We start from the raw sequence: 72,089 nt of genomic DNA, 5'->3' as shown, positions 1-72,089 counted from the left end.
TGACAAAAGGAAAAGTAACAAGGATTGGAAGGGATGAAGAAAAAAGGGAAAATTAATACATTTTGTGGAGCTGTAAACTGATTGTACATTGGAGAGTAATTTCAAACTAGAGGGTTACGGAACTGTGTATGCTCTTAGACCCAGCAATGAAATTTTTGGGCCTGTTTCCCAGGGAGATGAGAGAAAAAAGAAGAAAAAACATTTGCCTCACAATATTTTTAGCAGCCTTCTTTGTGATGGCAAAGAATTAGAAATTGAAAAGATGTCTATCAATTGGGGAATGGCTAAACAATTATGGCATATGATTGCGATGGAATACTACTGCACCATGAGAAGCAATGAGTAGGCTGATTAAAAAAAAAACTTGGAAAGAACAACATTTGGAAATGAACAATGCAATGAGTAGAACCTAGAGAATATCCTATGCAGCTACAGAATTAATGCTGGAGGAATAAACTATGAATGTGAACTCCAGAAAGTAAAATGAAAGGTTAAAGATTATAGAATTAATTTATATGAATATGGTGTCCTGGATGATACCTTCAGTGATGCAGGCAGGATGGGGAGGGGCTAGGACACTTGTGGATGGGATTTATTTTGTAAATTTGAAGAAAAGTAAGCTAAATATATAAAATATGTAATTTAATTTACGAACAATATTTTTTCTTTGTATATGAACATGCTTGCTTCATTTAGTTTTGTAAAATTTGGAAGAAAAAATTGCTCTTTATTGGTTGTGAATTTGTCCTTTTTATTTTTGATACTGATAATTTGGTTTTTCTTTTTTCTTTTTTTAAAAATCAAGTCAACCAATGTTTTTTATCTATGTTATTGTTTTTTATAAAGCCAGTTCTTCGTTATATTTTTCAGTTCAATATTATTCTTACTTTTTATTAATCTTGCCTTTTATTTTCAGAATTTTAATTTGATATTTAATTTGGCATGCCCAATTTATTGATCTGCTCTTTCTCTATTTTTGATGTATGCATTTATATATAAAAAATTCCCCTGAGTATTGCTTTGCCTGTATCCCATTAATTACACTGATTTCTTGTCATTGTCATTATCTTTGATGACATTTTTTATTGTTTCTATGATTTATTCTTTTCCCACTTAATCTTTAGAATTATATTATTTACTTTCCAATTGACTTTTAATATTTCTTTCTGCAACCCTTTGGTGAATGCAATTTTATTGCATTATTGAGTGAGAAGGAAGCATTTATTATTTTTTTCTGCATTTCATTGTGAAACTTTTTTTTCCTATTACATGGTCTATTTTTGTGATTGTGCCACATATTATTGAGAAAAATATACATTATTTTCTATTCATATTCAATTTTCTCCAGTTTTATTCTATCCAACTTAAAAAATTCCATGCACTTCCTTAACTTCTTTCTTCTTTATTTTTTAGTTGAATTTATCTGCTTCTGAGAGGGAGTGAATCCTTCCACTAGTATAATTTTACTGTTTCTTTCCTCCTATAACTCATGCAACTTTTTTAGAAATTCAGATATTATGTCAGTTGATGTATATTTGTTTAGTATTGATATTACTTCAATGTCTTCGTATCTTTTATCAACACATACTTTTCTTTTTTACCTCTTTTGATTAGATCAATTTTTACTTTTACTTTATCTGAGATCATCCTGTTTTTTTTTAATTCAGCTGAATTAGAGCAGATTCTGCTTCAGTCCTTAATTTTATTCTCTGTGTGTCTCCCTGCATTAAGTGCATTTCTTGTAAATAGCTTAATGTGGTATTCTGTTTTTTATCTTCTCTGCTATCCACTTCCATTTTATGGGTGAGTTTATCCCATTTATGTTCACAGTTATAATTACTATTCATTTCCCTCTATCTTATTTTCTTCCTATTTTTCCTCTCTTCTAGTTTTTGCCTGTTTACAGATATTTTGCTTCTGAACACTGTCTTCCCTAAATCCCTGCCTTTTCTCTCTACCTCCTGTTTTTCCTTTATAAATCCCCCACTAATTCCCCTGGGATAGACTGAGTGTGAATGCTGTTCCCACTTGGAGCAAATTCATATGCGAGTAGGGTCAAGCATTGCCAACTCTCCCTGATTTTCCCTTCCACTTTATTAACTCATGTGACTCCTCACGTGAGATAATTTACCCCCACCTATCTCTCCTTTTCTCTTTCTTAGTGTGTTCCTCTTTCTTACCCTTTAATTTTTTGGATATCATACCATCATATTCTATTTACTCTCTGCCTTTATCTATACTCCTCACTGACCTAACATTGAATAAGGTTTTCAATTATCTTGAGGACCTTAAATACTTTAAATACCTTCTATCTCTCAGTCTTCCTAGGTATCTTAAGTGGCTTGATCATCATTTTCCCATTTAGGAATATAATCAGATTTATGTCATTGAGTTCATTTAATATCCCCTTTTCAGTTTACCTTTCCTATGTTTCTCTTGAAAATCATATTTGATTACTGAATTTTCTTTTCGGCTTCAACTTTTTGTCAAGATTGCCTGGAATTCCTAACCCCTCAATGATATATTAGATGTTAGGTAGGATGATCCTTAATTTCATAATACCAAACATTCCACCATTAATTTGCCAGTCACTAATATTATTTTTTCCTTCTGGCACCTATATCAGGAGTTTATAAGATTTTATAAGTTCATTATGAACAATTAACAGCACCTGGAGAGAGCACCTAAAGATAGCCATGGCTTATCAACATTTTACAGCTAATACAGACTTTTTGCAAAGTGTCAGCAATCCTGAAATTATGAAGTCCAAGATGAAAAATGTGAGAGGGAGATTTTGGAAAAGAAAGACAAGGTTGCAGCAAAGGGAAATGGAACTTGATGACACAAATGACACAGGGACAGGACTGGGTAGAATCTTGAAGGAGGGGGTGTTGGAGATTCTAACTACCAGCCAGAGGGATTGTGGTTGGAGTCTCCGGAGCTAAAAGCATCTCCCAGATTCATCTCTGAACTCCTGAGGATTTCTAAACCATTCCCGTGAGCTTTTTGCTACCACAACCTGGAAGCTGCAAAAAGAATTATTTCTGCAACCTCTAAAAGAAGATCTAAACTGAGAGAAAAACAGATTGAACTACCAAGGTTGCCTCAGGGAGGATTTCCTCTCTGGGATGAACCCAATCTGACTCTGATTAACATCGCTACTCATCTATATTCTAAAGACTCTGAAAACCTTTGTGAGTTTTGGCTTAGAATTTAGATAGATAGCCGAGGATCTCTTAGATAGAGAGAATAGTTAGAATAGCCCAGCTTGGCCAGGAAAGAAGAGACTTTGTCGAAAAGTCAATTGGACCCCTTAAGGTAGACATCTTAGTGATTGGGGTTCACCTACAACCCACTCACCCAATCATCATTCCTGATAATTCCTGGATAAATTTTCTCATTGTTATAAATCACAGTCAGTTTGGATCTATACTGGCTTAGGAAAGAGAGCATCACCATCTTTGCTCTTTGGCCTTGAAGAGTCCACCCTGTTAGACTGGGTTACACCAAATCCCAGTCACCTGTTACCTTTCAACAAACATAGTCTCTCTTCACTTAACAAAAAGCAAACAAACCAATAAACCACAAACAAACTAGAGAACCCCCCCCACCAAATTTATTGATTTGGTTGATTTTGAAGCAATGTAAAGAATGCAGCAGCCTCTGGTTCTTTTACTTTCATATTCTTGTTTCTAGGTAGATAAGCTGAGGATATTGTTTTGTAATGCTCTTTGGTTAAACTAGCAACTAACTTCATTCTTCATGTATATTGCAGCTTCTAATTTGAGGCCATTAGAGATTCCTACTCATTACAAGGTAATTATGAGATGATGGCATTTAAGGTACAAATGTATAGTGTACTTATTCAAGAAGAAATAATCATAATTCTCAAAAATATAGATAGAATCAATTTATTATAACATTGGAAATCATCAGTATTGACAAAAGAATTGTCAATGTGGTTTGGGAGTAGTGTATTTAACCAAGTCCATTCATGCAGGATTTTCCTTTATTGACATAGGGAACCTTATAAAAATCATCTTCTAATTGTGTACTAATAATGTTATAATGAAATAAATGTTACCGACTACAGATTTTTAGTCAAGTAACACAAATATTAATTATAGCATTAAGACATTTTATTTTTTAAATTAAAAAAATTCCTACTTACAATTATCATCCTGACCTGGGAGATTCTGAATTTGGCTATAATATTACTGAGAGTTATCCTTTTGGATCTCTTTCAGGAGGTAATTAGTGGGTTCTTTTGATTTCTATTTTGCCCTCTGATTATAGAGTATAAGAACAGTTTTCCTTGTTAATTTCTTGAAAGATAACGTCTAAGCTTTTTTTTAATCCTGGCTTTCAGGTAGTATAATATAATTATTATATTCTGTCTCCTGGATTTATTTTCCAGATCAATTGTTTTTTCCATGAGCTATTTCACATTTTCTTTGAACTTTGTTTCATTGTTTCTGGATGTCTCATGGAGTTTTTTTTTCCATTTGCCCAATTCTAATTTTTAAGGTATGATTTTCTTTTTTTAAAACCCTTATCTATGTATTGTTTCCAAGACAGAAGAATGGTAAAGGCTAGGAAATGGGGGTTAAGTGACTTGCCAAGGGACACGCAGCTTGGGAGCATCTGAGGCTAGATTTGAACTTAGGACTTCCCATCTCTTAATTGGAATAAAATACCTAAATTAGATAGTTGGTGGTATAGGTTTTCAGAGAGTTTGTTAGGGCCAGTTATCAGAAATAACACAGTTTTGAGAAGGCCAACAAGAGAAATCTAGCAGGATACCCAAATGATGTAAAACAGGGTTTATTCAAAGGAAGGGAAGGAAAGGAAGGAAATTTGGATAATCTGACTAGGTACTGTAAGTAAACCTCTCACCAAAATCCAGCAGTTTTCTTCTTAAAGTTGTTATCTGCTCTAACAATACTCTCTCTCTACCTAAAAGTCTCAGCTCCTACAATGCCTCACTAACCAAATTTCTCCCCTTACATGGTGACTAGAATTGGAAAAGGCTGGAGGGTAAGCAGGATCAAGGGCTCAAAGGGAGAGGATCTCACTGACAGTTGGCTTCAACAGCTCTGTAGAAGTATTTGTAAATCAGAAGTAACTGGATATACAAAAAAGAGTTCAGGATCATAGGAACACAGTTGTACCAGGAGGACAGCCACAAGAAAAAGTAGAAATGGTCAAACTCACTCAGTCCACCTGAGGAGTTCAGACACTCTCTCTCAATCTCTTCCAGAGAACAACAGCTCCCAGAAGAAACTCACACTGTCACTTCCCTAGAATTCTGGAAACTTTCCTGCCTCTCTTTGGCAGAAGCTCTTGCTTTTCCTCTTTTCCTTATAACAAAATCCACTGAGCTACCCAGCTGCCCCATTGGCAGGATTTTCTTGACTGAACTTTTGTGTCATCTTTTCCATTTATCCAATTCTATTTTGTAAAAAGTTCTTTCCCTCAGGGATTTGTACCTCTTTTTCCAAAGAGCCAATTCTGTCTTTCAAGAAGTTCTTCCCTTAAGTGCATTTTTATAAATTTTTCACTTCTGGTCAATTCTGCTTTTTAAAGAGTTCTTATCTTCATTGGATTTCTGAGCCTCTTTTATCAATTGCCCTAGTCTGTTTTTTAAAGTATTAATACTTAAGTATTTTTGTGTGTCCTTTACCAAGATGTTGACACTTTTTTCATGATTTTCCTGTATCACTCTCATTTCTTTTTCCAATTTTTATTCTATTTCTCATTTGATTTTTGAAATCGTTTTTTTTAGATCCTCCATTAATTCATTTTTTGGCCTCGAGCACAATTCCTATTTTTCTTAGAAGCTTTGGATGTTTTTTTTGTCTTCTAAGTTTGTGTTTTGGTCTTCCCTGTCACCAAAATAACTTTCTATGTTGAGTTTCTTTTTTTTAGTTTGTTTGTTTTCCTGCATTTTTATTTTCTTTTAATTAAAAAAAACTGTTAAAGTTGGGCTCTGTTTGAGGTGAAGGGAACACTGTCTCAAATTTAAGATGTTTTGTGCAACTGCTTTCAGAACTGGCACTGAGGATCTATCTGCTTTCAGTTCTTCCAAGGTGGTATGATATAAGGAGATGTGTGTTTAATACTCTCTTGACCTGTGCTTTTGTCTGTGAGTAACCTCAAGTATTCTTTTTCCCCTTGGGATTCTTGGTTCTCCTGTGGCCTCAAGCACTGGTATGAGCTAGTGCTCCTCCTCACCTTGAGATCATGTCCCCAGACTGAAATCTAGTTCTGGACATGCAATATAACAAGATTCTTGTGCACAGAGCCTGCAAAGGGACCCCTAAAATATCCTTATAAACAACTGTCCACTCCCTCTTCCTGTCTCCTTTAATTCTTTTTTATTGTGGAAGTTTTATAATATGCATAATTAACTGTGTAGTGCTACATATATAATTTATAAATAAATAAATATAAATTGTGTTTATTAAGTAACTAAAATACATGAGTGTGCATGCTCAAAAATTTATTATGGATAAATATTTATGATAAAAAATGGAGACTATTCACTTATCTTACCAAATACCAAATCAGCAGGACTCTGAGCATCCAGACTATATAAAAAAATAGAACACACTTTTAATATTGTAAATGCCATCCCATGCAAGAATTTATCATTGACTGTGTGTAGTTATGCCTATATATAGGGAGTCCTCCTAAAACTTAGTTTCCCTTCTGCTAGTATGGGGATGGTATATGTGTTTTGAGATCAGGAAAGAGAATTACATAAACATGGTAGAAGGGGCTGAAGATGAAGAGGGGAAAAAGTCTGGGAAAAAATAAATAGGTAAATTTATTTAAGAAATGTTGGGTAAAATGAGGGTGAACTTACTGTATGAGGGGTAGCAGAAAGTGTCGCTCAGATACAAATACAAGTATAGTTTCTTATCAATTGAGTGTCTCTAGGTCTGCTACTGATCACATTTCTGGAAAAGTTTCAATGATAACTGATATGTGATATTTTTATGATTAATTTAATCATCTTCCATTTTTGTTCCTAAAACCCCTTAGGACAGAGGGAAGATAGAAGGTCAGAATGATGAAACAGCACTTGTTTTCATAGTAGGATGAATCCATGGAATTAAGGCCTTTAAGTAAACACATCAATTCAGTCATCCAAGCGCATAAAATGCATCTGGAAATTCTATGATGCCAGAAAGGACCCCTTTCCACACCTGGCTAACTAAAAAGTCACCAGCACAATTTCCCTCAATTTTTCAAATAAATGGATAAATGAGTAAAGTTTGGTGCTTTTCAAAGGTAGAAGAAAATTTAGAAATATATGATGAATTGTGTTTGCAATGTCTTTCCCTCAAATCATATAATCAAAAGTTCTTATGTCCATACTTCTTCAAATGGAATAATTATATGGAGAATTGAAAATAGTTTTCCAAAATATTTTGTTAGGGCTTTAAAAATCATGTTGGTCTCTAACTATGTTTGAAAATATTTCTTCCTTTATTTCATAACTTTATTTATCCCATTTGGTGACTGTAATATCAAAAATATATCACATCAAGGTGAGAAAGGGGTTGGCTCTATAATAAGGAAAACCTGGATTCAAGTCCCATTTTGAGCCACAAGTCACTTAACCTCTCAATGATGCCTAGGACATGTTTCTAAAGGTAAGGTAGGTTCTTTCCCCCTATTTTTAAACTCTTTGGGACACATACCCAATAGTGGTTTTGCTGAATCAAAGGTTATGCACAGTATTAGGACCCTTTGAGTATGGTTCCAGGTTGCTCTCCAGAATGGTTATATTAGTTCATAGCTCTACCAGCAGTGTATTAGTGCTCCAATTTTTCTATACCCAGTCCAGTATTTATCATTTTCATTTTCTATCATATTAGCCAATCTGATAGGTGTGAGGTGATATCTCAAATTGGAAATGATATATTTTTAAAAGCTTTGTTGTTCAATCATTTCAGTCCTGCATCACCCTTCATGATCCCATTTTGGGAGTTTTCTTGGCAAAGATGATGGAGTAGTTTGCCATTTCCTTCCCTATCTTACTTCAGAGAGGAGGAAACTGAGAAAAAGAAGGTTTAGTGATTTGCCTTGGGTCACACAGCCAGTATGTGTCTTTTAGGAGAAAATAAAATATCACTGAAAGGAGAAGATCTTTTCTTAGCAGAGACAGTATAGTGATAACTGAGAATGCAAAGAAATAAGAACTTTAGTTCTCATTTTATTTCTCTTTTCAAAGGAAAATCATGTTTACATTAGAAAGAATAGAAGAAAAGTGACTGAATGGGAAAAGGATACAGAAAATAAATAAGGAAATAGAGTATCTAGTGACTCTTGATGAATTCATGTCATCTACTCCAGATGAGCTACATCCTCAGGCCCAAAAGAATTGACAGATATGATTTTAGAGCCACTGTCATTGCTATTTGAAAGATCATTGACAGCAGGAGAAATACCTCATATTATTGGAAAAGGGATAATGTTACAATGATTTTCAAAAATTTTAAGAGAACAGATTCTGTAAACTATAGGCAAGTAAGTTGGTTTTTGAGTTGTAGACAATTCTAGAAGAGAAAAGTAAACATATATTGGCAAATATATTGAAAGGAAAACACTGATTTCAAAGAGCCATTCTAGGTTCAATACAAACAAGTCATGTTAGGATAAACCTTTTTCCTCTCTTTTTTGACAGAAGGAGGCAGACGAGGGGAATTATGTAGAGCTTATTAACCTGGATTTTAGCAAAAGTTTTGATATAATATCTTACACTATTCTTCTGGGGAAAATGGGGACATTATTCTCCTTTAATTGAGAACTTATGCTAAATGATAATATATTCACATGAATTTAGAATTGGGGAAGAGACCAGACTCAAAGCTAAGATGGAAGAAAAATATGACCCAAAAGAATCTTTCTAAACTAGAGAATGAGACTGAATCTAATAAAATGCAATTAATCGGGGATAAATCTAGTTTTGTGCTTGGGTCCAAAAAATCAACCCTGTAAATCTAGTGAATAGACTATAGTTCTGAAAAATTATCTAAGTTATGTATTTCAGACTCAATATGAGTCAGTAGTTTGATAAAGCAACAAAAAAAAAACCTAATGAGATCTCATGCTGCATTAAGAGGGGGATAATAACATCATTGTACTTCCAGAATTCACCTGTAATATATATATATATATATAAAATGTTCAGTTCTGGGTGCCACAGTTTAAAAAGTATATTAATAATCTGGAGAATGTTCAAATGAAAACCAGGATAATGGAAAGCCTTTAGTCCATAAAACATGAGGATTGTTTGAAGGAGGTGGGCATGTTTTGCTTGAAGAAAGGAAAGGTTGAGCTTTCTTAAAATATTTAAAGGGCCTTCATATGGACAAAAGGATAAGACTTTTTCTTTTTGAACCCAGAGAGCAAGATCAGAAATAATGGCATTAGTTGCAAGGAGGTCAACTTGGGCTTGATAAAATGAAATACTTCTCCAAATTTTGAGCTATCCAAAAATGTAGAAAATGAGTCCATTCAGAAATGATGCATTCAGTCTCTGTCTTTAAGCACAAGCAAGACAATCACTTATCAACAATGTTATAATGATTTTCTATTTGTAGACTAGTCAACTAGATGGCTGCTAGGGTCTCTTCCAGTTCTGAAATTCTGTGATTCTGTGCTTTTTTTTGAGAGTCTCCATGACAACATTGCTATAGTACCTGATATGTATTTGATTGATATAATTTGATACAATTGATACAATTTTATCAATTGATTCCAACTGAGATAATTGATAAATGATACTGTAATTAAAAATGTGGGGTAGTGGTGACAATTGAGATTACATATATGTTTTCTTTTTTATATGAATACATTCAGAGTACATGGCTAGATCACCTAAAATGGAGGAACTCTGCTAATATAAGACATCCTGTATTTCCCTGTAAAATGAGTGGGAGTAGCTTCTTATTACTGGCTGTATAGGTGTTAGAAGATGCATCTTTAAGTATTGATATACTGGGACATATTCTCTCTTTCAATCAGATAAGGTAAAAATTCAAGTTTATTTATAACACTGGCACCATGAACTGAACTGGTAAGGAGGAAAATGTTTATTTTCCTTTCTCTCTTTTATATGGTGGCTCCAAGAAATGGGCATGTTAAATGGATAAATGGAAGTGCAGTGTAGAGAAAATCTGTAACTGGAGGAATCTCATTGGTGGGGACTGAAGCCAGTAGAAGAAGGCCTGGACATCCTTGGAAGCTTCTAAGAGACTATAGAGCCCCAGAGGAGAAGTAAAAGTTAGCATAACTGGACTTTAGGTATTAGGGGTCATTGTTAACATAAATCTTAATTGGGTTATTCAAACATGGAATCCATTCAAATATATTGTGTCTTTTAATTTCATCCATAAAAAGGAAAACTGCTTAGCCTTTTGCATGGTTAGAAATCTATCTGATACAACTACCTTTAATTTAGATATTCTAATGCTTTACTTAGCAAAATGTCTTACCAGATCACTGCTAAACTAGCTTTTTCTGTTCCTCTATCCCACAGAAATTTGTATGCAATGATATTTCTTTTGAAGAGTTTACACTATTTATTAACTCAATAGTTACATTAGTTAGAATACTGATGGATTTATATTTTTCTTGAAATCAATTTTGAAAAAAGAAATTGAATTTTGCAGGTTTTGTGATTTTCCACTTCTTAAGCATTTAAAAAATAACCTTTGACATCTGAAAATGCTTACTATATCTTAGTAAATAAGACTTTAATTTCTTTTTCTAATATTTAAAATAATTATTTATTTTTAGAAAAATTTTCCATGGTTACATAACTCATGTTTTTACTTTCCCCTTCACCCCCTCAACGTCCTGCCTCCATCCGCTGTAGCTATTTCACATTTCCATTGGTTTTACGATGTGTGGTCAGTCAAGAGTTATTTACACATTATTGATAGCTACATGGGTGTGGTCTTTTCAGGTCTACATCCCCAATCATATCCTCATCAACCCAAGTGTTCAAGCAGTTGTTTTTCTTCTGTGTTTCCACTCCTGTAATTCTTCCTCTTTTCCATAAATCCCTCAGAACTGTCTTGGGTCATTGCATTGCTGCTAGTACAGAAGTCCATTACATTCTATTTTACCACAGTATATCAGTCTCTGTGTACAATGTTCTTCTGGCTCTGCTCCTTTCACTCTGCATCAATTCCTGGAGGTCTTTCCAGTTCACATGAAATCCCTCCAGTTTATTATTCCTTTGAGCACAATAGTATTCCATCATCAACATATACCACAATTTGTTCAGCCATTCCCCAATTGAAGGGCATACCCTCACTTTCCAGTTTTTTGCCACCACGAAGAGCACAGCTATAAATATTCTTGTGCAAGTCTGTTTATCTATGATCTCTTTGGGGTACAATCCCAGCAATGGTATGGCTGGATCAAAGGGCAGGCATCCTTTTATCACTCTTTGGGCATAGTTCCAAATTGCCAGACAGAATGGCCGGATCATTTCACAACTCCACCAGCAATGCATCAATGTCCCAATTTTGCCACATCCACTCCAACATTCATTACTCTCCCTTGCTATCATTTTAGCCAATCTGCTAGGTGTGAGGTGGCACCCCGGAGCTGTTTTGATTTGCATTTCTTTAATTATTAGAGATTTAGAACACTTTCTCATGTGCTTATTGATACTTTTGATTTCTTTATCTGAAAATTGCCTATTCATGTCTCTTGCCCATTTATTAATTGGTGAATGGCTTGACTTTTTATACAATTGATTTAGCTCCCTGTATATTTGAGTAATTAGACCTCTGTCAGAATTTTTTGTTATAAAGATTTTTTCCCAGTTTGTTATTTCCCTTCTGATTTTGGTTGCATTGTTTTTCTTTGTACAAAACCTTTTTAATTTAATATAATCAAAATTATTTATTTTACATTTTATAATTTTCTCTGTTGTTTGATTTTAAAATCTTTCCTTTCCCAGAGATCTGACAAGTATACTATTCTGGGTTCACCTAATTTACTTATAGTTTCCTTCTTTATATTTAAGTCTTTCACCCATTCTGAATTTATCTTGGTGTATGGTGTGAGATGTTGATCTAAACCTAATCTCTCCCATATTGTTTTCCAATTTTCCCAGCAGTTTTTGTCAAATAGTGGATTCATGTCCCAAAAGTTGGGCTCTTTGGGTTTATCATACATTGTCTTACTGACATCACTTACTCCAAGTCTATTCCACTGATCCTCCCATCTATCTCTTAGCCAGTACCATATTGTTTTGATGATTGCTGCTTTATAGTATAACTTAATATCTGGTACTTCTAGGCCACCTTCCTTCCCCTTTTTTTCATTATTTCCCTTGATATTCTTGATCTTTTGTTATTCCAAATGAACTTTATTATAATTTTTTCTAATGAAGTAAAAAAGGTTTTTGGTAATTTGATAGGTATGGCACTAAATAAGTAAATTAATTTGGGTAGAATGGTCATTTTTATTATGTTAGCTCATCCGACCCATGAACAATTAATGGCTTTCCAATTGTTGAGATCCAGTTTTATTTGTTTGGAAAGTGTTTTGTAGATGTTTTCGTATAATTGTTATGTTTGTTTTGGTAGATAGATTCCCAAGTATTTTATATTGTCTAGGGTGATTTTAAATGGTGTTTCTCTTTCTATCTCTTGCTGCTATAATGTGTTGGAAATATATAGAAATGCTGAAGATTTATGTGCATTTATTTTGTATCCTGCAACTTTGCTAAAGTTGTTGATTATTTCTACTAGCTTTTTAATTGATTCTCTAGGATTGTTTAAGTAGACCATCATATCATCTGCAAAGAGTAATAGCTTAGTCTCCTCATTGCCTATTTCAACACCTTCAATTTCTTTTTCTTCTCTAATTGCTACTGCTAGTGTTTCTAGTACAATGTTAAATAAAAGAGGTGATAATGGGCATCCTTGTTTCATATCTGATCTTATTGGAAAGGCTTCTAATTTATCCCCATTACATATGATGCTTGTTGATGGTTTAAGATATATACTGTTTATTATTTTTAGGAAAGGTCCTTCTATTCCTATATTTTCTAGTGTTTTCAGTAGGAATGGATGCTGTATTTTGTCAAAGGCTTTTTCAGCATCTATTGAGATAATCATGTGGTTTTGGTTGGTTTGTTTGTTGATATGGTCAATTATGTGGATGGTTTTCCTAATGTTGAACCATCCTTGCATTCCTGGTATAAATCCCACCTGATCATGGTGAATAACCCTCTTGATCACTCACTGGTGTCTTTTTGCTAGTATTCTATTTAAGATTTTTGCATCTATATTCATTAAGGAGATTGGTCTGTAATTTTATTTCTCTGTTTTTGATCTGCCTGGCTTTGGAATCAGTACCATATTTGTGTCATATAAGGAGTTTGGTAAGACTCCTTCTTTGCTTATTATATCAAATAATTTGTATAGTATTGGGATTAATTGTTCTTTGAATGTTTGATAGAATTCACTTGTGAATCCATCAGGCCCTGGTGATTTTTTCTTAGGGAGTTCTTTAATGGCCTGTTCAATTTCTTTTTCTGATATTGGATTATTTAAATATTCTATTTCTTCTGCTGTGAATCTAGGCAGTTTATATTTTTGCAAATATTCATCCATATCACCTAGATTACTATATTTATTGTTATATAATTGAGCAAAATAGTTTTTAATGATTGCCTTAACTTCCTTTTCATTAGAGGTGAGGTCTCCTTTTTCATCTTTGATACTATTAATTTAGTCTTCTTCTTTTTTTTTAAATTAGATTAACCAGTACTTTGTCTATTTTATCTGTTTTTTTCAAAATACCAGCTTCTACTCTTATTAATTCAATATTTCTTTTACTTTCGATTTTATTAATTTCTCCCTTGATTTTTAGTATTTCTAATTTAGTTTTCATCTGAGGATTTTTAATTTGTTCATTTTCTAGTTTTTTAATTTGCACGCTCAATTCATTAACCTCTGCCCTCCCTAATTTGTTAATATATACACTCTGTGATATCAATTTTCCCCTTAGAACTGATTTGGCTGAATCCCATAAGTTTGGGTAAGATGTCTCATCATTGTCATTGTCTTCAATGAAATTTTTAATTGTTTCTGTGATTTGTTCTTTCACTAAATTATTTTGGAGAATCATATTATTTAATTTCCAATTAGTTTTTGGTTTGCCTCTCCATGTATTTTTTTTCATTTTAAACCCTTAACTTCTGTGTATTGACTTATAGGTGGAAGAGTGGTAAGGGTAGGCAATGGGGGTCAAGTGACTTGCCCAGGGTCACAGAGCTGGGAAGTATCTGAGGCCCGGATTTGAACCTAGTACCTCCCATCTCTAGGTCTGGCTCTCAATTCACTGAGCTACCCAGCTGCCTCTCCATGTGTTCTTACTAATAACTATTTTTATTGCATTATGATCTGAGAAGGTTACATTTATTATTTCTGCTTTTTTGCATTTGTTTGCCATGTTTCTGTGCCCTATTACATGGTCTATACATGTGCTGCTGGAAAGAAGGTGTATTCCTTTTTGTCTCTATTTTTCTCCAAATATCTATTAACTCGAATTTTTCTAGGGTTTTATTCACCTCTCTTATCTTTTTCCAATTTATTTTTTGGTTTGACTTATCTAGATCTGATAGGGGAAGTTTCAGGTCCCCCACTAGTATGGTTTTGCTATCTATTTCATCCTTGAGCTCCACTAGCTTCTCCTTTAGAAATTTGGAAGCTATTCTTTTTGGTGCATACATATTGAGTACTGATATTTCTTCATTGTTTATACTTCCTTTTATTAGGATGTAGTAACCTTCCCTATCTCTTTTAACCTTATCTATTTTTACTTTGGCTCTCTCAGAGATCATGATAGCCACCCCTGCCTTCTTTTTCTCATTTGAAGCCCAAAAGATTTTGCTCCATCCTCTCATTTTCATTCTATGTCTTTCTGTCTGTCTGATGTGTGTTTCTTGTAAACAACATATGGTTGGGGTTTTGGTTTCTAATCCACTCTGCTATTTGCTTCTGTTTTATAGGCGAGTTCATCCCATTCACATTCAGAGTTATAATTATCAACTCTGTATTCCCAGACATTTTGATCTCCTAGTCCTGTCCTTTCTTCTTTCACTGTTTCCTTCTATACCAGTGTTTTGTTTTTAATCAGTTCCTATAATCCCCTCCCTTGTTGTACTTCCCTTTCTCTCCCCTTCCTTCTTATTCCCCTCTTATTGTTCTTTAAAGGCACTCGGTGCTCCTCCCCCCCCAAGCCTTCTCTCTCCCTAGTATTGCTTCCCTCCCTACTAGTCCCTTTGTTACCCTTCTACTTCTCTATAGGGCATGAATCAATTTTCTGCCCCTATGGATCTGATTGTTCTTCTCTAAGTTGATTTCAATGCACTTAAGTATTGAATATTCCCTTTCTCTAACCTCTTTATCCTTACAGTGTATTGTTATTTTTCCCTGTTGATCCCATGTCCTTCTTTATGGAATAAAAATTTATTCCTTTTTGTTTGTGTTCCTTTTTATCTTATTGTTATTTTCTTCCCCCCAAGTTTTGTATATATTTATACATACATACATATCCATATTTATATATCTCTTGACATTTCATCCTATACAGTTTGTCCCTGTTCCCTCTATGTAAACTTCTTCTAGTTACCCTGTTGGTAATAATAATTTTTAATATTTGCCAATACCTTCTTTTCTTCTTGGGATATAAATTGATTGAACTTGTTGTGTCCCTTAAAGAAAAGAATTTTTTTCTCCTCCCCCCATTCTCTTAATTACCTTATGCTGATTCTCTTGAATTCTGGGTTTGGGCAGCAAACTCTCTGTTTAAGTCCAGTTTTTTCTTGATGACTTTAATTTCAATGTAATTTAATTGTCTACAGAGTAGCACTAACTCATATTCCTTAAGAAAGCAATGAGGAAATCAGGCAGATTATAAAAAAAAGAAAAGGAAATTCAAAATTATCTTATATAGTATATTTTTCCTTAAAGCTGTTTTGAAATAAATTATTCTGCTACTAGAGAATGAATCATTTATATATGTTGTACCACTACTATATCCAATACAGGGATTTCTTTTCTTCGGGGAATATAGTTAGTAGAGTGTTGCTTTTCCTTCATGTATAACTGCAAATGCTGGATTTAAACATCTTAAAGACATCTACCTTCATATAATCAAATGATTGGATACAGGCATGAAGTCCTTTTTGCAGTATTCTTGTTTCCTACTATTGAGCTCAAGTAATTCAGCCTGGGTGATTTTATGAATACTGGAGAGGGGTATGCAAGAGATTCCAAGTATGAAGGAAGCTGTTTTTTAAATTGACATCCACATTTGCTCCATGTCAAAAAAACCCAAATAACCTGTTATATAATGCTGATAATCTAGTAGAATTATTGTATTGTTTAAAACCACTTTTTTGGCTTTGTTTTTTTCACTAATGCACAAATACCTATTTATTGATATCTTCCAAGGTTAGATATAAGAGAATGAAGCATTTAGTATCTTTCAATATGAAAGTTGAGTGGTTGTCTTGCTGTGACTGATAATTCCTTTCTTTGATTTCAGAAAATGAGCCCTATAAAGGTTACTTTCTCAATAACAAAGCAGAAGAATAGAATTTTTTTATATTCTGATCTCTATTGTATAGTTTGCTGAGATTTAAGAAGTTGATTCGACTTAGATTTACTCATATGCAAGCCATTATGTGCAAAAATGGGCCAATGTCCATTGGAGAATTCTAGTTAAAGTAACAATTTCAGCAATGAAGGGTAAATGTTTTAGTTTGCAGTCTTTATTTCATATTTCTTCTTTAGTCATTTAAGGGAAAAGTCTATAGTAATAATTGGTACATCTCAGAATATAGAACATACTGTGTTTAGAATAGTGATGAAAATACCCAAATTAGTACCAAAAGTACCAGTAAACTCTCTGAGAATCCAAGTAGTTCATAAGATAGAATAAACATCTTCCTAATCAAGTTTAATTATAGCCAGTGAGGCCACCCATGATTAGTATACTATGAGGGTGAATTTATTTAACTTATGGAAACAGGCAGATGTTAAATTGTCATTCTCATCAGACACATAGTTCACAAATAAATCATATCTCATGTTATTCACCAACACTGCCATGGATACACTGAGAAGCAACTTTTAATATTTCAGACTCCCTGCTTTGCTATCAGAAAGTCTTATTATTTCTTCTACTAAGAACAGCTAATCTTTTCCATACCTTTCTAGTCTTTATGAAATCCCTTACACTAATGTCCACATAGAGTAAAAGGAACAAAAACCCAACAAACAACAAAACTAAGCAATTTACAACTATATGCATTTTGGAAGAGTTATGTCCCCTTCCCTGTCAAATCCACAGCCCAGTTCTGTGATTAGCTTTTTTTTATGCCTGGGGAAAAGTGATTGAATGTTTCTGTATAGGCATATATGTGTGAGGATGGTGTAGGATAGAGCTGGGGAGGTCAGTCTGGTTACAGATGTAATTTCACCAGGAAATAACTTGGTCTATTCCTCAAGCGAGTTAGGGAAAGGGCTGCATAATGATAGAATCCTGGGGTTGATATCCCAGGTCATTTGTACTCATCTGGCAATGGGAAAGAAGCTTGTGGCAGAACATCAGCACCATGGACAAATCTCTTTACTAAGCTAGTTATGGCTCAAAAAATCAGTACCAGTTAACACCAGCAGTGAACTCCATGGTAGGATTGTATGCCTCATCCTTCTATATAGATATCACAGTGACTTTCTGGAACAAAATAAAGGCTTAATATAAATGATTGCTAATTAATAGGCTTCTCTGCCTCTGCATGTACTTTCTGGTAAGCTTATGTTTGCTTTGCATTGAGAAAATTTGTAATAAGAAGCGACTTATTTTGAGTGATTTAGTGAAAAAAAAACCTCTTGGTTTTAGGTAACTTGCATTCTGATCTCTGATCTTCTACTGTTAATTGTGCTATCTTGAATAAATATTTACCTTTTTAGCAGGAAGATTAGACTAGGATCATAAGAACATAGCTATAGAGCTTAAAGAGTTCTTAGAGACCATATAATTTACACCTCCCCTATTTTACAAATGAGGAAACCAAGACTTAGGAAAGGAAAATTTCTTTCCCAACATCACATAGGTGATTAATGGTAGAGCCAAGTTTCAAAACTAACCCAGAACACTGTCCTCTGTATTTCATGTTTCAAGTGATTCCTTCTAGCTCTAAAATTAGACAATCCAATTCAATTCAACATGAATTGGCTTTGGGCATATTATATACCAGACCTTGGCTAGAAGACAGAGATTAAAAAACAAACAAACAAAAAAAGAAATAATCCTTCCTCTCAATGGACTTGGGCAAATGGATCTAATATTTGCACATATATACAAATAGGTAAATAAATACTATATAAATAACAGTTTTTACATATATTTTGTAGTTCCTGTGCTGCCTGGCTATTTAGATAAGAGGGAAATTTCATCTCCTTAGTTCTGGAGTAGATCCTTGTCTTTTTAATATTTTTCAATGTGCCTTGGGCTTTCCTGCACATCCTTTGGAATTGATTCCAAAAATAGAAGGCAAAAATGTCACTCCTTAGAGGGTTGAATGCTGGGTGTAAAAACTTTCCGGGTTAATGTTATTGTTTGAATATTCCTTTTTATATGCAGTTTCAATTTTTCTCTATTATTATTCATGCCATAAATAGATTCCCTATTTCAAACTTAATAACTTTTTTAAAACAGCAGCAATAAATCTTTAACTTCCCAAGCCCCAAGGACTTAAACTGGCCTCATACTGTTTCCTATCTATTATAATCATTAATTCCTACAACCTTCTCAATATTTCTCACAAATAATTTAATATACCCAGTAGAATGAAAAGAACACCAGATTTGGAATGTGGGCTTTGCTATGTAGTCAATATACTTTGACCCTATGTAACTCAGTTTCTTCATTTGGAAGGCATTAGACTGGATTTGAAATTTTATTGAGTTCCTTTTTATTTTTAAAGTCATGATGATATTGTCTAACAGCTCAGAAAATTTGAGTTCTTCTTAGACTTTTTTAAATATAAATTTATTTATTTATTTTTAAACCCTTAACTTCTGTGTATTGGCTCCTTGGTGGAAGAGTGGTAAGGGTGGTCAAGTGACTTACCCAGGGTCACACAGCTGGGAAGTGTCTGAGGCCTGATTTGAACCTAGGACCTCCCATCTCTAGGACTGACTCAATCCACTGAGTTACCCAGCTGCCCCCTCTTCTTAGACTTTTAAGCAGGTATGGGAAATAATTTCTTAAGTCATCCCCCCACTTTTTTTAAAGAACTCTGATTAAATACAATGACTAAAAATTATTCCAGCAGATCATCTCTTTATAGAGATGATGGACTCAAGATACAGAATGACATATACATTTTTGAATATGGTCAACACATTTGTTTTGCTTGGCTATTCAGAATTATTTTTATAACCCTTTCTTTCCTTCCTCATTTCTCAAATACAGGGAACTGGGTCAATTTATGAAAAATAAACATCATTACCCAATTGATAAATGCAGGAAGTTTTCTGAAGAAGAAATCAAAGCTCTTTGTAGTTCTACAAAGAAATACCCTAAATTAGCATTCATTAGAGAAAGGTGAATTAATACAATAGTAAGTTACAGTCTCACACCTATCAGAAATGACCAGCTCTTGGATTAGGGAAAATATGTACAAAAACAAATTGTTAGTGGAGTATTAACCCAGTCCAACCATTCTGGAGAATAATCTGGAACTACAGCTATAAAACTCTGCATATCCTTTGATCTAGCAAGACCACTACTAGGGTGGTTCCTGAGAGAGATGAAGAAAAGAGGAAAAAAGACCTATATGTACACATACTTTCTAGCATCTCTTTTTGTGGTAGAAAAGAAATGGAAATTAAGGGGATGCCCATCAAACAAGGAATGGCTGAACAAGATGTGGCATATTATTGTGATAGAATACTATTGTGCTATCAGAAACAAGGTTTAAGAATGAAACATAGCAAGCCTTATATTAATTGATGCAAAATGAAGTGAGAAAAACTGAGAGATCATTGAGTACAGTAACATCAATGTTGTCATGACAATCTACTGTGAAAATTTGTCTGTTCTTATCAATAGTGATCGAAGACAATTCTGAAGGACATATGAGGAAAAAAATGCTACCCATCTTGCTCCAGATAGAAAACTAATGAACTCGGTACAAAATAACTATAATTTTCTCACTTTTTTGCAATCTGTCTAATATAGAAACGGTTTGCATGATTTCACATGTATAATTGATAACGATTGATATATTATTTGAATTCAGTGTGGGGTAGATAGGAGAGAATATGGAACTCAAAGTTTAAGAAGAAAATCATGTTAACTATTACAAAAGAAATATAATAATATGGAAGAAAATAGGAATTTGAGGGGGAAGTGATGACTTTTTTTGATATGTTGAATTTGAGATTCCTGTAGAATAATCCAATTTAAGATTTCCAAGAGGCAATTACTCATGTATGTCTGCCTCTCAGGAAAGAGATCAAAATAGGATCTAAAGGTCTTGGAGTCATCTGCAAAACTGATTATTGAAGCTATGAGCATCAAAGAGTGGAGGGCACAACACCTACTTGAGCCAGTTATTTGGTAGCGAAAAGGTTTATTATATGTACCATGTTATACAGCATTTTAACATTTCCTCTTCTTGATGGAAACAATTTATATAATGGGAATCTTTTAATATTTTACATTTACAATATTTAATATTTTAACATTTTTGATAAATTTGTAAATTTAAAAAAAGAATTCTGACCAAAGCCTTGTTCCATCTTGCTCCACATTTCCTTATTATACTTATTTTATGCTATTGCCCTTAATTTCCTCAGTGTTCCAACCAAGTTAACTCACAAGTTATTTATGGAATTCCCCATTCTAATACCCAGAGTTATTCCTTTCCATTGGTTCTACCTTACCTCATTCATGCCTGCAATGCTACCTCTCCACTTCTGTTTGATGTGCTATCATCCTTAATGGCTCAACTTGAGTGCTATTTCCTACATGGGAGAAACCCTTCCTTTCCTCTCCCTCAACTTCTATTGTCTTTCTTATCTCAGACAGCTTTGTGTTCATTAGGTATATATTAGGTATTTATTCATATTTATATTGTTCTTTCACTCAAAAGATAGAAAATCCTTCTGGGAAAGATCTTATTCACTTTTGTTTCTGGATCTCCAGTACTTGGTATGGTACTTAATATATAGTAAGTGTTTAGTAAATGTTTGTTGACTGATCATTTAATTGACATTTTCCCTAAGTTCGAAAATTTATTTTGCTTTTTGCACTTTCATGTCCATCTCTTTTCTGTTGGAAAGTAGGTAGCATGCATCATCATGAGTCCTGCAGAGACTATTGTGGAGAAAGATTTAAGACAACAGCTTAACAAAGCAACTGATCAACCAGTGAATTTCCAACTAATAATATGCAAGAAAAGTGTTGGAAAATAAATGGTCAAGACTGATTCTGTGACTTTGAACCTGGTTAACTAAAATGATGATACTATCTTTAAGAGGCAAATAAAAAGGAGAGTCATATTTATAGGAAAATAATGAGTCCTGTTAGAGACATGTTGAGTTTCTGATATTTATGTAACAGCTTAAAGTAGAAGTACATATAGTAGGCTATTGGTAACAATATTTTACTTTTTGTCACCTCCCACTTCCCCCTCCCTTCAATTGCTTCCCTCTTCCCTTGTCTTATTCACCTTCTACTTCTCCATAGGGTAAGATAGAATTCTATACCCCAGTGAATATATTTGTTTTCCCCTCTCTGAATCAGTTAAGATGAGAGTAAAGTTTAAGCATTGCCCATTACCATCCTTATCCTCTCTATAATAATTTTTCACATCTCTTTATGTTATATAATTTACCCCATTCTATCTTTCCCTTCCCTTTTCTCTCAGTGCAACCTTCTCTTTCAGCCCTTATTTAACTTTTTTACATAACATTTATATGCATATGTATCATATCATACATACATAACATTCTGTATTATCACATTTACATAAATATCATATCATCATATGTAGCAGTGGTTCCCAAAGTTTTTTTGGCCTACCACCCCCTTTCCAGAAAAAATATCATTTAGTGCCCCCTGTCACATACTATCACTGCCCCATCACAGTTATTCACTGCCCCCAAATGTACCTGTGGCCATCACCACCCCCCTGGATTGCTGCAGCACCCACCAGGGGGCATTGGTGCCCACTTTGGGAATCATTGATATATAGTATATCATCATTATCAATTTACTTCTCCACCCTCTTTTTAAGTAAATTCCTTCTATCTTCTCTACTACTAAGAGTAATTTTTGGGAATTACATAAATCCTCTTTTCATACAGACATATAAATATTTTGACCTTAATGAGTTCCTTAAATTTTCTCTTTATTATTTACTTTTTTGGGCTTCTCTTGTGTCTTGTGTTTGGACTCAAATTTTTTTGTTTAGGTCTGGCGTACTCCTTAGGAATGCTTGGAAATCTATCTTATTGAATGTTCATTTTTCCCCCTGAAAAAATATACTCCTTTTTTCTGGATAGTTGATTCTGGGTTGCAAAACCAAATGTTTTGCCTCCCTGAATGTCATATTCCATGCCTTTTGATCCTTTAATATAGAAGCTTCTAGGTCCTGTGTGATCCTGACTGTAGCTCCATGGTATTTGAATGGTTTCTTTCTGGCTGGTTGAAGAATTTCCTCCTTAGCTTCATGACTCTTGGATTTGGCTATTATATTCATTGAGGTTGTCATTTGAGGATTTCATTCTGGAGGTGATTTATGAATTCTTTCAATTTCAATTTTATTTTCTTGTTCGAGGACTTCTGGGCAGTTATCTTTGATAATTTCTTGTAATATGATATCCAAGGTTTTTTTCTTGATCATAGCTTTCAGGTAGTCCAATAATTTTCAAATTGTCCCTCCTAGATCTATTTTCTAGGACAATTTTTCCCAATAAGATATTTCACGTTTTCCTCTATTTTTTATTCATTTGATTCTGCTTCATTCTTTTTTTAAATTTCTTATGAAATCATTAGTTTCTAGATGGTAAATCCTGACTTTTAAGATCTGATTTTCCTGTCAGTTTTTGATTCTCCTTTATCAATTGGCCCATTTTTTCTTACATCACTTTAATTTCTCCTTGTATCACTTTCCTTTCTTCTTGCAACACTTTCATTTCTCTTTCCCACTTTTCCTCTGCCTCTCTTAATTGGTTTTTGAAGTCTTTTTTTTAGTTCTTCCAGAATCTGTGTCCAATCCATATTTTTCTTTTGGACTTTGCATGTGGTTTTTTGCTTTCATTGTCCCCTTCTGATTCTGTACCTTGCTCTTTGTCTCCATAAAAATTCTTTAGAGTTAGGAACTTTGTTGTTTGCTCATTTTTTCTAATTATAGGTAGGCTCTGTTTTCTGGGAAGTTGGAGTACCCTCTTAATTTTTAGTCTTTGCTTAATGTTATTCTCAGCTTATTTTCTGGGTCTGAGGGCTGAGAACTCAGGGAGCCCACTCTCACTGCTGATTCAATTGACCCTTAAGATGCTGATGCCTGAAGGATTTGCCTCAGGCTTGGGTGTAAGCTTTTGAATTCACTCTGACCTTGATCAGATCAGGGACTTATCAAATTCTAGCCCCTTTTAGCCACTCATCTAGGATGGCTTGCTCTTGACTTGCTCTTTCCTTCTTGCTACAGCCTTTTGCTATCTCTTCTTTCCACTCACCCCAGTTCCCCAAATGATCTCTGTCTACCTTTTGGGTTTTTCTTTTCTTGAAAGTTGTTTTACTCTGTTTCCTTGTTGTTTCTCTCACTCCTGTTTTTGTTTTGCAGTGATATTTTAATCTTTGTCAGAGAGGATTCTTGTGGTGCCATGGAGAAACTCTGTTTCACTTCTCCATCTTCAGTAGCAATATTTTAGAACTTATAATGGAATATGATGATTGAATATGTAGATTTGAGAGTCATCTGCACTGAGGTGAAAATTAAGTGTAACACCCAGGACAGGAATACTTAATAAAGTATTATTGATTGAATCTAAAGGGTCTCATGAAATTATTGAGAAAATAGGTGTAAAAGGAGAAAAGAAGGCATAAAGAGAACACCTTCAGCTTGAGACAAGCTATGGATGGATAATGCTGCAAAAGAGATTGTAATTGTGACACATAAGAGAAGATTAAGGAGAGTGTACTTTTATAAAAACAAGGTAGAAGAGAGTATTTAAGGAAAGGGCTGTGGTCACCTAAGTCTGATTGGAGAAAAAGATGGATGAGACTGCTTAGAGAAAGTGTTGCTGGCATCAAACTTCAAAAAGTAGAGAAATGAATAGGAGGTAAAGAAGTGATAAACAACTATGACTGTAGATGGCTTTTTTTGCTAGGAATTTGGCAGTGAAAGGAAAAGCCAGAGGACAAATGATGGGACCAAGTTTCATGTTTCTTTTTAAAGATGAGAGAAATTTGGCCTTGTTTGTAAATAGTAGGGAAGGAATCAGTAGATAAAGAGAAATTGAACTTGGCCTTAGAAGAAGGACCAACTCCTAGAAAAAGTAATTGTAGATGAGATCAAGTACCAAGTGGAAGAATCTTAGGATTATTATTATTCATTAAGTATTGGAAAAACACAATAGAAATGGGGGATGATGAATAGAAAGTGTGGGTTAGAAGAGAAGGTGCTCATGATAGTGTCTATTTTTTTTTCATTGAAGTAGATGGTACAGTTCTATGTTAGGAGGGAGGAGGGAAATATAGATGTTTTAAAAAAGAGAAAGTTTTAACTAACAGCTATGAGGACTGAAATTTAGAATCATTTAGAAGGAAGAATAAAACGATTGAAAACTCAGTAGAGATTAGATAAAATACATTTGTGTGATTAGTCAGCTAAACTTCCCCTAGCAGCATTTAGAAACATAGAAGAAATTTAGTTTCTTTCTTGATTTTTATTCTTCCTGGTTTAATTATCAAAACCATATTTGTGTCATAAAAGAAGATTGGTAACATGCTTTCTTTACATATACTCAAATATTTTAATATGTAAATCAACTATCCTTTAAAATTTTTTCTCTTTTATGATGATAAAATTGATAAATATTAACAAATGTGAAAATTTCCAAATTTAAAGAACAGAAAAAAGGACCACACAAAATTGTGAATCTACATTACATGTAGCTTGTAAAACATGTATTTAAATTTTAACATAGAAGTCCCAACAATGCTTTGTTTGTCTGGATCCCATTCTGCATTTTCTTTTGTTCATTTTTTTTTATTTTGAAATGATTCATCAAGGTTCTTTATTTTTATATGATTATCATTAATGCTACTTCTTTTTAAAGCACACCTACTAAAAAAAAAACAAAAAACTTAAAAAAATTTTTTTTCTCCCTCCTCCCACTCTTCTCTCTTCCCCAAGAAGGCAAACATTGTACATATATTATTACGTAATATATTTCCCTGTTTGCTATGTTGTGAAACTGTATACATATTACTTACACTAGAGAAAAATAATAGAGGAAATAAAGTAAACAATGGTGTTTCAATCTGCCTTCAGGTTATGTCTGCTCCTGTGATGTTGGAAATGCATTATTTTTTTGGTCATGAGTTCCTCATAATTATCCTAGATCTTTAACTTTTTGATAGTTAAGTCATTCACAGCTGATCAAAATATATTATTGTTACTGTGTATAACATTCTTTTCTTCTTTTAGAATATTTATTTATTTCAGTTACATGCAGAAACATGTTTTTCTTGTTTATACCTTGTTTATTCTTTGATTTAATTGATTAACTTAATGCAGAGTTCAGGTAAGCTTCACTCATACATAAATGAGGAAAATGAGTCCAGGAAAAAGAAGGCTTTCTTTTTACCCCCAAAGGACACATAGTAGCACTCAAGCCTAGAGTTTAAGTCTTTTGGCTCTCATTTAGTACTATGAATAGTATGTTTTAGGTTAGGCCACCCAGCAAAAATCTTTCCTGGAACAGGAAAAATATGGATAGTTAGATGTTGATGTTAATGCTGCTACTGCTGATGACTATGATGTTTATGATGTTGATGCTGTTATTGATGATGTTGTGGATGTTGATGATGATTTTGTTGATGCTGTTGATGTTGTAACAATTAAATTTAGGATTTACTCAATATGAAAGTTATAAAAGTGGTTACCAATTATAAAATATTAGCCTCCAAGTCAAAATGACACTTAGAAGCTTTTATTTACAACATGGTAGAGATAGTGAAAGTGGAAAATATAGGAAGGAGAGAAAGCCTGGTCTTAGCCTACCACCCCTACCTGCTATTCTGTTGAAGTTTGGCTCAGCCCCTGGCAGGGACTTCCCCAAGTCCTGATCTCCACATAGATTTCCTGGTACTTCTCTGCCAGAAGTCCCATTGTGTCGTCAGTCAGAGTTCCACCAATGCAGACTCCTCCTGAAGCTCTAGTCATTCACCCAGCAAGCCTCTCCAGAACAATTCCGGGAAGAGGTGACTACCTCTAAGAATCTCCCTTCAGCTGAGGTCAGCTCACCAATGCAAACAGAGGGAAAATCTGAATTTATTTGTATAAAAAGTGTTTTACAATTATTTACATAATTTCTGGATTTGTTTTGGAAAATATAGTCCTAGGTGTTTCATTCTATCTAGGGCTAATTTAAATAGGTTTATCTCTTTCTGTCCCACCTTGCAGGACATTGTTAGTAATGTATAGAAATGCTGATGATTTATGTGAGTTCATTTTATATCCTTCTACTTTGCTAAAAATTATTGACAGTTTCTATTAATTTTAATTTAATCTCTAGAAATTTATATATATATGTATATATATATATATTATGTCATCTCTGAAGAGATAGTTTTCTTATATTCTGATTCATTCTATTTCTTTTTTTTCCCTATTATTCCTATTGCCAGTATTTCTAGTACACTATTAAATAATATTGGTCATAATGGGTATCCTTGATTCATTTCCAGATTTCTTAGAGAAGGCTTCTGACTTATTCCTATTACAGACAATATTTGCTAATGTTTTTAAATATATACTGCTTCAGCAAGATATCTTCTTTACCAATCATTGTAATTTATTTATTTATCATTGGAATTAAATAATTAAATATTTGGTGAAACGCCCTTATAAATCCATCTTTTTCTGGTGCTTTTTTCTTAGGCAATTCTTTTATAACCTGAGAAATTTAGTTTTCTAAAATAAGTTTACTTATATATTCTATTTTCTTCTCTGTTTTTCTAGGCAATTTATATTTTGTAAGTATTCATTCAATTCAATTAAATGACTAATTTTAGGCATATAATTGGGCAAAATAACTGCTATATAATTGCTTTGATTTTGTCTTCATTACTAGTAAATTCAGCCTTTTCATTTTTTTATGCTAGTGTTTTGGTTTTCTTCTCTCTTTTTAAATTAAATTAACCAATTGTTTATCTATTTTTTACACAAAATCTACTCCTAGTTTTATTTATTAATTTGATGGTCTTCTTACCTTCAGGTTTGTTAATCTCACCTTTAATTTTCATGATTTCCAATTTAGTGTTTAATTGGAGATATTTAAATTTTCATTAATGCCCTTTGTAGTACAGAGAGAGGGGGTCATGATAGTTTTTTCAAGCTTTGACTGAGTTCTGAAATCAGTTAGGAGTTTATAATCTTGAAGAGGGCAGTTGGTTTGGGAATCTCGTGGAGAGAGAATCAGACCAGCTGAGCTACTTCCTTGCCTATCTGAAGAATTGAAATTTAGCCTAGCTTTGGAATATTTATTTGAGAATTGTTAGTTTAGATAAACTCTTTGTATCTTCATTCCCTACCTTATTTCTACCTTCCTTCCCTTACCTTAAATGTCTGTGGAGTGAATCAGGAGAGTAAATTAGAGAGTAGTTCAAATCTGTGAGGGTTTTAACTATAATTTGGCAGTATTTTATCTAAAGAAATTGGTTAGTCATCATTTTATTCCCTTTAGACATCAAGAGCATCTTGAGAGCTGAGCTAAGGCAGGACCTTGCTCAGACTCCATCTCTGCCACCCTTCCCCCACCTGAGGTTTCTTTAAACAACTGTTAGAGCTTCCTCAATCCACTTTCCTGACAAATCATCCTTAATGACAATAAACTTTTGTGTTTCAACAGACCTTTTAGTTAATTTGTCAGTTAATTAGTAAGAGAGGGAAGAAGAGGAAAAGAACCAACATACTCTGGGCTTGAGGGGAAGCCGGGGTATCCATCTTGAAGGAAGGTGTAACTTCAAAACAAGTCCCTTCCTGTGAAATTAACCAAAGCCTGTAGTTAATTTCAGTTCAGTTTATTTCCCTCAGTTTGTCTTTAAGTCTAAGTCCTAGTCTATAAGCCCTGCTGTCTTTGCCTGTTTATATTAATTCCTCCTCTCCCTGAAGATCTTTGTTCCCTTCAGTGCTATACTCCCTGACTTCAGCCCATATTATATCCTGAATCTCCTTATTCCAGCCTACCTGTAACCCATATTACTTACCTAGCAAGTCCCTGACAACCTCCCTCCAAAATCCCCTTTTACCACACACCTTTCCTCAAATTATCCTCATTACACCTTTTATATCAGATAATTATCCCAATTTATCCTTCCACATCCAATTTTATTTTTCTAACTCATTCTTTTAAATCCAACTCAATGTAAATCTTTTATCTAGAAAAGCTCTTTTAAACTGTCCAGTTAATTATATCCTTTTTAAGTTTTAAACATAGTGTCCTCCCAAAGTTTATTGTTGAAAAAAATTGATTATTCTTTAAATGTTTGGGAAAATCTTTTTAAATCCCTTTTTTTTGGTAAGCTTACTTGTGATTATTTGATTTCTATTTCTAAGATATAGTACCTCTTTTGTTCACCTGGGCAATTTATATTGATGTAAATATTTATCAATTTCATTTAGGTCATCAGTTTTAATGGTATCTAGTAGATCAAATTAACTCTTGTTAATTGCTTTAACTTCACTGTTGTTGGTTGTATGTTCACCCTTTTCATTTTTGATATGTGATTTGATTTCTTCTTTCCTGTTTTTAATCTTAATTACCAATATTTTCCCTATTTTTCAAGAAATCAGTTTGTAGTTTTATTTATTAGTTATTTATTAACTTTTTATTTTCAATTTTAATAAATATGTATTTAATTGATTTAATATCTTCAAAGATTGTAGGGGAAGTTAAGCAAGATTGAGGAACTAGGAGTTGTTTTCTTATTTTTTGATAATTTTAAGGATAAAAAGGAGCTGAAAGGAAGATGCTAAGAAATAATGAGGAAAGGAAAACAGAATAGCTTGTGTAATGTGGGTAATTTGAGGAAAGGTGTTTGGGATAAGGGAATTGAAAGGAGGATGTTGGAGACTTGCTAAGTGGGTAATCTCGGTTACAAGTAGGCTGGGACTAAAGGAGATTCAAGGTATAATAGGACTGAAGTCAGGAATATAACACAGAAGGGAAACAGAGATCTTCAGGGAGAGGAGAAATTAAACTAAACAGACAAATACAGCAGGCTTACAGACTGGGACTTAGACTCAAACACAAGCTGAGGGAAATAGACTAGACTGAAATTAACAAACAGGCTTTAGTTAATTTCACAGGAAGGGACCTGTTTTGAAGTAACACCTTCCTTCAAGATGGATGCCCAGCTTCCCTCTAAGCCCAGAGTATATTGTCTCTTTCCCTCTTCTTCCCTCTTGATAACTAACAGACAAATTATACTAATAGGGCTGTTGAAACAAAAGGGTTTATTTTCTTTGAAAGGATGTTTGTTAGGAAGGTGGATCAAAGTAAAGCCCTATCAGTTGTCTCAGGAACCTCAGGTGGGGGAAGGGAAGTAAAGATGGAGTCTGAGTAAGGACCTGCCTTTAAACTCAGCTTTACAAAATGCTATTGCTATCTAAAGGGAATAAATGATGACTGACTAACTATAACTAATGCTGTCAATTAGGTAACTCTTCACAGATTTAACTCCTCTATAATTACTCTCCTTATTAACTCCACAGACATATAAGATAAGGGAGGGAAGACAGGGATGGTATTAGGAAAGGAAGATATAAAGGGTTTATCTAAAATAATAATCTCTTAAGTAAATATATCAAAGCTAGGCTAAATTTCAATATTAAAGCTAGGTAATCAAAGCAGCTCAGCTGATTCACAACCTCCCTCCACAGAAGATCCAGCCAACTGCCTTTTCCTCAAGATTCCAAACCTCTAACAGCTTTTGGAACTTAACCAAAGCTAGAAAAAACTATATGACCCCAATTCTGTATACTATACTTGTTATATATCATTTAGATACATGAGAAAATATCAGACTAGACAATCTGGATGGTAGAGTATCTTGTGAAAAATCAATTTAATCAGAACTGGAAAAAAGACATCAACACATACATACTAACACACACAGGGACACACACACAAAGAATTTGGCATATAAATATGTTAAATTTAATGAGGGAATAGATGGAGCAGGTAGAGAGAAGAAGGAAAAGAGAAAATCAAGGCAGCTGGTAGATTCAGGGAAGAGTCATATACAAAAGACTTCCATCTAAAAAAGGTAGACTCCTATGGGAAGATCAAAAGGAAAGAAATAAAAGGAAAGAAGCTGAGAATGGAGAATTGAGTAGAGGGAAAGGAGAAATGGATAAGAAGCACATCACATCATTTATAGCTTGCCAGCACTTATAGTCCTCTCTTATTACCCTCTTCTTTGTAAAGAGAGAAGCAGTAGCAAAGAGAAGAAAAGTATAGAATTAAGGGAAATGATAATCACAACTGCAAATGAATCAGAGAATACAAATGAATTAACTCACTCAAATACAAAGGGATAACAGAATGACTTTGAAATCAAAATCTATACTTTTATTTACAAGAAACATATTTGAACAAAAATTCAGACAATATTAAACAGGAACTGGAAAAAAGTCTTTTATACTTCATATGAAATTAAAAAAAGCAATAGTTAATAATCTTGATCTCAAGTAAGGCAACAATAAAAATAGATTTTATTAAAAGAGATAAAGAAACTATGTTTTGCTTAAAGGCACCAATGACAATGAATTAATATTAGATATATTTAAATATGTATGTATGTAACTCCCAATGGTAAAAGATCTAATTACTTAAAGGAAAATTAATCAATTCATGAGATGAAATAGACCTCAAGATTATACTAATTGGGGACTTCAATGTGCCCTTTTCAGACCTAGCAAAATGAACAAGAAAGTAGCAAAAAAAATTTAACATTTAAATAAGAAAATTTAATTGTGATAACTATATTGGGATTATTGAATGGGAAAAAGACATATTGATATTCTCTCATCTTACATCTATACAAGCTGATCATTTATTAGGGAACAAAAAATGTCACAAATACAGAAAAGCATAAATGTTAAACATGTCCTTTATTGTTTTGAGACTGATCTGACTGCATCATTCACTATAGCAGTTTTGACTAGCATCTCCCTATCACTCCCCCTGCCCCCTTCCCTCCACCATATCACTCTAATACTTTTTTCCTCAGAGAAGTTGCTAAGGAAAGTTTTAAAGTTCCCAGACTTGTCAAATATTTTCCTTATCTACACACCCCTTTCCCTCCTTTGGCAGTTAGAAAGAATAGGGGTGAAATTTCAATTGTTATTGAAAAACTTTTGATTGTCTTTGTTATGGTACTACTTTTAGTTATCTTATTGATCTCTAAGCTATATAGCTTTTAAAAAAACTATATGGTTTTTAAGTAATTGTGATTTCTCAGTAATTGGGGGCTAGCTAGTCAGGAAGATTTGAGTTCAAGTCCTTTCTCTGACACATGATACCTGATTAATCTTGGGAAAGTCACTTGAATTTTAGGTTCTCTAGACAACTTCTATTACTACAGGTTTCAAAGAAGGCATCATTGTTGCATTGGGAGATGGAACTGATTTATTACTGAATTCTCTATCCAAGGAAATCATTGGTCCAGGGTCTATCTCTATGACCAGGCTCAGTTGTGAATGAGGAGGAGAGATTTAAAGTGTAGGAAATGAAAGGTCACAGCAAAAATGAGAGGTTTTACTATTTGGGGCAACTTTTAGAACAGTTTAGTTTTCCCTTGAGCTATATAGAAGTTTGAGGCAGTGGGGGGACTGGTCAGAGTCCATCTAGTGAGTGTATATCTAATTGGACTAGTATTTAGTGAACACTGAGATAGAGTGATATAGTTACAATATAGAATAGAACTGTGGGTTTTGAAGTGTTGTGGTTGGGGAAACTACATTCCCCAGCATGCCCCAGAGATCCCTCCCCCTTACTTCCTAGCATGGGATTGGTCTTGAATGGGCCAATCCAGTGCTGGGGGAGGGACAGTGCCCCCAATTTCCTTCTGTGGGACTGGTCCTGAAAGGAACAATCCCATGCTGGGGGAGGGGAGAACCTCACTTCCCCTCCTATTTCCAGGATCAGGATTGATCTATATAAGGAACAATTTCACGCCTGGGAGGGAATTTTGAATTGAAGGAGATTCAGAGTAGTGGGGAGTTAGTTAATTTCAGCCGGAAGTTGGTTTTTCTTACTTTAATAAAGTTAATAATATAAAAATAGTTTTTATTTTAATCATTTGAGAACAAATGTTCACTTTCTACCTTCTGACTTTGACCTTGGGTTGGTGACTTGAAGGAAAAACTACTGAGTGACCAAAATATATAATCTTATAATAACTTAATTAATTAATCAATCAGTTAGTTGAATTGCAGCCTGATTAACACATGTAAACAAGATACACATAATTTAAGGATGGACTACTAAAACTTAGGGCAATCAGGAAAGGCCTCTTAAAGAAGATGGCAAATGAATTGAACCTTGAAATTCTAAAAGGAGCAAGTGAAAAGAACAAGTACCAGGCTTCACATTAACTTATAAAAAGGCAGAGACGGGGTGGGAAATGAGATGTTGTGTTGGGAGACATCAATTAGGCCAATATATCTGAAAATGCATGTTAGAGACTACCTTAAATGAAGATTGACATCTTAACTAACTGAAACCAAATGCTTGAGTTCTCAGTCAGTATGTCTTCCTGATTACCTAAATTCTATCACTGAGAAAGAACAGTTAAAATGAAACTGAGATTTCAAGTTTTTTAATGATTGTCTTTTGTACTGTCAGTAGAAAGGCTGAAGAAAGAAGTCACACTTTCCTTCTATGGTTTGGGCACATGCATTTTACTTTTTTTAATATATATATAAGTAGAGGGCCACTAGAAATAAAAGAAAGGGAGGAAAAATCAACATATTGAAATCTGGATAAATTTTATGGCATTTATCTGGCTAGAGGGTGAATTAAAAATGTGTTTTACTTACCTTGAACTGGTGACTACATGAAATGAGTTTTGTTTTTCATCTTAACCCCATGTATAAGACAATAATAGTGGTGGCTTCACCATCCCTAAGGGAAAATGCTTGTTTCAAATGCTTAATACCTTTAAATGGAATTTTAATGAAATACTTAAAATATTGCATGGATTCTTGACTAGTCAAATATCTCAACTATGTAAAAAATAAAATGAGTGTCCTTTGCTCTGAAGATAACTTTATAAATTTTAATAGGCCAACTAAGTAATTAAAAAAAAGTTAATTAAGGGCAGTTTTTGGTAGTAAAAAAGTAGCATCATGTATAATATAGCTTCACATGTTGGACAAGATCCAGGAAAAAGCTATAAAACAAAAGTAATAAAATAAGAATTTTGATGTCTTGAATCTATAGCCATAATGAACCTTTATGAGGTTTATTGATGGCATAATTTATGGTCTATAATTCCAGATAGAGGCTAACTTGCTAAATTTATCAGTCAGCTGAGGAATAATTACCTTGTTCCTTGTGGGAACATATAAAACATGATGCTGATATGAACTCTTTATAAAAAAAGTCAAAAGATTAAATGGCAATATTTTGTTCATTGTAAGTGTTTCTTTACATAAACTCTGTGAGTGAGTAAAAGAGAGAAAAGAAATAGTACTTCCACGAAAGTGAAAGTTGAAATTAGTTTTTTTTGTTAGTAGAATTGCTTCTATATATTCCATTTTTGACTCTTATCAAGATAAATGTCAATTTATTAAGGAATGAAATATTAGTTTGTTGATCGGTAGAAACCCTGATAAGGATACTACTTTTCCTTCTTCCCTAATCTTTCTATTTCTCATCCTACTGAATTTAAGAAGTCATTGATTACCTAATGGGATGATAGCCTTAAAACAAGATCATATAACACTGAATATAAGAATGAATTGATCACCATTTCCATTTCACAGCCAAATAGAATTCAGTCTTTTAAATTGATGGGCTTAATGAACAAATTGAACTTGGGGAAACCAGTTCTCCTAAACTCTTATAAAACTATAAAATTTTACTCATCCACTTGACTAATGATTTTGAACCATAGTATTTCTAACTAAAGGGTGAGGTATTTTGGTCTAGACACTTAATACATGTGTATGATGAGTTTTTTTAAACCCTTACTTTCTGCCTTGAAATTGATAATGAGTATCTATTCTAAGGCAGAAGAACAATAAGGGCTAGGCAACTGGGGTTATGTGACTTGCCCAGAGGCACACAGCTAGGAAGTGTCTGTGGTCAGATTTGAACCTGGGACCTTCTCTTTCAAATCTGTCTCCCTATCCACTGCGCCACCTAGTTGCCCTGTATGGTAAGCTTTTAAGTTAACATGCCAGTAAATAAGCATTTATTATGCCCTAATATGAACCAGGTCCTATATAACCCCTGGGGATATGAAGAAAGACAAAAGACAGTCCCTGTCCTCAAGGAGCTCATAATCTACAATGGTACCTAAGATGAGAGAACTAATTTCTATTTATGTGATTATATCGAGAAGGTATTTTTTGGTTTCTGTAACTTTGAATAATAACTAAAGGAGTCATATATGCAGAGCATTTTACCAACATTAAGGCATTAAATAAATTTGGTCTATCATTATGAATGATGATGAGAAGAAACATTGTTCACCAGCTATGTAAACACAATGATGAAAACTGTTTCACTCTGAAATCTCCTTTTTTAAAAGGAAGGGAAAAAGGAAAGCTTTCTTTATACTATTGTGTGCTCCTAAAAACACCCTGGACTTTTACCTGATGCTTAGCGCTTTAACTAAAAATACTTTTTATGGTAAATAATACATTTGACCCAGATTATGTCAGTTCTCAATTTATGACTCTGCACTGAGATAGGTGGTTTCCTTTATACATTATTGCATAATTTTTACCAATTCTAAGGAGACTTCATTTTTTCAAAAGTCTGCATATTCTTTTGGGTTGACTTGTCATATTTGTTCTGTACCATCTCCTCAGTATTAACTCCTACAATCTATTGAATATATTGTAAACATCTATTTTTAAAATTTTTTCCAGATTAGGTATCAATATGATTTCTACTATTCATTTTCTGACATTTTGCAGTCCATAATTTTTTCCTCCTTCCCATCCTTTCCCCCTCCCTGTTAGGCAGGTAATATGAAATAGTTGTAAGCATATTATCCTACAATACATATTTCCATGTTCATCATCTTTTGAAACAAGACACATATTGTGTCATTTGAATCAAGACACTAGAGAAAAAATCATGGAAGAAATAAGAATAGTATGCTTCAATCTGCATTTGGACTCCATCTGTTCCTTCTATGGCAGTAGATACCCTTTTTTGTCATAAGGCCCTTAGGGCTCTCCTAGATTCTTGCCTTGTGGATAATAGTTGAAGTCCCTCACAGTTAATCATTAAACACTATTGTAACTGTGTAAAATGTTTTCCTGTTTCCATTTATTACATTTTGCATCACTTCAGATAAATCTTTCCAGAGTGTGTGTGTGTGTGTGTGTGTGTGTGTGTGTGTGTGTGTGTGTTCATCTTGTTTGTAATTTCTTATGGCACAAAAGTATTCGATTACAAGCATATAGGATAGCTTGTTCAGCTATTCCCCAACTGATGGACATCCCTTCAATTTCCAGTTCTTTACCACCACAAAAAGAGCTGCTAGAAATAATTTTGAACAGGGATGTTCTTTTCCCCTGTCTTTAATCTCTTTGGGATTCAGATAGAAGTGGTATTGTTGGGTAAAAGGTTTTCATAAACACCTTAAACTCAATATGCATCAAATTGAACTAATTATCCCCCCATAACTCTTCTCATCCTCTCTTTCCTTTTACTGTGGAGAGTAACCCCATCCTCCTAGTCACCCAGGTACAAAATCTAAGTGTCTTCTTTAAGTCTTTACTTTCTCAGAGTTCCAACTTCCCTGGATGTAAGCAGTTTTCCTATCTTGTCTCTTCTTGTAATATATCTTCTATATACCACCTTTTCTCCTCTGACACTGACACTGCTATGGTGTGGGTCCTCATTACATTATGCTTAGGCTATCACAATATCCTTCTGGTTGGTCTTCCTGCTGCATTTCCCCCCAATACATCTTCTACTAAACTATCAAAATGATCTTCCTAAAACCCAAATTGGATCATGATACCTCTCCTTCCCCTATTCAATAATGTCTAGTGGTTTTATTTCCTCCATGAGTTTTTTTCTTGTATAAGAAATATGTGTCTTCTTTTACAACATGATGAACGTACTAATATGTATTTCATGGTAACTGAAGGGAAGAAATACAAATAAAAGGAATTGTGATGTGGCAGAGTGGAAAATATAGGAGTTTGCTTTATCATATTACCTGCCATCTTAGGGAGAGAGAAGGGAAGAGAGGGAAAGAGAGAATATGGATTGTAAAAAGTCAGAAAATGATTCTTAAAAATGTTATTTACATATAATTGGGAATAATATAATAAAAATAAAAATATACAATTTTTGTTTGGCTTTTGAAGCTTTTTATGTCTTATTCCTTACTTTATTCTCCTCCTTTTACCTTGTGATTCAATGATACCTATCTCCTTGCTGTCCCTTAGACACACTTCATCTCCTGACTTCATTCATTTTTCACTGGTTATTTCCCATTCTTGTACTGGTTTCTCTCCTCCTATCTGAGAGTAGGATGGGACATGCCACAGAGTGAAGCTTTGATACGTAGCCTTAAACTCCAATATCTTTTGCTATTGAAAACATAACACTTGATTTGGAGTTAGTCAAGAAGTATTTATTAAGTGACTACTATGTGCCAGGAACTGTGCTAAGTGCTGGAAACATAGAAAGAGGCAAAAGACAGTCCCTGTCTTCAAGGAACTCACAATTTAATAGATGAGACAAGGAACAAACAAATGTATGCAAATAAGCCATCAATTAAATATAAAATATTATCTATGCAATAATAGGAAATAAGAGAAATAAGGCACAGGAATCCCGGGAGATGGAGAATGGCTTCCTGTAGAATATCTAGCTGGGATTTAAAGAAGCCATGGAAGATGGTAGGTAGAGATGAATTCTTGTCCAAAGATTGGATTTGGGAGGTAGGAGATGGTGAGGAATTGAGGGTCACATATAGTTTGTATGTGTGGATTAGAAGGATGATATTGCTCTCTACTATTATAAAGAATGTAGAAAAGGGTAAGATTCTGGGAAAAATATAATGATTTATGTTTTAGTCAAGTTTAAGATTTAAGAGATGAGTATGGATTCTAATTCATTTACTACTTTCTACCTGTGACAGTTTTAGGCAAGTTAATTTACAACTCTTTATTTGATTCTTTATCTATAAAATAAGGGAATTAGGATGAATGGTATACAAGTTTCTTTCTAGTGTTAAATTCTAGGATACTCTACCTACCTCATGACTGAGACAACTAGAAGGATATCAAAGAAGACTATATAGCATCAGTATCTATCTATCTATCTATCTATCTATCTATCTATCTATCTATCTATCTATCTATCTATCTATCTATTTATATAAGATAGATAGATAGATGGATATAAACTCACAAACTTTTGGAAAGCAAGGTCTATATTTTGTGACATTTTGTAACTACAATATAAATATGACTTAAGCCTGGATAAGGAAACTTGACTAAAACAAGTTTTGTTCATTTGTTCATTGATTGAAAGATGGTGATCTTTTGTATGAAATACTTTACTGTGGTTCTGAATCCTCCCGCTAAAAAAGTTCTCTTAACTTTCTCTAGGGATTGAGCACTGGGGTTGAGAGAAAAGACAAATGACACTAATGGATTTTTCATGTTCAATTTTTAGATTAGCACTGTTATTAGTACAGTTATTTGTCTTTTGAACCATTAGATTTGGTTTCCCCCATGGAATTTCTCTGTGTTCCTCAAACCTTAATTCTTGATTTCCTCCCAGGGATGTTTTTTTTTTAATAATTCAAAAGGACTATTTAAAAGCCATATTATTTTCTATTTAAGGAAGGTATTCCAAAAGTATTTTATGAAAATAGGAAACATTTTACTAGCAAGATTATTTAAAATAAGACTTTATAATGGTGATTTATTTTAAAAATATTAATAATACGATATTATTTAAATATTAAATTGTTATTTCTTATTGTTATTATTCATTAATGATCATTGTATTTTATTTCAAATGGGAGAAATAGAGAAGCTTTCCAATCAATATATGAATAAAACAAGAATACTACCCTTTCACCAGTTTTTGATATGGTTCAAGAAGTGTTAGCAGCAGCAAATCAATAGAAAGAAATTAAAAACAAAAATATAGGCAAAGACTAGAGAAAATTATCCATATATACTGACCTGATGTCTTATTAAGAAACTCCAGGCAATCAGAAAAGACACTAACAGAAATAATTAATAGCTTCAGTAAATTAGAAGTATCTATATATTTTTCCTAAAGCAATAACAAACTCAAGAGAAAATAATAGAAAGGGAAATATCATTCAAAATAACTACAAATATATAAAATATCTGCAAATTTATCTGCACATTGAACACTCTTAAGGATGTAATTTAAAATTTCACCTTAAGGAAATAAAAAAGCAGAAAAAAGACTAGAGGAGCATTCAATCTTCATGACTGAGTTGTGTCAATATAAAAATAAAGGCCTTCCTAAATTTACTCATAAATTAAATGCTAAGTCAATTAAATTCTTGAAAGAGAGTAGCACTTCTAGACCACAATTAAATTAAAAATCAGTAACTATTAAAATATTTTATCCTGTAAATATCTTTGTGTACATACATGCATACACATAAATGTGGATGTCAACATGCATATATATTTGGTCCTGAATATATCTATATTGATCTATCTATATCATCTATCTATCTATCTATCTATCTATCTATCTATCTATCTATCTATCTATCTATCTATCTGTCTATCTACCTATCTATCCATCTGCCTATCTATCTACCTATCTTTCTATCAAACTATCATGTTCAGGTAGGATTAGCACTTTTGATGTGAGGACTTGATAAACCCTTTTCAGGGATATTCATCTACCTTTGGTGTCCATCTTTCCCCTAACTCTCATCTGTGACTTCAAGAAACCATAGCATGTGTAGTGACCATAGTTCAATAAAACCATCTGGGTAGAGGGGCTAAATCAGGTTGAGGGTAACAGACATTACTCAAACATGACAGTGAACTAGAGAGATGGCATATTTAAATAATATGGTATTATTAATAGTTTTAAAATAAATTACTATTATAAGGACTTATTCTAAATAAACTTGCTAATAAAATTTCCCCCCTAGTCATAGAATACTTTTGGAATTGTCCTTCCTTAAATAGAAATTTGGCATGACATAGTTCTTTTGAAAGGTATGTGAAGGCTTCTCCCAGTAGAAAGGGCAGATGATTCAGGCAAAGGTCTAGAGATACAAAATAATAATAATAAAAAATAATAAGCCCTGGAGATAAAAAATGCAAGTAAACAAGACAGTGTTTGCAGTATAATGATGGAAAAAGATGAAAGAGAAATCTACCTCCAAAAGGAGATAGATTTATTGGGAATGATCTAGATGGGTTGGTGATAGAAAAATCCAACTAGGGACTTTCCCAGGGACAGTAAGCACAACCCCTTGCAATTATGGATAAAACAAGTTTATTGAGGTTAGGGAAATAGTAGATAAGGTCCTAAATCTATATAGTTCTAACTTCTCCCCCCAACATACGGCCTCTCTCCCAGGATTGCTCTTCTTGTCTTCTCAAGTCCTCCTTAGTTTCTCCCTGATCTTATGTAGACCCTAAAGCTATCGGACTACCTAAATATCACAGATTGTCTTTAAAAGGCTGAGGCTGCAGGACTCAGAGATGTACTGAGTCCTTACACAAAGCCTGGGGTTGGGTTGGTAAACCCAGAGTTTCAGATAACAAACCTTTGGGTTTACCTTAACCAAGTTGTCTCTGACAGATTGATCTCAGCACTTCAGGGAAAGGCAGGCCTCCTCTAAGGCAGTTCTCCAACCCAGAAATTTCCTAATCTTTCCACAAGATTAGTCTGTTCCCAGGTGATGCCAGAGCAAAGATCCTCTTTATCAGCTCAGAGAAGAGCAGGATTAGGAGTGACAGTTATTTCCATTAAAACTCTCAAGATGCTCCTCTCCTTCCAGAATCTTCTCCCAGGGCTTGTGCCTAAATTCTCCTCCTTTTCTCTTAAAAACAATCCATGCATTTTTCCCTATCCCTTATCATTTATCTTTACAGAGAATTAAATTATCTAAGAATGAATTTAATTGATCAAATATTCTAAGTTCAGTGTTGAAAAACTCCTTTACCGCCTACTAGATTTAAGATCAATATGTTCATGAATTAAATGGACTACTTTTTAATTACTTCTAGATATATTAATTACATTTAACATTTTCAAGTGTAAACATAACACTTTCATCCTAATTAAACAACTTATTATTTTCTGATCATGTTGCCTAGAACCATTCTGAAGTTTTGATCTTTCAAAGGCATTTTTGTTTGAAAGAATTTTTAAGAAATGTTTTTCTCCACCCCTAAGACTTTGTTTTGTGACCTATCCTTAGCAGCTTAATGTAATCCTTCTGTCTTCTAATATAAATTAGTATTTAGATTTTTCTCTTATTAATAAAAACAAATTAGCTATCTTTTTTAAAAAAGCACTTCAAAGTTCATAAAACTTTCTAAATACTTTATCTCATTTGGTCATTTGAACATTGCTGTGAGGTGAGTATTGCCTGGTATTATTATTTCAATTTGACTCATGAAAAAATCGAGGCTCAATAGTGAAAGGCTTTGTTCATATTCATAATAGTCAGTGTAACAGGCAGGGTTTGAACTCATATCTTTCTGTCTATAATACATGCCTGTTATCAATCCACTATTCCAGGCTACCTCAGAATGATACCATTTATTATTAATATCCTTAATGGATTAGTGCAGTAGCACTGTACAGAATACCATGTCTCAGCAACCTTAGTTTGAGAAGAAATGTCATTTTAGAAAGTGACTGGATTCTGCTCCAGATTTTGTAAAAATAATATATATCTTCCACTTGCCCTCCTCCTCTTACAGCAGTCTTTAAGTTTGAATCAATCCTAAACCACTTGACGTGAGGATATTAATCACAAAAGTTACTTTTACCAAGTCATTAGAACTATCATTCATTTTGTCTAATATTCTCTTGAAGCTTTGGAACTTTTTAAAAAATTGTTTGCTACAGTGGAAAATATTAGCAAGAATCAAGTCAAACTTTTGTCAACTCAGTGAAATTCTCCCTGAGGCCCCAACTAATAATTGTGGAAACTATAAAACTGACTTTTATGGTACCTGAGGGTACCTTTGATCTTTTCAAAAGGGTTCAGCCATCCAAATGTTTCCTCATCCCACATATCATGCTCTCCAGTCATGGTCACTTCTGTCTGGAGGTCAGAAACTAAAATGGCCTTTGGGTCACTGATTCTCAGAATATCTTCCCTCACTTTCATCATTTATCTCTACTTTCATTTTCTTGGTATTTGGAAGTGGTCATAGAATCATAGATTTTAGGGTGGTAAGGATCCTTCAAGGTCAACTCATCCAACAAATCACTGAAATAGAGAGGGAAGGCTTCCTCAGAGAGGCAGCAGGGCACCTTGAAGGAGAGTTGGGGGCCATCATGGACTGGCCTTAGACCCTCATGGAGACAGCCCAGGAACCTGAACTAAAGAGGCTTGGAAATAACAATGCTACCAACCCAATATCTTCAACTAACATCCTAAGAAGCAGCCCCTTCAGAGATATCCCTTGGAAACAGTTCTTGAAGGGGCTCCAATCATAGCTATTGAAGACTCAGGAATTGGTTGCCACCAAAGTCTTGGTATTCTCAAATATTTCAAAATAAACTGACATCATTTTATTTATGGGATTGACATTCCAGAATCTGCTTTGCCACTACACCCTAATGAACGTGGGACTTTTCTATCTGATTCACTATTGGAGCAAGAATTGTCTTAATTTCTATTTAATTCCCAAATCCCACCTCTTAGCATAGTGTTTTGCACACAAGAGCTTAAAAATGCTTCCTTAATGCATTCATTTGTATCACTTGATACAAATTCACTTGTGTCAAGTGATACAAGATTCAAGTGAATACAAGATTCATTTGTATCAGTGTAGTACAAGTGACAGAGAAATCAACTTGAATGTTGAAGGCTGAGGTTTGAGCCCCAACAAAGCCACTAATTCCATGTGTGACCTTGGGAAGATTTTTTTTCCTTCTCTGGATCTCAATTTTCCAATTGTAAAACAAAGGGCTTGGATCAGTTGTAGTCTACAAGATCTCTTATAGCAGAGTCATTTATTTCTTCATTGCTTATTTAAAAATGTTGGATAGCATAGAACAAAGAACAAATTTTGGGGATTTTATTCTTGATTACTTTTTCCATGTTGAATTATATGGAATTCGATAAACAATTATTAAGCTCTTGCTTTTTTTATTGGGGCAGGAGTGAAGGGAAGGAAATTAATTTGTTCATTTCAAAAAACAAATATTAATTTTAAAACAAATACAATAACTAGGGATGAAAACAAATGAAAAATTGCCCCTTCTGTCAGGAAGCTTGCATTTCAGTAGGGAAAAATACCATGTCCGTATAAACAGTTGAGTACAGTAGGGGCTCCTTATCTCAGGTTTTCCTTTCCATGCTGGTTGTTTGGCTGTAGCAGTGATCTGTTTACCCCGCAGTCTTCTTCCATTTTTGCTTGTAATTTATTTTTTTTTAAATTGGGAGGCTATCTAGAGCCCAGCACAGAGACAAGAGGGCAAGAGCTGGGTGAGAGAATATATATATATATATATATATATGTTTATATGTGCAGTTTCAGCTCTTTGTGGTAGCTCTTAGAAGCTTTTATTTCTCAGTTATAACTTAAATGATACTTCATCAATTCTTCACATTTTAAAACACTATTGAAAAATTGAAGTACATCCATAAGAGGTCAACTTGGATGACGAAAGGACTGGAGCCAATTCCACGTGAGGAAGAACTGAAGGATCTAAGGATGTTTTTCCTGAAGAAGAAATTACAAAGGAGGAAGCTAGTATTGATAGCTATATTCAGTGATGATTGCCATTTAGAAGGAAGATTTTATTTGTTCTTGGCTCCAGAAGGCAGGAGTAAAGAGCAGCATGGGTTGGGATAAATGGGACAGGCAGAGGTCAGCTTGATTTCAGGAAAAAATTAATTAAAAGCAAAAATCTTCATGACAATTAGACTTATTCGAAAGTGGAATGACTTGCTTATCTTCAGAGATGGTTGGTTCCCTGTTAAGTGCGGTCTACAGATTGGGGACTTGGATGGCCATGTTTGGGAAAGGTTACTAAAGGAAAGAGTCATATTTCTTCTCCATGTCAGATTGTATCATCTCTGAAGTCCCTTCTATTTTGAATTCTGTGATTCTGTATGTTGGTAATTATCTGGACTCCCTTATCTTCCTTTTCCCTACACTCCTTTATATAGCTTTCAAAATATCTTACAAAATGCTTTCATCTTTGTAACCTGGTTACTCCCCACATCGAGCAGTGGAATATATATTTACCTCAAAACCACAAGGAGTCAGATTTTACTAATCTTTTCCTTTGAACACAATAAGTATGCTGTAGGACCATAGTTAACTAGTGCATTTAAAGATTTTTTTTCAGAAAATATGAGCACTCTGACTGTGGAGTTTTAAAATCTTTGTCTTATTTTAGACACTAAAAATAGCAACATTTTCTGATGATTATTCAGATTTAATATTCCCGTATCATTTTTATTGATCTATAACTTAGTCCATAGAAAAATAATGACTCCTGAAATAGAGATTAAATGCTTTCCCCAAGCTAAAAAGCTGTTTCAGAGGCAAAATTTGAATTGAAGCCTTCAGACTCCAAACTCAATACACTTATTCACTGTGGCCAAGTATCTCTACAACTCTAGAAAATTCAAATTGTATTAAGTTGGGTCTATTAAAAATAAAATATAAGTTTCTTGTATGAACAGGAAGAGGAAATGGAAAAAGTTCTGGACCTGTAAGCAGGAATAACTTTAAGGTAGATAGAGTGAGGGCTGAAGACAGGAGGTCTCGGGTTCAAATTTGACCTTAGACACTTCCTAGCTTGGGGGACCCTGGCCAAGCCACTTAACCCTAATTGCCTATCCCTTTCCACCCTTCTGCCTTGGAAGCAATACTTAGTGCAGATCCTAAGAGAGATATTACACTGAGGATAGGATAATAATTTCTTAATTAGAATCAGAGGCAGTTGAATTATGAAGACCTGAATTCAAATCCAGCCTCAGATACTTACAAACTAAGATTCTGGACGAATCACTTAACCATTGTCTGGCATACTTTTCTCATCTGTAAAGTGGGGATTAATAATATTAATAATAGTATCCCTAATATTTCAAATTTCAAAGTTGTGAGAATTAAATGAATATTTAGAGAGAGCTTTGCAAATCTCAAAGTGCTATATAAAGGTAGTTATTAACTATTATTATAGAGTAGCAGAAGGAATTATAATAGTAATAATAATTATAACAGTCAGCATTTATATAGCACTTGAAGTTTGCAAGGTGTTTTCCAAATATCACCTCAATTTATCTTCACAACAACCTTGGAAGGTAGATGCTATTTTTGCCCCCATTTTGGAGATGAGGAAACTGAGGCAAGCAGAGGTTAAGGGACTTGCCCAGGGTCAAAGAGCTGGGAGATATATGAGGTCAGAGTTCAACTCAAGTCTTTCTGATGCTAGGTCAATGCTCTCTCCCTTGAAACACTTATATCAATGGCTCCCAAACTTTTTTGTCCTACCGCCCCATTTCTAGAAAAAATATTACTTAGCCCCCCTGGAAATTAATTTTTAAAATTTTAATAGCAATTAATAGGAAAGATAAATGCACCTGTGGCTATCACTGCCCCCCTGGATCACTGCAGCACCCACCAGGGGGTGGTGGCACCCACTTTGGGAATCACTGACCTATATCATCAAAAAAACTATAAAAATAATATTGTTATTATTTGTAGTAGTAGTAATGAGAGAATTTCTTAATGCACAAAGAAAAATCCATAATAATGTTTACTGGGAAAGAAATCATTGCCAACAATCTGCAAGTAGTCTTCCTTCAGCACAAAATTGGGATCCACACTGAGGCAGGCAACATTCAAGATGAATACTGTTTGGAGAGATACTGTTGTTTTACATTTTAATTAGTCTTCCATGGTACCCAGCTCTTTGGGAAATTGCTGAAGAGGTGACATCAAGTAGAAACAGCTTGCCTAGAGAAAGATATTTTTTAATTCTTCCTTTCTTTTTTTCTCACACTGAGAGATACCTGCTGACAGATATTTAATGTTTGTACAGTAATGAAAGCTAGTGAGGGATAAGTGAGTTTTCACAGGCAACTAGCACCATAAGGCATAATTTTATTAACTTACTGAGAGAGAAAACTGTGTTTCTTTGTTTTGGTTTGTTTTTCGAAATGTTCAATTCTCCTAGAATTTAGAACGCTGCTTGAAATCAGAAAGGAAGAAATTCATCTGAAAGGGAGAGTCATTAAAAAAAAAAGAACACAAAAAGTATGCTTTTTTAGAAAGTAAGAGAAAAATGTTTCAAGGAAAAAATGTGTCAGACAAAATTAAAAGGCTTATTTTTATTCAATTTAAAGCAAGAGTTATTTTGTGAAGTTTACTATAGGTAGCAATTATCTAAAGCTTAATTGATTCACTTTTCTATACCTTTCAAAGAGTAGACAGATCTACAAAGTCATCTAATTCTACTCTGGACTGTTTTCTCAAATAGTTGCATCACAAAGTGACTACTGGCCTAGACTCAGAGGAAATACAAAAAAGATGTTTTCCCTCTCCATTCTTACTATTAATTACAGAGTCAAGGACAAAGCCCAGTAGATTTAAAACAGTTTAAAAAGAGAAGAAATTGAGTTTTCCTTCCCTAAAACAAAACCTGTAGTATTCTTAATATAGGAAAAGCCTTTACCTGCTTAATACAGCCATTCATCATAGGATACTCATGGTGACATAGTTCATGAATTTGAATTTTTAAGGCCAATGACCCTCTGATCTCTGCCATATATTCTCTGACTTGTGTTTCACTTCTAAAGATGGTTTCAATTCAACAATTCAGCAAACAATTTTTAAAGTACCTCTTATTTTCAAGGCCAGGTCTAAGGCACTAAGGACACAAATATAAAATAGAACAAGTTTTTAAACTTTTAAAAACTTACATTTTACTGGAGAGGGTTTGGGTAGGATACAGAATGTACACAGGCAAGTAAAATTAAAGTAGTTCCAATAAGATAAAATTAACAAATAGGTTAGCAGAGGAAGAATTAGGGGTAGCACCTAGAAAGTGAGATGTTACAGTGGATAGAGAGGAATCAGAAAGATCTGAATTCAAATTTAAGCCTCAGATGTCGAAAGTCATGGATAATGTTTTTGGACATAATAATTTATATTTTATTAAGGTAGAATGGTAGATGGTAGAATGGTAAATGGTAGAATCATTCCTCAAAATAGGTCTAGGACTCATAGCATTATAGTGGGGAAAATGGTGGGATTGGTGTTAGAGGATCTAGGTTAAAATCCTGGTTCTGCCACTTTAGTGGCAATGGGATTATGTATCTAACATCTTCAGGCCTTGGTTTCATTGTCCATAAAATCAGTGAGGGTTGGAGGAAGAGGTAGGTTGGATGACATATTCTCTAAGGATCTTTTTAGCCCATAATCTATGGTTCTATAATAGCATTAACTTTCTCTTTTCTGCCTGATTTTCTTTCCCATCCAAACATATCCCTCTTTCAAACTTCTCTAATCTTTCAGCTCATATAGGACAGCTTCTTTATCCTCAATTCCTTAATCTAATTCAGATCAAATAGTTGCCAGATTTTGTTTTTTCTGTCTTTACCATCTTTTCTATACTTCCTTTGCTCTCTTTTCATGCACCGCCATCTTTCTGGCTTTAATCTTCTCTCACCTGGACTATTGCAGTAGCCTTCTAATTGGTTTTCTAGCCTGAAGTCTCTCACTGATTCAATTTATCCTCCACATAGTCACTGTAATGATTTTCCTGAAGTGCAAGCCTGGCTACATCACTTCTCATCTAACTACAAAAAACTTCCAGCATCTCCCTATAACCTTGAAAATTAAATATGAAAAAAGAATATGTTTGTCTTCCAGAGCTCTTCACAGTATGGCTCTTTCTTGCCTTAATTTCTCCTTACTTGCTGTTTTTCACATATGCTCCAATTCCTCTTTCTAGATCTTTGCATTGGCTGCCCCTTATGCCTGGAATGTCCTCCCTACTTTTGTCACTTGGAGATGGCTTCATCCCTGGTTTTTTCAAAGACTCACCTTAAGTGCTGGGTTCTGCAGGAGGCTGTTCATGGTTCCCCCAGCTGCCAGTACTTTTCCCTCAACTATTACCCTTTACACACACACACACACACACACACACACACACACACACAAACACACATATACACGCACACACCACACATATTTAAGCACCTAGATCAGTGATTCCCAAAGTGTGATCCAGGGGGGCAGTGATGGCCACAGGTGCATTTATCTTTCCTATTAATTGATATTAAAATTAAAAAAAAATTAATTTCCAGGGGGCTAAGTAATATTTTTTCTGGAAAGGGGGCAGTAGGCCAAAAAAGTTTGGGAACCACTGACTTAGATGGTGCAGTGGACAAGCATTCTAGAAATGGCATCACAATGGTCTGAATTTAAATACTGCCTCAGGTACTTTTTACCTGTGCAACACTGTACAAGTCATCTATTTTGGCTTCAATTTCATCTGTAAAATTGATGATAATAATAGCATCTATATCCCAGTCGGTGATGAGGATAAAATAAGATGTCTGTAAAGTGTTTTATAAACCTTAAAGAGTTCCTAGATTATTATCTTGCATATATCTATATCTATGTATGTTTCTTCTCTCATTAAAATATAAATTCCTCGAGAACATTTTCTATTTTTCCTTTTCCTTTTTATCAGACCTCAGTATAATACCTACAGCATAATAGACACTTAATAAATTCTTGTTGATTGATTGCCTTGGAGTCTTAGGTTGAGGACAGATAATCCCAATCCAGAGTACCTAAATCTGACCACTGCTTTAATTGCACTAGGTCAGGTAAACACCCAAATTTAACCTTCAGGCACATTGATTTAGAAGCTGCTCTTATCCTTAAGAAGAAAGCTAAAGCAATCAAATATAGCTTTTGAATGTTAAATAAATTTTTAAGTCAATAGCCATGCAAATTGATTGACATTTCCTAAGGTTCCCAAGTATTATTTCTAAAATCTTAGTCATCCCTTTCCACCAAAAAAAAAATTTAATTCCTTGGAAGAAATTTTTTTCTTGCCAATATGTACTTTGAAGTTTGAAAAGAAAAGGAGACAAGCTGATTCTGACAGTAGAAAGGGCAATCAATCATGATTTAAAGGTCATTGCCCACTTGAAAATGTGATAAGCATTCACCTCTAGTCTGAATAGGTGCTTAGTACACGTTTCGTGTTGATGTGATAATGAAGGCAAGAAGATATTAACAATCTTTATTTCTGGAGAGAATCTCTTCATATTTAATCTTTTTCCTTTACCTTTCTATCTTCCTGATTCCCTCTACCTGTCTTTCTTTCCCAAGTGTTAATCTCTTCTCCTTGTTTATAACTTATTCTAATTTACTTTTTTATATTTCTCTGTCACTGTCTGAATGTCCTTCTACTGATATCTCCCTCTGCTTATGTCCCTTTAGGTTTAGTTCTCTTCCTCACTGATTTATCTATCATTAAGTTAGCTCTAAAATAACCACAAAAGAAGATGTTTTAAGGGTTTTAATGAATAGCTTTTATACCTACCTCTTTTTAAAATAAACTGAGGCCAGAAAGGTTATGATTTGTCCAATGTCGCGGAACTAGTTATAGGAAAAAGTATTATAAGTAGATCATTTGTTTATACATGCAGAATAAATTTTGTTTGTTCTCAATTTTTAAAGTGGAAAATGTGTTCTCTTTTTCTATTAAAACCCAAAATGATTGCTTTTAAAAAATTTTTATGTGATTCTTATTTGATTCCCTAGTCCCAAGCCATCCATTGAGTTAATATTTCTGAAGTGGGAGTGAGGGGGAACTGATATATACAATTTCTGGTTTAACATATCTCTTTTACAGCCCCAATTTTTTTCCTAGTGAGAATGGGAAAAAAGAGTTTAATGTTGAAAGGAGAGTAACTTCAAGGGACAGTTAGATGGCACAATAAATAGATTTCTGGGGCTGCAGGGAGAGGAATATTGTGAGAGGCTTGAGGACTAATGAAAATGTTTGGCATAGTCATGTTGGTGAATGAATTAGTAAATCAATGAACAAGAAATGTGGAAAGACTTAGTTGAAGTGATGCAAAGTGAAATGAACAGAACCAGGAGAAAGTTGTACACAGTAACAACAATAATGTATGATGATCAACTGTGAATGACAACTATAATCAACAAAGTAAGGATCTAGGACAGCTCTAAGGGTCTCATGACAGAAAAGGCATCCATTGCCATAGAGGGAATTGACAAAATCTTAATGCAGATTGAAGCATATTTCATTTTCTGTTTCATTTCCTCCATGAATCTTCTCTAGGGTAAAGTGATGTGTCTTCTTTCACAACACAATGAACATGGAAATATGTATTGTATGATAACACATATACAACCTATATCATAATATGTGCTGTCTTGGGGAGGTAGGAAGGATAAGAGGGTGGGAGAGAACATGGATCACAAAACATCAGGAAATGAATATTATAAATTATATTGACATAGAATCTGGAAAAAGATAGAAATTATAAGGCTTAAAAAGATTGCCTTGCTGTGGAAAGGATTCATTTGAGATTATCTAACAAAGATTGTTAATCAATCTAATTAATATAGTTTTGTGATTTTTCTCTCTAGTTCTATTCAGCCACAGCTAAAAAGATGGATATTAGAAGTAATCCGAGATTGGCTTATAGTTGGGGGTTTGGCTAGGCATGACCAGCCACAAGGATAAGAAGTAAAAGGCTTCTAGTATAGAGGATAATAAGGAGTTGAACTGTTTCACCAAGAAGTGGGAAAAGAGTAGAATCAGTGAAGAGCAATTGTTATAATCTGCTGGGGCTTCTTCTTCAAAGTCATTGTTATCTCCTTTTTTTTTTTTTTTGTTAAATTGCCAATATACATAGAACCTTATGACACACTTTTAGCTCCTTTGATAGTCAAAATATTGTTTTCCCCATATTATTTGTTTCCTATAGAGAGAAGATACCCACCCTAGTCGAGCTTCCTACTGTACTTCCCCTCAATCCTTGTGCCCTTTAACTCTGAGCACCTTGCTTAATACTTCATGCCTAAAGTGAAGAGCATCAGGAATTCTTTCCAATCACTCTTCCTCAATGAATATCATTTATGTATCTTCCCTTTTATCTCCTCTGCAATCCTGTCTCTGCTAAACTTCAGTCTCAAACCACAAACTCTATTTTGGACATCTTAAATTGAATGTACCATAGGCATCACAGACTCTATGTAGAAAATAAAACTTAAATTTGCCTCCCCAAATCCTCTTCTCAACTTCATTATTACCACTGAGAATACCATATTGATAGTATCTGTTATAATTATCCCCTTCTCTTCACTCATATGGCCATCACTTCTTCCTTGGACTATTGCAATAGCCTTCTAATTGGTATACCTTTTTCAAGTATCTCTCTACATAATTTTCTTAAAGTTCATATTTGATCAAGTCATCTCCTATCCTGCTTGCTTTTCAATAATTTCCAGTGACTTCCTATTTCCTCCACAATTAAATATAAAATCTCATTTTACTTTTAAGGACCTTCACAACTGGACTCCTTCTTACCTTTCCAGTCATAATTTATTCTCCTCCACACACTCAAATATCAATTTAAGCTTGATTATTATTCCTTACACAGACTACTGTATCACCTGATGCCATGTTTTCTCACTAGTTGCCTCAAATGCTCCCCTTTGTTTACAACTGCCTCTTCTCATCTATGATGTCCTTCAGTCTCAAATTCTGTCTTATGTAAGAAGCCTTTCCAGGTGGTCCAGCTACTGATACCTTTGCTCTGAGTTTATCTTCTATTTCTCTTATAACTATCGTGTATATGCAGAGTTATTTAGATAGTATATCTCCTTCTCCACATTTACAGTATACACTCCTTGAAATATAGGGACTGTATTCTTGTATTTTTGTAACTCCAGTTCTTAGTACAAGGTTAGACATAGAGAAAGTGCTTAATAAATGATTAATTGCCTGAATGAAGTTATATCATGGGGTAAGGGAAAGTGTTGAAAAGTGGACCAGAAAGAACTGAGTTCAAATATTGCCTCAGATGATTGTTAGCTATGTGACCTTGAACAAGTCCCTTAATTTCTGTTTGCTTTACTTTCCTTATTTGAAAATGGGGACAATGAGGGCATCTACTTCTCAGAATTGTTGTGTTGATCAAATATGACATTATTTTTGAAATGCTTTGTAAATTCAAAAGGTTATAGAACGCTGGTTATTATGTTATTATGTGTTATTATATCAGACTAATGATTTCCTTTTTTGATAAAGTGACTAAATGTATAGACAGAAGAATTAAATAAATGTGTTTTACTCAGATTTTAGCAAAATTTTTGATGTGTTATCTTAAACTATTGTTGAAAAGATGGAGAGATATACACTAGAAGGTAATAAAATGACCTTGATTCAGAAATGATTTTGTCTGGGGAGACAGTGATTTTTAACAGTGAGGGGGCAGCTGGATAGTTCAATGGATAGAGAGTCAGGCCTAGAGACGGGAGGTCCTAGGTTCAAATATGGCCTCAGACACTTCCCAGCTGTGTGACCCTGGGCAGGTTACTTGACTCCCATTGCCCACCCTTACCACTCTTCCACCTAGGAGCCAATATATAGAAGTTAAGGGTTTAAAATAACCAGTGAAAGTAGTCATCACTAGAATATTCTGAGAATATGTATATAGCCCTGTCCTATTCAACTTTTTCTTAGTAATTTGGATAAAGATACAGATAGCAAGCCCATAAGTTTTATAAATGACATAGAATTAGAAGAAATGACTAATGTCATCATGAATTTAAAAAAAAAATCTTGAAAAGCTAGAGCACTGGATTGTATCTACAGATAATATTCAACAAGCAGAAGTAGAAAGTCTTGGTTATAATCTGGTAAAAAATCAACTTCACAAATACAATAGTAGGCAAATATGTAGAAAAGGTCTTTAGGACATCGTTCTTGGGATATTGAACTCAGTATTATAAGTGGCATATGGCTCACAAGATTTTTTGATCCTTCTCTTAACTAGGTATTTTGTTTTTATGCTTCATTGCTTTTTAATCAGTTCTGTGAATCAATTGGTATAGGGATCTCCTTGTGGTGATCTCTCTATCCTTCTTCTATTGATGCAAACAGATAATGCCCTGCCTGGAGAACTGAGAGATTAAATAGCTTGCCCACTTAGGACTTGTTCACATCTAGTATATGTCAGAGGAAGGACCTGAAGAGGGGGGGGCAGCTGGGTAGCTCAGTGGCTTGAGAGCCAGGCCTAGAGATGGGAGGTCCTAGGTTCAAATCTGGCCTCAAACACTTCCCAGCCATGTGACCCTGGGCAAGTCACTTGACCCCCATTGCCTACCCTTACCATGGGGCAGCTGGGTAGCTCAGTGGATTGAGAGCCAGGCCTAGAGACAGGAGGTCCTAGGTTCAAATCCGGCTTCAGACACTTCCCAGCTGTGTGACCATGGGCAAGTCACTTGACCCCCATTGCCTACCCTTACCAATCTTCCACCTATAAGTCAATACCCAGAAGTTAAGGGTTTAAAAAATTAAAAAAAAAGTGAATGGAGGAAGTCAATCAGAATGGTGAAGGATATTGATAAAGCTATGTCATAAGAGGATCAGTTGAAGGAATGGGGAATGTTTAGAATAGAGAAGAAAAGAATCTAGGGTAATGTAAATTCCCAAGAGACAAAATTTTGCTTTGACAATTTTTTTTAAATTGGAGGTGTCCAAAAGTGGATTCACTTGTCACAAAAGACAATGGGTTCTTCTCTCTCCTTGAAGGTCTTCTGAATGACCATTTGTTATAGTCTTTGTATATGGGTTTTGACTAAATAGCCACTAATATTTCATTCAGTTTTCAAATTCTGTGATTCTCTTAAAAGCCTGGAAGCAGCTGATAACCACATGTTAGATGAGAAGTAGCAACCAGTTATAGGAAGGAGTTGTGGAAATTGCGGAAATTGAGGTGCAAACCCAGGACTATGAATTTTCTATGGATTGTCCTGTCAATATTTGCGTGAGAATGATTTAGATGGTTACTCTTGTTAAATGAGATTTCCCCTTGTTATTTAAAGTATTATTGAGTCCTAATTAAAAGTTTTCTTTTTTGTGTTATTTCTTCTTTGTTAATAAATGCACTGGATAGTACTTTGAGCTTATGATTACCTCAGATTTTTACATTTGGGGTTACAAGGAGTTCCTCATTCATGTAGAACCAAATCTCAATTTTCTTGGAGAGTCGAAGAGAAGATCTGGTTGTACATTGATGAGAAGGCTAATCACAATTAAGTCATGTATTAAGTATTTCTTAGCAGAATTTGATTAGTGAAGAGTTCAAAGCTTCTAATAGTTGCCTGTCCTTGGGTAAGGATGAAGAAGATTTGGGAATGATCTGAAAAATGTCAGAATAGAGATGACACGGGAAATATTGTGATTCTGAGATAGCTGAATTATGTTGGAAAAGGTTCAGTGATTGAATTTGAATCCTTACATGAAATAAGTGTTAAATTGAAATGTATTGTTTATGAAATTGAATAAAAAGAAATAAACATGCATTTATTAAGCATCTATCTTGTGACTGGCATTGTGCTAAGCTTTAAAAATATTATCTCATTTGACCCTCACAGTAACTCTGGGAAGTAGGTATAATTATTATCTCCATTTTACAGTTTGAAGAAACTGAGACAAATAGGAGTTAAAAGCCTCTCCACCAGTAAGTATCTGAGGGCAGATTTGAATTTGGGTCTTGCTGATTGAAGGTCCATTACTCCAAGGCTTATACCACCTTGCTGCCTCCATTTAGGCAGAAGGCAGATTTATTTCTTCATTCCATTAATATATGACAATGCCCTGAAACTTAAACCAACAAAAATTTAGTAATTTTGATTATTCAGGATTTCTGGGTAAGTTCTATATACTAAGTAGAAGGTCTATTTTATCTCCTTCTGTAATGTCCTTCAGGTAAATGACAGTGGGAGCCCCTCATGCATGTTAAAAGCTGATCTGTGCCCAGTGAATTAGTCAGCATATTCCAGATTTATTTCCAGGCCCCTATGAATGTAAAATGAGTAGGCTCAGCACATCCAAAACACTTTGGTGCCAGGGTGAGTGACGTCTTTCCTTAGCAGAAGAAAAAAGGAGTTTCTACCTGATTTGGAAGGACTTTTTCAACACCAAACAACTTTGAAATCACTGATAGATTAGAAAAATAATATTAGAATTTTAGTTGTCTTTTAATCAGATACTTGCTCTATACATTCTTTTAATACTCCTAGGACTTTGAGAATTCTTCCAGAAGTTTGATATTTATTATTTGCAAAAACATAAGTTAAAATAAAGAAAGCTATGAAATGGACCTTGGAGTGTTATTACATTACTATTCTTAAAGGAAGAAAAAAAGAATCAAAGGTTGTTAAGTCATATCATACATCTTTTATTTGTTCTAATATTACTATTGTTTTTGCATTCATATTATAATATCATCACATTTCAAAAGGTAAAAGATAAAAAAGTATGCTTCATAGGAATTGGCATTGTTTTATTCATTGTATTTACTCTCCAAGTGGTTAATGGTGACTAGAATATAGTAGGTACATAGCAAATGCTTGTTGATGGTGGGTTGATTGATTGATCTAAACTATAGAGATTAGTTCCATCTTACAATGTTCCATCTTACAAAGGAGAAAACTGAGGCTGTTAATAAAGATTCTTGCTCTTTTGAAACTTCAACCAGTGAATATTCCAGTGAACATGTAGAATTTGTTCAATATTCAGATTTAAATTATTTTTTATACCCATACATCAGAGTTTTGGTTTTAGAGTACCTGCCTTCTAGCATGGGTAGTTTGAGCTGGGGTGCATGAACAGATTTAGGGAGCTTCATGAACTTGATTGGGAAAAAATGAATTTCATTTTTACTGTCTGACTGAAATTTCCTCTAGGATCTCCTTCAAATATAAATTTAAAAAGTTAATTATTCTGAGAAGGGGTTTCACCAGACTTTCAAAGGCCTCAATGACACACAAAAATATTAAGAACCTCTGATCTGGCAGCTGAAAAATCTCCCTTCAGTTTAGTTTGTACAGTGTCTAAGAAAATTAAGAAATTATGATAAAATTATTTTAATCTGGTATTATTTTATAATAAACATATTTTCATTATTAGGTTTCATTATATACAATATTAGAAATGAGAAAAAATGGAAGTCCCTAAAAAGATTTGGAAATAAAAGGATTAGGATTGATGATGGAGTCTGACAATAAGATTAGGCAAGAAAATTACATCTTTGAAGAGAATGTTGTATCTGAAGTCAGGAAGACCTAAGATAAATATCCAACTGCATATGCATTTTTATCTGTTTGACCCTGGGCAGTTCACTTAACTGCTATCTGCCTCAATCTCTTCACTTGCAAAATGGGTGTAATAATAGCTTATACCTCTATACCTACTAGTGTTACTGAAAAGATAAAATTAAATATTTATGAAGTGCTTAGCAAATTTAAAACCTCTCTCTCTCTCTCTCTCTCTCTCTCTCTCTCTCTCTCTCTCTCTCTCTCTCTGTCTCTCTGTTCCCCCTCTGTCTCTCTCTCTTTTTCTCCTTCTCTCTCTCTCCCTCTCTCTCTGTATCTCTCTGTTTCTCTCAATAAAAGCCCTCTCTGGCTGGGGATTTTGAACTAAAATTATATCCCTTGATACAACCTCCTGTAGCAGAGAAAGAGCATTATGAGTCAGTACAAGTGTGAGAAAAGGGCAAATATGAGTGACTAAGCAACTTTCCTTACTACACACACAGAACTAAGTGACTGAATGGAAAAAACAAACTGTGCCATAGGTGTCAGAAGTGGAGTTCAGATTCAAGTTTTCTTACTCCAAATCTAACACTTTCCTCACAATGTCACATTCTTTTCTTATAAAGTTAGCAGAAGCTGCTCTTATTCCTTTCTGGTAAGATGTTAACATTTAAATCCATGGATATTTGGGAGATAATTCTTTAACCCTAAAGAGTGAATTTAATGGTGGGAATTATACAGTATCATAGATTTAGAACTGCTGTCTATCTCTTTCATTTTGTAGATTTGAAACTGAAGCTTAGATGGGTAACTTGTCTTGCAAGTAATAATAGATGAGCTAGTATTCAAACCCATTTCCTCTGATTTCAAACCCAATATGTTCCCATGGTACCATTGAGGAAGGTGGGAGAGAGATATTTGTTGATACATCTCTATTTCTTAATACCCTCCAAATTATATCTTTCTGGCATTGACTGTTTTCACCAATTAAAGCATATAGCACACAATTCAAACTCTTCTGGTCATTTTATATAAATAATGAAAATAGTGAAGTTTATTTTAAGAAGAACCACTCAAGTGTCAATGTAGCCTTCAGGACTAGTCATTCTATTCTTTTCATCTAGAAATTCCTTTATAACTTTACCTACTCTCTCTTTTCCCCTAGTTTCAGGAAAAACAAAACCTAAAAAACAAAAAACAAAAACTTGATTTTTCTTGCTAACACCAACCCTTTTACTTGTTACATGGAAGAATTACAGCCAAATGAACAAAACTTTAATCTTTCATTTTATAAGTCATACAACATCCCTCTCCTTTTCTCTGTCATTGGATATGGATGTGATCAAGGAATCACTCAAGGTTTGCTATGTCATCCTAAAGCTAAAATCTTTTCAGCACTGAGTAAAACATATGGTTGAAACCAGCTACTTTGTAGGGCTGCCGCAAAGAGGACCGTGAAGCCAGAAGTTAGATTTAGCAATCCTTAAGATTCTTCCTAACTCTAATAATTTATGACTTTAAGGTTAACTCTCTAGTTGTTTAAATAACCTTTCATAGGAGCAACAGTTAGCCAAGTGCAGGTACTTCAAGTGCTGCGTGTTTGTGAATTATTTGTGTACTCGTGAGCCATTGAATATGGGTAAGTTATTTTATTTATTATCATTTTCCAAAGTCTCTCCTTATTAAATGGCAAAAACAAATACAACCATACTCTTAATGCCTTTCTGAACTAGTCTCTTTGGATGGTGGTTTTGCTTTTGGCTTACTCCTTGGAAAAGATTCACGTTAGGTAGAATGCTTGACAAAGTTTTTGGGTTTTTTTCTGGTTTGGCAACCCATCTTTTAAATCTATAGAGGATAATAAGAAATAGAGTAGGAAAGCTGCTTATGTATTATCTGAATCACCAGAATTTAAGTCTTAAAGTCTGTTAGTTTTTCTCTCAACTCACTCTATGAATAGAAACATTGGCCTAGCTCAAGATGAACAGATTAGGTTACTTGGGAAAATGGCACAGTCTTTCACTCCTTTACACATACCTCTTTCATGCCCACTGTTCAGCTGCTTAAAAGTTACCTCCAGACCTTCCCTCTCCAGAATTAAAACTGAGAATATCACTTCTGTTTTTATCCACACAATGTGTGACTGACTAAAATTATATCTATGTAGTCATTTAAAATTTTTGACTAATCCATTAGGAAAGATATAAATAACCTGCTGGTTCTTATCAAATGGATTCTCTGTTACAGCAAGGACAAACTTTCTCACTTGGTAGGAAACTGGAGAAATAGAATTCTTTTTTTTTCCCTTTAACTGGAGAGGAAGTAGAGACTATGTTCAACCTCTTGGAGGAGCAAACATTCCATAAAAGTACAATATGTAAAATCTCATTGACTGAGGAGCAGAATTTCTGAACATATTAACAACTCTGGAGTAAAATGGGCCTGCTTTTTCTGGAGTTGTTAGTTGTCAGCCTTTTCAAGAAATAGAATCACTTTGGGAAAAAAATCTGTATAGAAAATAAATATCTACTTTAAAAATTCAAGAAGGATACGATAATAGCCAAGTTTGGTGGAAGCTCCTCTTCCTGCCCACCCCAACTCTGCCATGTCTCTTCTTGGGGAAGGGGAAGGAAATAACCATATATTTATATAGTGCTTACTATATTTTGGACACTGCATTAAGTGATTTTATTTTATTTTCTCAAATTTTACTTTATACTCAAACAACTCTGAGATGTAGGTTCTATTATTACTCCTACTTTATATAGCAGGAAAATGAGATAAATGGTGATTAAGTTGCTTGCCTAGATTCACACAGCTAGTAATGGATTTAAATTCAGATTTTCTTGACTAGGCCAACTGGGAGAGGGTATAGTGACTCAGGTGATCATGGGACAAATCTACCAAATCTTAGGGGCCTTGACCCTGGATTGGAAGATATTTTTATACCCTTAGGTGACTAGGAAGTCATTTCAATGCTTGGTCAGATATTACCAAGACTATGTCAAGAGGAAGCACAGCTTGATCCTCAGATCCATTTACAGGAAAGAAATTGGACCGAACTCTAGTCTACTTGCTAATCTCTGATATTAAAATTTCTCCCATCTACATCTCTTCTCTTCTCTTCTCTTCTCTTCTCTTCTCTGTCTGTCTGTCTGTCTGTCTGTCTGTCTGTCTGTCTGTCTGTCTCTTTTTGTATTGGCTGATACATAGGCCTGGAATGAACTTATTCTTTACCTTTGCTATGTAGAATCTCTGACTTTCATCAAGGTACAATTCAAGTTCTATCTAGTTAAGCAGCTATCTGAGCCCAATAATTACTGGTGCCTTCCTCCTCTGTCCCACCCAAAGTAGGGTGAATATATTTTCCATTTCTCTCTCTCTCTCTCTCTCTCTATATATATATATATATATATATATATATATATATATATGTGTGTGTGTGTGTGTGTGTGGGTGTGTGTGTGGGTGTCTGTATTTATTTATACTATGTATATATTTATAAATAAATATATAAAACATATATTTATATGTACATATGTGTATTTTCCAATATTTAAGATATGTTAATAAATACTTATAGAAGAAATGATTGGGGCCCAATAAAGTTTCCTAAAATTTTCATAGTCACACAAGTACTAGTTGTTGTTGTTGGTGAAGTCTAGACTCTCCTGACACCAGGCCAAGGGTTAGTTATGCTCCATGCTACTTCTCTTGCCCTCAAATTCAGCGAGGTAGCTCAGTGGATTGAAAGCCAGTTTTAGATTTGGGAAATCTTGGGTTCAAATGTGCCTCGGACACTTCCTAGCTGTGAGACCCTAGGAAAGTCATGAACCCCCATTGCCTAGCCCTTAATGCTCTTCTGCCTTGGAACCAACACACAGAATTGATTCTAAAATGGAAGGTTAGAGTTTAATTTAAAAAAATAAGTAATCAATGAATTCCTGAATTTTATTATTGAAATACAAATAGTAATTGAACATTTTGCTTATATGACGCCTGCATTTTACAGTCATGGCAAGGAAGACTCATTTTAATGAAGAGTCAATTAGTGAATAAATTTCCTTAGTACCTCTGATCATAAACAAAATCAAGGAATGAAAAAGTTTTCATTATGTAAAATTAAAGAGTTTTTCACTTTTACGTATACCAAGAAAATGAATAGCATTGACTTAGACTTTTTGATTTTTAGATTGTTAAAACTGGGAGTCCCTTCAGATGACATCTATTGCATCTATCTTCTTTTACAAATGATGACCAAGGCCCAGAAAAGGGAAGTTTCTTTCTGAATTTAATCCGAGAGAGTAAGCTGAATAGAATGGCGCCTGTTCTCAAGATGGTATTGTTCAAATTTTAGGATGGACTTCACCACCTCATAAATAAGCATTTTGTTACAGTCAAGGATTAAGTTGCTGGTTGGCTAGACTTAAAGTGGTGGATAGATAATAATGTACATTAAAATTAAATGCCAATGAAATTTTTAAAATTGTATCTGTTATATTCCTCTCTCTATATATTTTGGTCATTAATAATTCTTCTATTTTTAAATCTGAAATATTAGTTTCTTCCTCATTTCTTGAATTTGTTTCTGATATGACTTTTTAGTTCTGGGTCACATATAAGTCACAACTTCCCCCAAGTCTCAGTCAATTGTTAAACATTTATTAGTAGCCCCCCAGTAACACATTGCCATTATCAAATGATGGTCAAGATTACATCCTGGTCAGGGGAAGGTGGGTAGCTCAGTGGATTGAGAGCCAGACCTAGACATGGGAGGCCCTAGGTTCAAATCTGGCCTCAGACACTTCCCAGCTGTGTGACCCTGGGCAAGTCACTTGACCTCCATTGCCTAACCCTTACCATTCTTCTGCCTTGGTACCACTACACAGTAAGGAAGGTAAGGATTAAAAAAAAAGATTGCATCCTGGTGGGGCAATTGTGGGGCAGTGGATAGAGAATCAAGGGAGATAGGAGGTTCTGGGTTCAAATCTGGCCTGAGATACTTTGTAGCTACGTAACCCTGGGCAAGTCACTTAACTTAGATGCTCCCAGTTAATATCTGAATCACAAAGGGAAAGATTCATACATTTCTGACAAAATTGACCTTAGTTATTGATATAATAAAGCAAATGGGTCAAATATTTAATTTTAATTGGTACTGACTAGCTATTTCTCCATCCTTATTTTTTTAACCTCTCAATAACATTTTATATTGTTGACCATTTCTCTTAATAAATATTCTCTTAATATGTTTTGATAACACTATAACCTTGTGATTCACCTCCTAGAAGATGGACTGCTCCTTCCCAATCTCCTTTATTGGCTCTTTCTTCATATCATGTCCCCTAATGGTGGATATACAAAGGCTCTTCTCTGGTTAGTCTCCTTTTCTTCTTTCTTATCTGGTGAACATCATCATGCTTTCTTTGAACCTGTATCCTCACAGACACCTTCACTTCAAGGTGGCCAGGTCAAGGGCAAACAAACAAACAAACAAAGCTCTTGCAACTTTTAAAAAAAATTTCTATATAAGAAACAATTATCTCTCTGTTCTCTTGCTTTATAGCCTTACCATTTCCCCCAATTATTTATTGTCCCTCATCTCAGGTGTCCAACTGGATGCCAAATCTTACTATTTTTATCTCCATACCATCTTTTGCACCTGTTTGATTCTCACTACTTATCCAGAATTCACCTTCGCTCAGAATCTCATTTCTTTTATTAACATGGTCCCCTAATTGCCTCCTTCTTTCTGGTCTCTCCTTTATCCAATCCTTCCTCTCCCCACACCTGCCAGTGATTCCTCTTAAGCACTAATCTATTTTGCTCAAGTACTCAATAAACTCCACTGACTTCTTTTGCCTCTAGGATAAAATGCAATCTCTGCTGCTTGGTTTTTAAAGCCCTCCATAATCTGGTTCCTACCTACCTTTATTGCATAATAATACATTACTGCACTTTACAAACTTTATAGTCTAGTCAACTGGCTTTGCCTAACACTACTTCTCATCTCGTATTTCCCTGACTTTAGTACTGGCCCATCTCCTATGAGTGAGATGTGCTTTCTTTGAACCTGTATCCTCATAGAGACCTTCACTTCCAGGTGGCCAGGTTGAGGGCAGTTGTGCTGACTCTTCAGTTCACAAACTTTCTTCAGAAGAAAAAAAAAATGATTGAATCCTAGAATCTCTATATTAGAAGATATCTCAGAATTTAATTAATTCAATCTATACCTGAAGCAGGAATCCTTTAATATAGTGTCTCTCACAAATGACCAGTCAAAGCCCCGAAGCTAAGGGAAACTCGGTTCTTTCTGAAGCAGCCCATTCTACTTTTGTATAACTCAATCATTAGGAAGCTCTTTCTTACACTAAGTTGAAATCTGCTTTTCAGTAACTTTTTCCTATTGCTATTTTGCTCTTAGTTCCAGAAAAAAATATAATTTTTCTTCCACATGACAACTTTTCAAATATTTAAAGATAATTATAATGCTCTCTTCTCACAATTACACACATGTCCAAAGACTTTTCTCTAGGAGAAATATTCACAGCTCTTTAAACTTAACTGATTTTCTTTCACATACTTTCTAGTTCTCTCTCTCCCTTGGTTTCTCTTCTTCAGAGCTATTTCTGTTGATCAATGCACTTTAAAAAATGCCAAGTATAGAACTGAACATGCTATTTTGACAAAAATAGAGTATTGCAAGATTATAAACTTAATTCTGGATATTGCTGCTTCTAAACTATACACAAGGTTCCATTTGCTTTTGTAGTCTGTATATTCATTGAAGTTCCTGGACAAACTTCTTGATGCTTTGGTGACAATCATCAGGGCTTCTCCCTTAATTTTTTTTTACCAATTACATGTAAAAACAATTTTCTACCTGTTTTCTGAAATTACAAGATCCAAATTTTCTCCCTCTCTCCCTTCCTTCCCCCTTCCAAAAGGTGGTAAGCAATTTGATCTGGGTTATACATGTATTATCATGCAAAACCTATTTCCATTTCCTAATTGTTCATTGTTGTAAAAGAATAATCTTATAAAATCACACCCCCCCACTCAAATAAAAGCCCAAATAAACTAAAGTGAAAAATCATTTACTTTGATCTGCATTCCAAATCTTAAGAGTTGTTTCTCTGGAGATAGATAACATTCTTCCTCAAAAGTCTTTCAGAATTGTCCTGGACCATTGTATTGCTGAAAGAAGCTGTCTTTCACAGTTGATCATCCCTACAATATCACTGTTACTGTGTATAATGTTCTTCTGCTTCTGCTCATTTCACTCTGCATCAGTTCATGTAGGTCGTCCAGCTTTTTCTGAAATCATCTTCATCATTTCTTACGGCTCATTAGGATCCTGACATCATCATATACCACAATTTGTTCAGTCATTCATGATTAATGGGACATCTCAATCTCCAAATCTTTACCACCACAAAAAGAACTGCTTTAAGTGGTTTTGTTCAAATGGGTTCTTTCCTCTTTTTTTATATCCTTGTGATATAGACCTAGTAGTAATATTACTGCATCAAAGGATGTGCATAGTTTTTTAGTCCTATGGGCATAGTTCCAAATTGTCCTCCAGAATGATTAGATTAGTGCCCAACTTCACCAATAATGGATTAATGTCCAATTTGGGCATATCCCCTCTTAACAATTACCAGTTACCTTTACTGTCATGTTGGCCAGTCTGATACATGTGAGATGAGTTTTTTTAGATTGTTTTTATAATTGTTTTAATTTGCATTTGTCTAATCAAGAGTGATTTTAAATATTTTTATGATTATGGCTTTGATTTTGTCATCTAAAAACTGCCTGTTTATATCCTTTGACCATTTGTCAATTGGGAATGGCTATCATTCTTATAAATTTTGCTTAGTTATGTATATATTTGAGAAATGAGACCTCTATCAGAGAAATTTGTTGTAATTTTGTCCAGTTTCTTGTTTCCCTTATAAACTTGAATAAATTGTTTTTGTTAGTATAACCCTTTTTAATTTAACATGATAAAATTATTCATTATATATCTTGTAATGTTCTCTATCTCTTATTTGGATATCTCCATGGATCTGACAGGTAAACCAGTCTATATTCCCCTAATTTACTTATTTCACCCTTTATATGAAAGTCATTTGCCCATTTTGACCTTATCTAGGTATATGGTGTGAGATATTGTTTTCTAGTTTTCTGAACAGGTTTTTTTTTGTAGTAGGGAATTCTTATCCTAAATGCTGTAATTTTGGGGTTTATCAAACACTAGATTACTAAAGTCATATACCCCTAATCTATTCAATAATCTATTTCTTAGCCAGTAACAGATTTTTTAAATGAATATTGATTTATAGCATAGTGGCATCAGGTAATGGTAGGCTACTTTCCTTCACAATTTTTTCATTGATTTCCTTGATATTCTTGAACTATTCTTCTTCCAGTTGAATTTTGTTATTATATTTTCTAGTTCTATAGAATAATTTATTGAAAGTTTGATTGATATGGAACTGAATGAATTAAGTTTTTATGCCATAGTATATGGCCAGTTTTTGTGTAGGTACAACATATTGCTAAAAAGAAGGCATATTTGTATTTATTCCCATTTCAATTTTCTCCAGAGAACTATTAAATTTAACTTTCCTAAATTTCCCTTCCTTTAATTCTTTCTTATTTATTTTTTGGTTACATTTATCTAGTTTTTTCTTCACAAATATAGGTAATATAATTTACCTCATTCTATCTCTTCTCTTTTCACTCAGTACAATCCTCTTTTTTAATCCTTTAATTTCTATTTTACCCTTTTGGTCAAGAACATCAGAGTAATTTTGGTAATTTCTTTTTTTATCATTATTTTCAGGTAGACCAATAATTCTTAAAGTTGTCAAGCCTGGGTCTATTTTCCAGATCACTTATTTTTTCATTGAGATATTTTACATTTCCTTCTTTTTTCAGTCTCTTGATTTTGTTTTATTTTTTCCTTGTGTCCCATGAAGTCATTAGTTTCTATTTGTCCAATTCTTATTTTTAAGATATTATTTTCTTCTGTGATGTTTTGAGCCATCTTTTCCATTTTTTTTTTGTTTTTGTTTTTTAAGTGGTTATTTTCTTTTTGAATTATTTTCTTTTCTCTTTCCCATTTTCCTCTCTCCCTCTTTGGTTTTTAAACTCCTTTTTGAGCTCTTTCAGAACCTCAGAACAATTCCCATTTTTTCCTTTGGCGTTTTGCATGTGTTTGCTTTGATCTCACTGCCCCCTTCTTAGTCTAGGCCAGTGGTTCCCAAACTTTTTTGGCCTACTGCCCCCTTTCCAGAAAAAATATTACTTAGCCCCCTGGAAATTAATTTTTTAATTTTAATAGCAATTAATAGGAAAGAAAAATTCACCTGTGGCCATCAGCCATTTCTCCCCCCCCGACTTTTACCTTTTTTTAAAGGTGGGATCTGTTCTCAGGATAGAGGATACATTCTTTTAAACTTCAGTTTTTTGTTGCTATCCTCTGCTCTAGTTCCAGTTTTCTGCAAGTTTCTTTTCTTCCAAGGTAATATCCTTGCCTGGGAGCTGGGATCCCTGAATATCACCTCCCACTGCTGATTTAGTATCCTCTAGGGACTGCTGATGTCTTGCAAGTGGTCTGGGCTTCCCCTTAGGCTTGGATGTACCTGGTGCATGGTGAACTAACTTCTTCTAGGACTCAAGGCCCTGACTATAGGCCTGGACTAGGGTTTAGAAATTAAAGGAGTGGCTATAGGGTGAGCTGCTGTTGGTTTAAGCAGGGTCTCAGGATCTTGCAGTTGGCTTGGGACAAGATTCTGAAACTGGGGCAATAAGTGGGGGTTGAGTGGCTTGTGGTTTGTGCTGATACTCCTTGGTGCTGGCTCCCCTTTTACTCCCCTTTTACTATAGAGAAATAGGACCACTCTGCCTAGTTTCCATGTTGTTTTCTTCATGGGAGTTACTTTACTTTATCTCCTTGTTGGTTCTGTCATTCCAGTATTCATTTTGTGGTGTTATTTTAGGAGTGGTTAGAAAGGATTCTCAGAATGTTTCCAGCTTTCCAAGTTTCTGTTCTGCCATCTTGACTCCTCACCCAAAATGCCATTAGAGGCTTCTATTTACCAAAACCTATATGGATCATGTTTGCTCCAATCTAGGTCCCAGACCCTTTTGAGTTTGAATTACTTCTACATCTCACCTAGAGAAATTCAGTTCCTCCCTCAGGTATCAGTTCCCACAAAGATTTGAATGTAGAGAAAATTTAATGGAAGGTATAAAAATAAAAGATAATTAACTCACTTCTTAACTAATATAATGAGTTCTATCTTCCCTTCTTCAGAAGGATAGTAGTCCCTTTCCTCATATAAGAAAGTCCACAAAATAGGGAAGTCTTACTAGTGTAGATAAAGTAGGGTGAGAACAATAAATGAAAGCAGAATCCATTTCTCAATGCTTCCTTCCTGCCTGTAGTGGAGTTTACTCACTTGCTTATTTTACCTTGCTTTTGTCTTGTTCTCACTCATTTTTAACTATTAGTCTTGTAGTTCTATACTCTGCATAGCAAAACCTAATTGCTACTGCTACCTCTTTTCACATCCTAGTTCAGAGAATTCTCATGCTCTAACTCTGGCACACTTCCATTATTCATAGACTCTGTATTCTTAATAGTTAATAAGCATTTATTAAACCCCTACTATATGCCAGATACTGTGCCAGGTGTTAGGAAATGAAGAAAGGCAAGAAATAATCTTTACCCTAAAGGAGCTCACATTCTTATAGGGGAAATAATCTCTGCATAACTATATACATATATGATATATACTACATAAAGAGGAAGCGATCTCAGAGGAAATGCACTAATATTTAGTGCCACTGGGAAAGACAGATAATAGCTGCTATTACCCTATTAAAGTCCTGCCATTGTTTCCATTATCCCAGAAGTCATCCCTCCATTTTCAGTACATTCCTTAGACCCATAGCATTATGACTCTTTGCTATGGTATTTGTTGTATAGGACTTCTTTTATAAGCCCATAAACAGAAATATATCAATTAAATTGAAGGGGCTCAAAATTGAATTTGTTTTCTGACATGGATAGGATTTTCCCATGATACTAGTCTTCTTATTATGCATTGCATAAGAAATTATGTCCTCTGATTCTTTGCCTTTTACTGGCCATGCTCCATGCCTGGAATGCTTTTTTCTACTTACCCACATCTAATTAATCAGTCTAATGTAATCAATCACAATATTTATTGTGGCTACTATATTCTAGGCACTGCGCTAAGCTGTGGGATGCAAATACAAATAAAGACAATTGCTTTATAACATTTCTTTTTGTGGAGGCAAAGAACTGGACATCGATGGGATGTCAATCAATTAGGTAGTGGTTAAACAGGTAATGGTATAGAATTGTAATTGAATATGTGCTATAAGAATGTACTATAATGAGCAGGAAAATCTCAGAAAAACCTGAGAAGACTTATATGAACTAATATGAAGTGAAGTGAGCAGAACAAAAACATTGTACAAAGGAATAGCAGTATTTCAAGGATGATCAGTAGTCAAAAATTTAGCTACTCTGTTCTAGACAATAATCTAAGACAATCCCAGAGGACCCATGACTAATAATGCCTTCTACCTCCGGAGACAAAACTGATGAATTTTGAATGTAGATTGAAACATACTTTTTTTGCTTCATACATATACATACATACATATAAATAAAAGAATGGAAATCCTTTTCCTTAAGAAGTTTACAATCTAATGATAAAATATTAAAAGATAATTTGCAAAAGGAGGCTGAAAAGAAATGGAGGGGATATTCAATATGGGGGCATAATGGGAAATTGGTCAGAGAATGCTCAGTGCAGCATAATCAAATGATAAATGAGGAGATGATCTTCTTGCTATTATTTGAACAAGACATTCAGTCTCTTTACTCTAGGCATTTCATTGGATATGCATCATACATGGAATGCTCTCCCTCTTCCTCTTTGCTTCCTGGCTATTCTAGCTTTCTTCCACTCCCAGTTAGAACCTTATCTTTTCAGGAAGCCTTTCCTAATCCCACTTCATTCCATTAAGCCCTGTTTGTTGATTGTCTCTTGTTTTTCCTGAATATAATGTGTGTGTGTATGTATATGTGTATGTATGTATGTGTATATATATATATACATATATATGTATATATATATAAACTGCATTGTGTCTCCTTTGCCAAATTTTGAGCATTTTTTGGATCTTTAGTACTTAGCAAAGTGACTAGAACATTTTAATTATTTAATAGATATTTATTAACAGTGTGACTTACTATGGAAAACTATGAAAAATGCATCACTAACACAATGCTATCAAGACCAATTAATATAAAATGTATTATCTTCTGGACAGACAGTATGACTTCTGGGTTTCTGTCTAGTCTAAAATCCATAATCTTCACTCTTGAATAGAATTGAATATGATTTTCAAGCCAAAGAGGTCATAGAACTAAAACATTACATTAATCACTTGATGAGTATGATGACATCAAGTTATATTACTCTGCTGTAAGGCACATTAAACAGTTGCTAGATGGAAACCTTTACAATAATAACAAAATGTCATTTGGACTTTACTGCTGACAGACATTACAGGTATGTTATCTATGTTATCCTTAATGTATCTGAATTTACTGATAAAAGAAGATTAATAATTTTAGTTAGGATTTACAAAACATCTATTATGTACCAAAGCACTGTGCTAGCTGTTTTAAAAATATTTTTTCATTTTATTCTTAAAAGAACCTAAGAAATAGTTGGTACCATTCCCCAAAAGAGCAGTTAAGGGACTTGCCCAAGTTCATATAGCAAATAAATAGATGAGGCTCAGGTATATGATATCAGTTCCAAAATTCTATTGCTCTGCTACCTACTTAGCTACAACAAAATATTGGAAGTTGGGCAACAAACGGCTGAAAGTTACAAAAATTTAACAGCTACCCCATTTAGCAAGACATAATATGTGGCAAGAATTATGCAGAAATTCTATCATTTATCAACTAACAGATGACAAATCCATGTATTACAAATATAATCCCCCAAATATCCTTGAGAATGCAACAAAAAACTGAATTAGAAACATTATCATTACAGAGGACTGTTGCCTGTACATAATACTGGTTCATAAAAATTTAAGAGCAAAGTTTTAAATATATGTCATGACATCAACTACACACAATATCCTAACCATCAAGAGTAGTGATTTTAAAAAATACAAAGACATGGGAAAAGATATTTAAGTTATAGGGGGAGAAGATGAACTATAATTCAGCCCTTTCATTATGCTTGGTATTTAAGACATCCTAAAGATATTTTAACTGATTTTACAAAACTGACTTTACATTCCCAATACAAATTAAAATTAGAAACCCAGTCAGCTTATCCTTTGCTGACTAGAGGTCGAATAGCTTAAGTAACTGAAAAGAAAAAATACTATTATGTTAAGGAATACTATTTTCTTGTTAGGGGATATATGTGTGTATACATATGCATATATATTTGCCTTATATAAAGTAGAAATAAATAGGTATATATCCTCTATATATGAATACCTACTGTTGCAAGCAAATTTCTCTCTCCAATGTTGCCTCTTTAATGTTGTCTATCAGTGACCTGGAGGTCATATACCACTGAGTAAATTCTGGTATAAATAAGCCCTCAGAGAAAGGAAATTAAAGAACCAAGGAACCAACTGATTCCATAGGCACTGCCCCCTGGGTGGCCCAGGCAAATTAAGAAACTATGATTGGTTCCTGAGATATGATGTTTTTTTTTTCCATCCACTAGCTCTCACACATCTCATAAGGGGATATCAAGCAGGAAGTAAATGTCTTTGGCATGCAAATGGAGAATCTGAGAGGACTCTTGTTGGAGTTTGGATACAGGCCCATTATAGTGGCCAATAGATTAGAAAGCTAAGTATCTTTCTACCTCTTTCCTACTTTTCCCTCTCTGTACTTCTACTACTACTACTTTTATTAAGCTCTACTAGCCTCATAATTTTAGTTATTATACTACACACATATTTTGAAAATATATATGCATATATACCCTATATATAGATATTCATATCTAGATAATTTTTCAGACTTACTTAGAGTAAATAGCCAATCTGTGATAGTTAAATAAAGTTAGATAGATGAGCAACATCCTTCCTCAGAGAGGAAAGGATAGAGAAAAAGGGGAAAAAAGGATAAAATTGAGGGTGGAGTCTCTGGGAGAATATTTTAGAATGCAACTATAGCAGGATTTCTTATCAGAATCAAAAAATATACCCTGCTCAAGGGTAGCAAAAAAAGGAGATGACCATGTGATTTTATAATTATTAAAGACATCTATTTGATCTAAGGCATAAAGGTTAAAGTAATTATTAAACTAGCTTCATTATTGCTAGTAATTTTACAAGGAATGGGGACCAGGAGGACCAGAATTGAAACTGTGATAATAAATGATGCAGTCTTCCTTTCAGTTAAACTTAATGATAATTGATTTCCTGCTATCTTCTTTAACATCCTTCTCATAATGCTTATAGGCCTAGGGAATAGATGGGGAAGGATAAGATACTATACAATCACATTACCCTCACCTCATTATTGTCCCTCACACTTCTTGCCTTCTTCATGCATATTTATCCCTTTTTGGATACATTGATTGACATTGATTATTTCTTATTTATTTCCTAGTTATGTTTCTAAAGTTAGGTTCACAATAGGTGGAATGAATTTATTCATTTCCTGTTTTCTAGGAATCAGGATTCTTTGAGATTAGGGTACAATTTTATTTAAAACAGAAAAACTAATAGACACCTGACTCTTTTTCCTCTCCTTCCTTTTTTTCTCTTCTATCCCCTCCTCTTCTCTTTTTCTTTTTCAGACTTTGCATTTGATGCCTAAACCTTGCATGTTTTAGGACCTACAAATGAATTGAAGAATCGAAGTTTAATTTGTATAAATTCCAGCTTTGATACCCTTATCAGTCTGTCCAAAAGATGCCTATCATTGGTCAGTTTTTCACAGTGAATTGGTAATTGAACCTAGCTTTAAAGGATCAAACAATTTTGAGGTGAATTATAGAATACCACTCAGAGTTTTGCTGAGATTATTGCTGTTTCTTGTTTTCCAAGATATTTGGGAATCATCTGAAGACTCTCCAGGAAATATAGACATACAACGAGTTCCTGACTTACCCCTGAGCATGAATTCTTAATTTGGGATTTAAAAATATTTTAAAATAATATTTGTACAATTATATTTCTTTTTTTAATTTAAAAAATATTTTCCCATGTTTACACAATACATTTTCTTTCCTCCCCTCCCCACTCCCAGAACTGACAAGCAATTCCACTGGGTTGTACAAATGTTATCACTTGATACCCATTTCCATATTATTCATTTTTGCTATAGAGCAATCTTTTAAAATCAAACCCCAAAATCATGTACCCCTATATATAAGTGATAAGTAATAAATCATAAGTTTCAACTCCCATAGTTCTTTCTCTCAATTTGGATAGCATTCTTTTTCTTAAGTCCTTCAGGAGTGTTCTGAATTATTGCATTGCTACTAGTAGCAAAGTCCATTACATTGGATAGTTCCAAAATGTTTCAGTCTCTGGTTAGGTGGGATGGAGGGGTGTTTAGTCTGTGCTTTTCCTTGTGCAGTTTTGCCACTTTATAGCATGGGAATCCACTCTCATTGCCTTCCTTTCACACTGTATGCAGTGGAGAGCCCCTTTATTCATCATGCTTTGACTTCTGTCCTTTTGAGACGCTTTGTAATGATTGGTTTGGAAGAAAATTCTGAGAGGCTCCAAGACTTCCTGCTACTATATCACCATCGTGTCTCTGCCTCCCTACAACTGTATTTTGAAAGAATTTTCCCTTCATAATCCTATATATTTTACTTAATGAATTTTAAAACATTATTATGATAATAGGCTTATGAACATTACTAACTTTCTGAAGGTGTCAGTGGCCTAC

This window comes from Gracilinanus agilis, chromosome 4, assembly GCF_016433145.1.
Source record: "Gracilinanus agilis isolate LMUSP501 chromosome 4, AgileGrace, whole genome shotgun sequence".
Classification (NCBI taxonomy): domain Eukaryota; kingdom Metazoa; phylum Chordata; class Mammalia; order Didelphimorphia; family Didelphidae; genus Gracilinanus; species Gracilinanus agilis.
Note: the sequence above shows the minus strand (reverse complement) of the source record.